We start from the raw sequence: 65413 nt of genomic DNA, 5'->3' as shown, positions 1-65413 counted from the left end.
AGTTTCTCACACATAAATACAAGGGACTGAATAGTCTAAATTGTGTACTAAACTAGCCTTATCTATTGGCATGAGAGTTTTTAACTTTATAAAGTAAACCAAGTATTATTAACTGTAAAACATTCAAGGTTACTTTTAACGTAGGTTTAAACAAATTCTAACTCTCAGACTATGGTTCACACCTTCAAAGTGAATTCATTTGCTTGACTTTGGCCTATATAAATCTCACTACTTCATTAAACAAGATATACTCTGTTTGGTACTGTATTATGTGTGCAGTGGTTGTGTCTATTTACACTTAATTGCTAAGGATTTACTAACATGTTTAATTCCACTGTGCTGTGCAGTTTACCAAACAGCTGTGGTGAGTGTGTGTGGTGTTGGTCTTCAACATTGACAGCTGTAGGCCTACTAGCCCTGGTGTAGGACATTTCACTTCTAATGGGGTTTGAGCGGACCCTCCTACTATTGCCAGGTAGTTATTTGCTTCCTCTCTGTCACAGCCTACTGTCAAGTACTTCATTCTAACTTTGTTTACCTGAGTCTGAAGGCAATAGAGTTTATTATAGAGTGAATGTAAGACATGTATATACACCAGGATGGTGTAGGCCTGCACAAAAGCAATATAAAGTATAGATTATTTGTGCTCTATTGAATAAATAAATGCAGTCAGGAGTGAAAAAAATCCATGCACTTGTCTTGATAACCACTTTATTACAGGAAGTTAAATGACGACAAATGATTATGGTTGTCACACGTGACAATCAAGATGGGACAACAAACTGCTGATACATGAAATAAACTTGCTACTTGCACTTTGGATGTGTAACAGCAGCAATAGTTGCCACTGTATGGAACCATTAAGGGTATTTCCCCCAGCTCTATAATCCTTTCATCTTGTACATTGTTCAAAATCTGTGAAGAGAATGACTTCACATTTAAATAGATTAGCACACACCTACATGACTGAGACATACTCTCTTTTAGTCTACGCATCATTTGGCCAATTTATAAAAACATTTCAGTTGGTGGATAACATGTAGCTTTCAACCCAGGCCTTCAAGATGACCATTGGACTGCCAATTTGATTTCCTTTTTATTTTTTTTATTATTATTTTTTTAAATGTGTGATACTTGAGAAGCATACATGTATAATTGCAACTATATCAGTATACATACACAATGTTAAATACTGTAGGGGATTTTTGATTTCATTCAATGCAAACCTCAGACTCCAGGTCTAGCCTACATACTGTGTGAGCATGGACAGAGATGAGTGGGAAAGGATATTCATATCATGGTGGCATGCAGGGGTGATACTAGAGATCAGCTACTTACTCAATTTGTTCAATTGGATGAGGGGAAAAGGCAACTGGAAATTGGAGCTAATGTGGAATGTGAGGAATTGCCCTGTGTGGTAGGGGGCCCCTTGAAGCCTAACAAACTGAGGGAGGTCTCGTCCGAGGTCTAGAGGCCTTGGATAAATAAACCCCAGAGATGACCATGCGCTGTCCAGATATCTGCCATCACACGGCCTCCCCACATAAACCGCTCCCTCTCGGGCCCTGGCCTGCCTGCCTAGCCCCGGTTCTGTATGTGCAATTGCAAAGTACGGAACCACTCTCGCACTCACGCATCACACGATCTGTGCTGCAGTTGACCGCGTGATTAGTTATCGTAAACCTAGGCGTGCTTGCATTTCTTTCTCATATGGACCAGTGGAGACGGGCACACATTCTACTAGGTTAGAGTTCACATGAACTGACAGGGCCAAATCATTTGCAGTTTACGTTAGCACCTAGAAAGTGGGATACAATTGAGTTTCTTGGGGGTTTAGTTGTTATTTGTGAAATAGTACATGCAGAGAAGTTCAAGTTTTAAACGCTAAAAAGGCTGGTCTTCTGGACACAGATTAAGCATATTCCTGGACTAAAAAGCAAGCTCAATGGATATTCTCCCTTGAAATAGGTTTTTAGTCCAGGACTAGTCTTAGGGACCGCACACTCCGCACCGAATGTTGATCTGCCGTTCATCTGCAATTCTTTAGCTTTTTGTTCGGCCCGGTGTGTTTAAGGGACCACCCGCCGGTAGGCATCTGACTGCTGACATTTTCGGCCAGTTTTCACTCGGTTTGCAAATTATGCCAGCAAATTACGTCTGGAGCGGCACTCTGTTCAGAGGTGCTAAGTACTCTCAGCTGGCAAACTCTACTGGTGTGTCCATGCCTTTAATATGTGTCCAGGAAACCAACCCATAAGGGTAGAACTTGGCATATTGGCAATTTTTGTACATCATGTGAAAGTCAACAAAATAAGTAACTTTAAAGTTTTGTAGATACATTCATTTCCATTTTCTTTACAACCGTACAACTACCTGTAACTTCATATGGCTGATAGGCTACATATAACTTCATTGCTATTATGTGTGAATACAGCATTCTGGTAACCAGAACAATTACGATGTTCAACATGGTATAAGGTATTCAAACTTTTTCAGCAGGGACCATATTTTTCTGCCAAAATTTCTGGGGACCCGATTTTTTCCCCAAAGAATTTCTCACTCCACCCACCCCAAATCTAATGACACCTTAAAATCAGTACATTTAGACTTTTACATTAACAAATATCCTTCAATTAATTGCATTTTCATCTCTTATCAAAATCAAAAGAAACCAATAAATACATTTACTCCAAATTGAATTTTCGAATTAACTTTCCCCAAAACATGGAATATAGTCCCATACAATAATCAGTACTCTTGATTTGTTCCAAAAATAATTGGCGACCCCACTGCAGTTCCCCCCAAACTCACTAGGGGTCGTGACCCCGACTTTGAATACCACTGGTATAAGGGAAATGTATTTTCCGTTATTGCAACAGATTCATTCCATAAAGAGTGCACTAATTCCACTTTCAACCCACATTTGTCCACTTTTAAACAATATTTGTCCAAACAGAACCCATTACAATCTATTACAATCACTATTAACTAAATGGATTTCAGATTTGAATAAATCAATAACCAAAACATATCACAATCATGTATTTGAATCAACAAGTGCCAAACCGTAATGATAACAGTGCAACAGTATTACAAGTAATAACAGTAGTATATTTACACAGTAATAAGCACGCAGCACAAATATGTGTACAATCCATGGAGGGACCTATTTACTCTTAAGTCATCCTCTATTCTTACGTACTGTTTACTTCTACCGTTTACTCTTAAGTCATCTTTTTACTGCTGGTGTTTGAAGCAACAGAAAGACACAGCGAACTAAACCAATATTCATTGAGCGCATGTTTAATGAATGTTTACGAAGGGCTTTCTTAAGTATTCGTAAGCCTAAAGGTGCATTGTAGCAGAATGACGTGTACATGTAAGCATTGAAGGGATGTGTCTTTAAAAGAAGAGACTTGCCACACAGCCAGAGATAAGATTCATTATGATAATGTATTTCTTTCCCCCTTTGTCATCGTAATGAATGGTTTGGTTCCCTTAAAGAGGTATTGTCAGACTTTGACAGGTGGCAACGATGGCAGAATCCAAGTTTGTTTATGGGGCTCATCATTTATCTACCTATTATGTACCTATATTGTGAGGTGGGTTGGGGTTGAATTGAGAGAAAGCGAGGAGAACAGACTATAAATAAAATGCATTGACATGTGTAGTCAGTGCACTGTGACATCATTGCATCACGATCCATTGAAACGTAATATGAAATGATGCACTGCTTTCGTCTTTGCAAGTTTAAAACTACAAACTGGTACACGTAAGCAAAGAGTATGTATCATATATCATCTGACAGGGACAGTTCAATCACCCTGAAGAGCTTTGCGTCCATAAAAGAAAACACATCACACAGGGGAATGCATTTAATCTGGCAACACTAAATAAAAATAGCCGGTTGCCAGACTGTCTGACAGACTCAATTAAATACATTAACTGGTGACAAAAGCTGTGCACATGGCCCAACATGGCTTTGTCTGGTCTGCTGACTATGGTGCAGATCATTTATCATACCTCTAACCTGCTGCACAGCTTGTTTAGCTAGCTGAAAGCCATGGTGGTTTACTACTGAGATATATCGGAGTTGGTGTGCCTCACTTTCCTATAGGTTATTATACTATACATGGATCTCTTCCTCCCCCCCACGCACCCTTTGTTAAAGTAGCACAAGCAAGTGTCATTTCTGTTGAGCTGCTTAAAAAGACACTGTGTGTGTGTGCTTCTGTGCATTGGAGGTGGGCGTGAGGGTTGAACGGAGGCATGGGGGACACAGCAGTGTCTCAAAAGGTAGGGCTGCAAAAAAGGGAGGAAATTAGTTTGTGCCTCAAGAACAGAGAAGACAAATTGAGGAAGTGTTCTGTTAATGTGTAGAGGTCAGCACCAGACATGAAGGTTTTTGCCACTTGGGTGGCCTAGCCAGTCTCTCACCCTCCAACACGCTCAGCCCGCCAGCCCCAAAACCACCCACCCCAAAAGTCCCAAACTCCACCACACACACACACTCCTCCCTTGGAGCAGAGCGGGTGACTGCCTATTTTGCTCCAAGCCCTGAAACTTATTTTCCCTCTCCCCCTAGATGTCATTTGGTCAGGGTGACCAGCACCTGGTTTGGCCTGGAAGTCAGGGCAGGGTACTCCTCCACAAGAACTGGTGTCAACCAGCTCTCTCACCTGGTGTGCATCCCAAAAGGCACCCTAATCCCTATACTGATTTGATTTATTTACTGCACTACTAAATAGGGAATATGGTGCCATTTGGGACACAGTCTCTTGGACCAGCTCCTGGACAGTATTTATATTACTGTCTACATGTCATCTCCATTGGCTTCACAAGGACCACTGCACTTACACTACTTCCTGTAACTGCCAAAGGCACATTAAACCACTGCCTGCCTGTTAACATTAGCATCTTTATTTGGATTAGAGCCTGCCAACGTTCACGGCTAGCCATGCAGCTGAGCTGACACAGAGGTACGGAGAGGTGTGGACAGAGGAAATCAACAATCATAAATAATAGCAGTGGTACATCTAGAAGACATTAAACATGAAGATTCAATTTCTTTTCATCGCTTTGAAAAAGTTCCCAAACTCTGTTGAGTGACCACTCTAATTAATTTAATCCTTTATAGTCTGTCCATGGTGGTGGGACTTGTTTTATCATAGTAACAAATATCCCTATGGAGACTAACCCAGAGACAAGAGCTGATATATGATCTGTTGGATGACATCTGATCCCGAGACCTGGAAAACACAAGCATCTGCCACATTCGGACCAGAGAGGTGGGGACTGACACTGAACAGGTTAACACCTAACTAACACAGTCACAAGAACTCAGGAGTTGGCTGCTGTATAAATATACAAACCTGGCTTTAAAAAACAACCCATGCCAGATCTCATAAATTGGACTTGATGCTCTCAGGTCAGAGGCAGCTGAAAGGGTTAAAGTTTAAAGCAGGAAGAAGAATGCAAAATAACATTGTTTAATTTATATTACCATTTATCTATGTATGCAAGTCTTTAAATACCCACAAAAAAGGAGTCCTTTGAAGATTGTGGTTGGCAATTTCGATTACAACAATTTGTTTTACAATAACTTTTGTATCGGGACTTGAATCTATTTTCTGTATAAAAAAAAAATGTAACGCAAAAGTGAGTTGAAAGTGAAGTTATTATTCTAGCGTCACTAACGACAAAAACAAAAGAAGAGAAAAGACAGACAACATAATTACTCTGCCAATGACGCTAAATGACTTTATTGGTCACGGACACAATATGAAGCAGGCCGCTGTAAATCACACGATTGACGGAGCATCTTCCTGGAGATCTGTCGTCGTTTGTGACTAAGGTACTTCAGACCTGTAATTTAAGAAATGCGCTGGTGAAAGAATGCAATAAATCATTGACAGCAAAGAAGAAAAAAAGTCAAGAGACCAACTCCTAAATTTCTATCAGTTTGTGAACGTGGGAGGGATGTGTTACTTGATGAGATCTCACTGGGTGGTCCAGCCCACCATTTTTGTGTACAAATAAATGTAACCCCCAATGTGCTGCTCTGGTCCTCTGCTGCACCACACGGCACAGACACAGACTACCAGGCTGTATAGTCGTGTGAAGAAATGTATGTATAGACGACAACACACGGACCAAACAAACACTTAACAAAACTTTATAGAAATCACCCAGAAATAACAGACAAGACTCACACAAAGAACACCACTGAAACAGATCCTTGGGATAAATAAAATTGCTTTTATTTGGACACAATGTAAAAAAAAAAAAGACAATGAGATGGTGAGGTGTGGGACTGCCTGGTGGTCGGTTAGTTTGCCTCACTGCTGCGGTCTGTTGGATCGGTCAATAAGGTGTTGTTCCCGTCGGTCAGTCTTCCCCCTGGACTAGATCTCCATCAGCTGGTCAGTTCCAACGATCACCTCGTTAGTCCTTTCAGCTACAGATGAGAAGAAACCTCTCACAATTAGACATTCGAGTTAGAAGATTATGACCCTTTGTTCTTCTGTAGAACCTAGTATTTGAGATGGACTGTATAATTAAGCAGGCCTAAGACCCCTAGACCTAGAGCGAGTGGTTAATTGGTTTTGTAAAACAACAGTGTTCGATAAACTGAAGTCAAGTTCTGGTCTTTGAAGTACTTTTCAAGCAGAAAGTAATTTCAAGCAGAAATTAAGTGTCACAAGGCAGTTAACATGCTCAACTCAGACAAAACGTATGCAGTGCATTGCAAAAGTACAGTGTTACAAAGTGGGATTAAAATGGTAATTGTAATTTTTGGCAATATAATTGTAATCTACACAAAATACTCTGTCAAAGTGGGAGATTTTTTATATACACTACCGTTCAAAAGTTAGGGGTCACTTAGAAATGTCCTTGTTTTTGAAAGAAAAGCACATTTTTGTCCATTAAAAAAAACATCAAATGAATCAGAAATACAGTGTAGACATTGTTAATGTTGCAAATGACTATTGTAGCTGGAAACGGCAGAGTTTTTATGGAATATCTACATAGGCGTACAGAGGCCCATTATCAGCAACCATCACTCCTGTGTTCCAATGGCACTGTTAGCTAATCCAAGTTTATCATTTTAAAAGGCTAATTGATCATTAGAAATCCATTTAGCAATTATGTTAGCACACATGAAAATGTGTTGATTAAATAAGTAATAAAACTGTCCTTCTTTAGACTAGTTGACTATCTGGAGCATCAGCATTTGTGGGTTTGATTACAGGGTCAAAATGGCCAGAAACAAAGACTTCCTTTGGAAACTTGTCAGTCTATTCTTGTTCTGAGAAATTAAAGCTATTCCATGCAAGAAATTTCCAATCTCGTAAAACGCTGTGTACTGCTTCCTTCACAGAAAAGCACAAACTGGCTCTAACCAGAATAGAAAGAGGAGTGAGAGGCCACAGTGCACAACTGAGCAAGAGGAAAAGTACATTAAAGTGTCTAGTTTGAGAAACAGACGCCTCACAAGTCCTCAACTGGCAGCTTCATTAAATAGTACCCGCAAAACATCAGTCTCAACGTCAACAGTGAAGAAGCGGCTCCGGAATGCTGGCCTTCTAGGCAGAGTTCCTCTGTCCAATGTATGTGTTCTTTTGCCCATCTTAATCTTCTCTTTTTATTGGCCAGTCTGTGATATGGCTTTTTCTTTGCAACTCTGCCTAGAAGGCCAGCATCCCAGAGTCGCCACTTCACTGTTGACGTTGAGATTGTCCATATACCACAAACCCCTGAGGAAGCTTATTGCTATTATAAACTGGTTATCAACGTAATTAGAGCAGTAAAAATACATGTTTTGTCATAGCCATAATATACGGTCTGATATACAATGGCTATCAGCCAATCAACATTCAGGGCTCAAACCACCCAGTTTATAATGGTGCTTTTAGAACAGCTACCTTTTTCAATGGCTGTGATGGGAGAAAATTGAGAATGGATCAACAACATTGTAGTGATAATGACCTAAATGATAATAATGACCTAAATGACAGAGTGAAAACAAGAATACAAATATACAAAAATATGTATCTTGTATGCAACCAGCAAAGGAAGACACTGGTTGCATAACACTTTTTGTTTGGGGAAAATCCAACACAGCACTGAGTAAATGCCTCCTTTTCAAGCATGGTGGTGGCTGCATCATGGTATGGGTATGCTTGACATCGGCACATACCCTGGAGTTTTTCAGGATAAATAGAAACGGGATGGAGCTAAGCACATGCAACATCCTAGAGGAAAACCTGCTTCAGTCTGCTTTACTCCAGAGACTAGGAGAGGAATTCACCATTCAGCAGACCAATAACCTAAAACACAAGGCCAAATCTACACAAGTTGCTTACCAAGAAGAAAGTGAATGTTCCTGAGTGGCCAAGTTACAGTTGTGACTTAAACCTGCTTGAAAATCTGTCAAGACTTGCTGTCTAGCCATGATCCCCAACATCTTGACAGAGCTTGAGGAATTTTAAAAGAATAATGGGCAAATATTGCACAATCCAGGTGTCTAAAGCATTTATAGACTTACCCAAGAAGATTCACAGCTTTAAAAATCGATGCCAAAGGTGTTTCTAACATGCATTGATTCAGGGAACTGAATACTTATGCAACGACATTTTACTCATTTCATTTATCTTGAAAATGATATGATTTTTCTCCCACTTTGACATTCGAGTATTTTGTGTAGATTGTAAAAAAAGAAAAAGCAAATTCAATCCATTTTAATCCCACTTTGTAACACAATAAAGGGAATACATCCAAGGGATCTGAATACTTTTACAAGGCACTGTATATTTTCATAATGTGCCAAATCATACACATTTCTAGGATTTCGACACTTTCCCTCTCAATATGACAGATGGACCAGGATTTCAGGAGAAAAACAAGGTGAACGCAGATTATTCTTTCCCTCACATAAGGGCGATGCCTAACAGCCTATTGAAACAAACTTGAGGAGAGCCTGCTATCCATCCAGAGCAACACAGCTAATCCAAACTAAACCGGGGAACGTGATTCACGATCCATATAAATACATTTTAGAGTGAAGGAATCCGAACAAAGGCTCTGCTTTTGCATTCGGAGTTTGGAGGAAAGAGAAACAGAGCATGAAACACCAGGAGAGCAGTGTATTTCTAAGACACAGTGAGGGAGAGGAGGAAGAGGAGAGAAGAGCATATCTGTCTCCCTGAAGCACGGAGAACAGTCTTCTTTCTTTATGAAGCAGCAGCAACACCTGCAGAGTCCCACCGCCACCTGACTGACTGCTTGTGCAGTCAGAAGACGTTTGTCTGTCTGTCTGTGGCTGCCTGACAGGGTGGTCTCTCTCTACAGACACTTCCATCTAACTGCTTTATGAGTGGAGGCATAATGCTTTTACCAGTCATGCTCCTCATTTATCCTCTGACGAGAGAGGCGACCCACCTGATACGGATGGTGTTCAGAAGCAAACTGAGCCCGTGAGGAGCAACCGCTTCAGGGGATTTATATATAAAGCAACTGCTCTTTGTTTCATATGGATATCATTTCTGTAAAAGAGAACCCACTGTTCACAGTATGCATGTAATATGTATGTATACACAGTGGGCCAATAGCTTGGGGTGATAGTAGTCAAAGCTGTATGTCTGATGGATAGCCATGAATAGGACCACCCTGTGAAGCCAGATTGAAAGGGAAAATAAATGCCTTTTACTTCAAAACGAAGTGTTAGTATATCAATCCGAGACAGTCACTATAGTAGAGAAGGCTGTATTCTAAGCACTATCCAACCTTACGGCGAAGGCAAAGTTCAGGTTTAACATCTAATTTGGCCTTAATTATCCATATCACGTAAGAAGAAAAAAAGAAGAGTACTTTTTATATCATTAAGATTAAACTATTCAAATTGAAGGGGAACTTGGCACTTTGATATGATGAGTCAAAGTGCTTTTGACTTCAGAACTTAAAAGAGAACGGTTGTTGGCATCCTCCGGGCTATTTCGAGACTTTATGGCAGTTATTATAAGTGATGCTTTTATAATGATAGGTTATATTAACCTCTGCTCTGTGGCACTCTGTTAGCCTTTTTTCAGGGGCTATCTTTGAATTGTGCTCTCTTGCTGTGCTGTGCTTTAAGCTTATAGGAGTTAGGTGATGTTGGTGGCGAGGGAGGGGGATGGGGGGGATGCTGGGCTGGGGGGGCTGAGTGTATGGGAAGTACAAGGATCTAGCTTGTAATTTGGGATTTCTGGGAGCCGTTCCATAAGCCAGGGCTTTCCAGGTTATGGCAGGCTAATCAGGTCCAGTCGCACTCCGATAACCATGCCGGGCTGGGAAGTTGGATGGGCAGGGTGGAAGGGGGTCGGTTGGGAGGGAAGTAAATGTTGCAGTATTTGGTGCAGGGGGCCGTGGTGTAGCAACACCCTGTTGTTCAGTCAATTAGGCTGAGCAGGACTTGGACATCTTAGGGGCGCCCCTGACAGTGTCATTGATGGAGAGGTTAGAGACCAGGCCAGGACCACCCGGAATTCAACAGCCACCAGACACCCTCCCCCCCACCCCACAATCCCCAAAACACACACACACACACAAACATACAAACACACAGGAACACACACACAACCCCCCAGCTTGATCAAGGACTATGGACAAGGGGATTAAGAATATTCCAAAAATAGGGTTAGGTTTAAATGCGCTTTAAGAAGGAGAATAAATCGCATGGCACACGCAGGCGCGCGCCACACACACATTCACCCAGTCACATAAACATTGACCCACACAAGTTCACACCCAATAATCCCAATTTCAACTTTTGGAACATTCCTCCTGGCTACAATACTACATGACTTGTAGCATGTGTCATTTCCTCCTGTTGAGGGATGCAAAATTCAGGTACCTTTCTCAAACTTCCATTTTTTTCCCAGAAATCCCAGTGGGAAGTTTCCTGGATTTCCTACTTATTCTCTCCTGATTCGAGGAATCTACCAAACAGGATTTCTGGAAAACCTGGGAAATTTTGGGGCACTGGAATCTTGCAACCTGCGGTATACTAGTGCTGCTAGATAGAGTAGAGGGGAGTGGGACTGTGTGTGATAGCAAGGTGAGATGAAGCGGTAGTATGCTCACCATCTGGCTCTATGCGCTGGGCACTCCCCACCAGGCAGTATTTGATGTCTGCACCTCGGCCAATCACAGCATTACTGCAGATCACACTGCCCTGGATGTTACACCTGTAAAACAAACACAGAGCAGCATCAGCTGTCAGTCCCCCTTGAGGACTAGTACACTATCACACTGTGCAGCTTGTGGGTATCTGTGAAGACATCGCAGCAGAGTTGATTTCTGGCCAGTGGACACTGACATAACACAGTCAAAATCCTGGTTTTATGTACCGTTTAAACATCTACTCCAATTTCAAAAAGGCCGTTTTCTGGATGAACAGTAACATTGTCCCGTTGTCTGTGGCTGCTTTAAACTGCACAGGCTCACACACAGACACACACTAATATTTTCCTGGGATCACTTTGGCACTATAAAAACTGTATAACTTTATTTGCCCAGTTTGATGTTTACTTGACATGCCTGGGCCAGGCCAGGTTTTTTTTCAGAGTGGAAGAAGAACAGATTTACAATGAACATTTCTCTTTCATGTCTTCAGCTAATTGCACAGCTGAGGGAGGTCCTTGTCCTTTCCTGCCTCTGACCCCCCTTAAAAGGAAACATGATCCCTCAGAGTTTTCAGCTGTCTTGTTTTATTTTCCTGAAGAGACTAGATTAGCGTCAGTGTTTCCCCTGTATTCATTCATTGTTGCCTCCACACCAATTATTTTATTTATGGAAAAATGCTTTCAGTCTAAACTTAAAATGGCTAAAACTAGACAAAGTACGCAGAAAAGATAATTGACATATATTTTTTATTATAATCTTTGAGAAGTAGAAATCACAACAACAAAAAAGCTAGACAGTGTGAAAATAGAAAATTCAAAAAATGATGAATTAAGGAATATTTGGTCATGGCTGGATTACTAATGGGGCAGACAGGGCACATGCCCAGGGGGCCTGATTGGGGTTCCCATTGGTTTAGTTAAAATGGTTAAGCATAAGAACATAGAATTAGCCATGGAAAAATGCATAGAATTGCAGGAAATTAGTTCACACTGCACAATTTCCTCTCAGCTCCATGGAAAAATGTATCGAATTGCAGGAAATTAGTTGAAAAACAGATTTTTTTTCTCTCCAACACCAATTCCAGAACAATTTAAGCCACACCAACGAGCTGACCACAGCCATTACCTCACCGCCCACCACCAAAGACCCTATCGATCCAGAAACACCTGAACAATCCGGCCCCAAATCCCCCGCAAAAGTTACCAGCGCTGCTAAAATAAAACCTAGAGGTTAAGGCTGAGCATGCATATTGAATAACAACACCAGCCTCTACCTCGTGTGGGCAAAGTATACACCATCAACATTTAAAATACAACAATGCCATTGTCAGGGCTCCCGAGTGGCGCAGCGGTCTAAGGCACTGCATCTCAGTGCAAGAGGCGTCACTACTTTATCTTGGCCAGGTCGCAGTTGTAAATACCTGGTGAAATAAAACATGACATTATATATATAATTTTTTTTTGTACATTTTTTTTTAGAGAACTTGTTCTCAACTGGCCTACCTGGTGAAATAAAACCCCCCAAAAATACATACACACTAACATTTTTTTCACCAGGTAGGCCAGTTGAGAACAAGTTCTCATTTACAACTGCGACCTGGCCAAGATAAAGCAAAGCAGTGCGACAAAAAACAACAAAGTTACACACGGGATAAACAAAAGTACAGTCAATAACAACAGAAAAATCTATATGCAGTGTGTGCAAATGGAGTAAGGAGGTAAGGCAATAAATAGGCCATAGTAGCGAAGTAATTAAAATTTAGCAAATTAACACTGGAGTGATAGATGTGCAGATGATGATGTGCCAAAGAGCAAAAAAAGTAAATAAAAACAATATGGGGATGAGGTAGGTAGTTGGATGAGCTATTTACAGATGGGCTGTGTACAGCTGTAGCGATCGGTGAGCTGCTCAGATAGCTGATGCTTAAAGTTAGCGAGGGAGATATAAGTCTCCAACTTCAGCGATTTTTGCAATTCGTTCCAGTCATTGGCAGCAGAGAACTGGAAGGAAAGGTGGCCAAAGGAAGTGTTGGCTTTGGGGATGACCAGTGAGATATACCTGCTGGAGCGCGTGCTACGAGTGGGTATTATTATGGTGACTAGTGAGCTGAGATAAGGCAGAGCTTTACCTAGCAAAGACTTATAGATGACCTGGAGCCAGTGGGTCTGGCGACGAATATGTAGCGAGGGCCAGCCGACGAGAGCATACAGGTCGCAGTGGTGGGTGGTATATGGGGCTTTGGTGACAAAACGGATGGCACTGTGATAGACTGCATCCAGTTTGCTGAGTAGAGTGTTGGCGAAGTCGAGGATCGGTAGGATGGTCAGCTTTACGAGGGTATGTTTGGCAGTGTAAGTGAAGGAGGCTTTGTTGGAAAATCGGAAGCCGATTCCAGATTTAATTTTGGATTGGAGATTCTTAATATGAGTTTGGAAGGAGAGTTTACAGTCTAGCCAGACACCTAGGTATTTGTAGTTGTCCACATATTCTAAGTCAGAACCGTCCAGAGTAGTGATGCTAGTCGGGCGGGCAGGTGAGGGCAGCGATCGGTTGAAATGCATGCATTTAGTTTTACTAGCGTTTAAGAGCAGTTGGAGGCCACAGAAGGAGTGTTGTATGGCATTGAAGCTCGTTTGGAGGTTTGTTAACACAGTGTCCAAAGAAGGGCCAGATGTATACAGAATGGTGTCGTCTAGGTAGAGGTGGATCAAGGAATCACCCGCAGCAAGAGCGACATCATTGATATATACAGAGAAAAGAGTCGGCCCGAGAATTGAACCCTGTGGTACCCCCATAGAGACTGCCAGAGGTCTGGACAACAGGCCCTCCGAATTGACACACTGAACTCTATCTGAGAAGTAGTTGGTGAACCAGGCGAGGCAGTCATTTGAGAAACCAAGGCTGTTGAGTCTGCCGATAAGAATACAGGGATTGACAGAGTCGAAAGCCTTGGCCAGGTCAATGAATATGGCTGCACAGTACTGTCTTTTATTGATGGCGGTTATGATATCGTTTAGCACCTTGAGTGTGGCTGAGGTGCACCAGCTCGGAACCCGGATTGCACAGCGGAGAAGGTACGGTGTGATTCGAAATGGTCAGTGATCTGTTTGTTAACTTGGCTTTTGAAGACTTTAGAAAGGCAGGGCAGGATGGATATAGGTCTGTAACAGTTTGGGTCTAGAGTGTCACCCCCTTTGAAGAGGGGGGATGACTGCGGCAGCTTTCCAATCTTTAGGAATCTCAGACGATACGAAAGAGGTTGAACAGACTAGTAATAGGGGTTGCAACAATGGCGGTGGATAATTTTAGAAAGAGAGGGTCCAGATTGGCTAGCCCAGCTGATATGTATGGGTCCCGGTCTTGCAGTTCTTTCAGAACATCTGCTATCTGGATTTGAGTGAAGGAGAAGCTGGGGAGGCTTGGGCAAGTAGCTGCGGGGGGTGTGGAGCTGTTGGCCAGGGTTGGGGTAGCCAGGTGGAAAGCATGGCCAGCCGTGGAGAAATGCTTATTGAAATTCTCGATTATCGTGGATTTAGGAGGTGCTCTTATTCTACATGGACTTTACAGTGTCCCAGAACGTTTTGGAGCTAGAGCTGCAGGATGCAAATCTCTGCTTGAAAAAGCTAGCCTTTGCTTCCCTAACTGACTGTGTGTGTATTGGTTCCTGACTTCCCTGAACAGTTGCATATCGCGGGGACAATTCGATGCTAGTGCAGTACGCCACAGGATGTTTTTGTGCTGGTCAAAGGGCAGTCAGGTCTGGAGTGAACCAAGGGCTATATCTGTTCTTAGTTCTACATTTTTTAAAAGGGGCATGCTTATTTAAGATGGTGAGAAAATTACTTTTAAAGAACAACCAGGCATCTTCTACTGACGGGATGAGGTCAATATCCTTCCAGGATCCCCGGGCCAGGTCGATTAGAAAGTCCATTTCGCAGAAGTGTTTTAGGGAGCGTTTGACAGTGATGAGGGGTGGTCGTTTGACCGCGGACCCATGACGGATGCAGGCAATGAGGCAGTGATCGCTGAGATCCTGATTGAAAACAGCAGAGGTGTATTTGGACATTAGGATGGCCGGGGTGTTAAGCATATCCCAGTTTAGGTCACCTAGCAGAACAAACTCTGAAGATAGATAGGTAGCAATCAATTCACATATGGTGTCCAGGGCACAGCTGGGAGCTGAGGGGGGTCTATAACAGGCGGCAACAGTGAGAGACTTAATTCTGGAGAGATTCATTTTTAAAATTAGAAGCTCAAACTGTTTGGGCATAGACCTGGAAAGTATGACAGAACTTTGCATGTTCTATCTGCAGTAGATTGCAACTCCTCCCTCTTTGGCAGTTCTATCTTGATGGAAAATGTTGTAGTTGGGGATGGAAATCTCAGAATTTTGGGTGGCATTCCTAAGCCAGGATTTAGACACGGCAAGGACATCAGGGTTGGCGGAGTGTGCTAAAGCAGTGAGTAAAACAAACTTAGGGAGGAGGCTTCTGATGTTAACATGCATGAAAGGAAGGCTTTTACAGTTACAGAAGTCAACAAATGAGAGCGCCTGGGGACACGCAGTGCCTGGGTTAACCTCTACATCACCAGAGGAACAGAGGAGGAGTAGGATGAGGGTACGGCTAAAGGCTATCAAAACTGGTCGTCTAGTGCGTTGGGAACAGAGAATAAAAGGAGCAGATTTCTGGGCATAATGTACAGACAGGGGTATGGAAGGGTGCGGGTACAGTGGAGGTAAACCTAGGCATTGAGTGACGATGAAAGAGGTTGCATCTCTGGAGGCACTAGTTATGCTAGGTGAGGTCACCGCATGTGAGGGAGGTGGGACAAAAGAAGTATCTGAGGCATGTTGAGTGCGGCTAGGGGCTCCGCAGTAAAATAAAACAATGATAACTGTCCTAAACAACAGTATACAAGGCATATTGACATTAGAGAGAGACATAAAGCGAGGCATAAAGCAATCACAGGTGTTGATTGGGAGTGCTAGCTAAGACAACAACGGGGAAGACAACAACAGCTAATGAGCTAAGACAACAACAGGTAAAATGGCGATGAATGGGCAGAGAGGGTCAGTTAACTACACACAGGGCCCGAGTTCGAGGCTGGGGCTGACAGACAGATAAAATAAACCAAATGGAGTACCATGATTAATGAACAGTCCAGCAGGCATCAGCTATGTAGCCAGGTGATCATAGGGTCCAGTGAACAGCAATAGATGAAACAGGGAAGCCGTTAGGTAGTCGTTACTACGCTAGCAAGCGGGAGACACAGCGTTCATAAAGATAGCAGGCCGGGGCTAGCAGAAGCATCTTCACCGACGTCCGGCAAAGGCCGGTTGAGGGCACAATGGAGGAATTACATCGGCAGACCAGTCGTGATGGATCAGCGGTGCTCCAGCGGTGCTCCAAAGGGTCCAGGCCAATTGGCAAAAGAGGTATTGTAGCTGGAGTAATTTCGTTTGCTAGCCGGGAGATGCACCTGGCTCGAGGCTAACTGGTGCTAGCTTCGGGACAAGGGTGTTAGCCACTATAGCCACTCAGTAGCAGCTAGCTAGCTGCGATGATCCAATGCAAAGGTCCAGAGCTTATGGCAGGAATCCGGTGATTTAGTGGCTTCTAGTCGTGTTAGTGAAGAGTCCGGGAGGCATCATCTGTGTAGCCGAGTGATCATAGGGTCCACTGAACAGGCCGGGAGATGGGCCTGGCTCAAGGCTAGCTTCGGGGCTGGGCCACTCGGTAGCAGCTAGCTAGTTGCAATGATCTGGAGTATAGGTTCTAAAAATAGCAGATCCGTATGACATTGGGTGAGGCGGGTTGCCGGAAGGTATATTTAATTTAAAAATGAAAAAAAGAGATTGAAATATATACTAAAAAGATGAAGAAAAAAAAAACATCCAGGCTGAATCACATCCGGCCGTGATTGGCAGTCCCATATAGCGGCGCACAATTGGCTCAGCGTCGTCCGGGTTTGGCCGGGGTAGGCCGTCATTGTAAATAAGAATTTGTTCTTAACTGGCTTACATAGTGAAATAAAAGGTAAAAACATTTTTAATAAAATAAAAATGTAATTCCATATCGTCAGGTTTGTTTTGTTGTGGACATGCAGTAAAGACACGTTATAGACAGTTCATCAAAGCTGAGACCAAGCACACCCCCATGTTGAAATAAACCCCCATGTTGTAATCATTATTAGCACTGAGCTCAGTCTAAACAACGGATTTCAGACAGTAGGTTGGTTTGGGGTCTAGGTAGGCAGTATACTCATTCCTTTGAGTGGAGTAGAAATTCTCTATGGTAAGAAGTCAATGATCTTTCAAATTCTTAGCCTAATCTTCATTTACATTTTAGTCATTTAGCAGACACTCTTATCCAGAGCGACTTACAGTAGTGAATGCATACATTTCATGCATTTTGTTTTTGTACTGGCCCCCCATGGGAATCGAACCCACAACCCTGGCGTTGCAAACACCATGCTCTACCAACTGAGCCACATCCAAATTGTTTCTTCATACCTTTGGTTGTGCAGTTTAAGTTTGGTTTGATCAATAAAAAAAAAGAGGAAATCAATGAACCTCATTTTCAGGATTTAATCTCATCTTCCCATATGTAACTGTCATAGTGAAACTCCAGACCCTGGGTGGCAGGCAGAGGCATGCTAAATCTCAGTACCAGCAGTTGGAAAGACTCTGAGGTAGTGGTGGTAGTGTGTTGGGTTAGGGTTAGGGTAGCAGAGCTTGGGGAACCAACAGATTGAGCTCTGTGGGGCGGGCTGAGGAGCAACATGCATGAGCCTCTGACACGCTAGCCCTGCATCCACTCACACAGGCAGGTTTGTATTGGCTGCTGTTGCACAGAGGGCATTCTATTCAGGTGGTGGTGGTAGGGTTGGAGGGAGAGTGGGGTGAGGAGGGAGGGAACCCGGCTGGGGGGGTGGATGGCAATTGGAGATTACAAGGATTGGAGTTTTAAACAGAGAGACCACCAAAGAAGCCCAACTGAAACACCACTAATTACTAACACTATGCTCCTCCTTGCTGTGAGCCCCCCCCCCCCCCACTTTAACCACCCACCTCTTCCGCCGGCCTCCCTCGACCCCCCAAATATCCTTAGCTTTGTAAACAAGCCCTCCTACATGAAAACAAAGGGCCCAAAAATGCAAGTGCCTTCTTTAACATGCCAGGGATTTACTAATCCCCTCTTACATTTTTTTTATGTTGTGAAGGAATTGCCATTTCTTTCTTTTTCTGCACTAACTGGGACATGAGGGTACACACACTGGCTCTGGCCTCCCTGTCTTTAAGAGGGACTGTGCTAAAGCCTAACTCTGCCAGTTAAAGCTCTTCCCCAGGATTTGAGGATGTCTGAATTTAAAATAACAGACTCCTTTTCTACTTCTCAGTGGTCGCTCTCCTGCGATTCATGTCATGCATGCAGTTTTAAATCACCAGCCAGGACATCCTTTCAACCAACCAGCACGAGTGAAAATACTTTAATTAAAAATATCTCCCAATGCTAGACTGAAAAAAAAACCCAATTCATAGTAGATTTACTTTCTAGAGTCAGCAATCCACCCACAATAAATGGTTGAATATGAAACTTTCAAGGAAGAGTTTTTTTTTTTATCCCAAACGTTTTGGTGCAAATATGTTCACAAGTCTATCAACTCACTGTGCAACAACTTGTGAGTTATATGGATGAAGTGAAATACGTTGTTGCTGAGAATCCAGAAGTTTAACCATGTATATTCATCACCTATGTGTTTTGTATTGCATTGTAAGCATGCTCTGGTTCACTGCACACCAATGGACATTGTCAACATAGAGTTCTCCATTTTACCCACATATCACATAAAACAAGCCTCAGTCAGTCCCCTCGCGCTGCAGCTCCCTCCCTGTTCCCCTTTGTCTTCTCTCTCCCTCTACACTGGCCTCTGAAACCTACTTGTTCCCCTTGGTCCTCTCTCTCCCTCTACACTGGCCTCTGAAACCTACTTGTTCCCCTTGGTCCTCTCTCTCCCTCTACACTGGCCTCTGAAACCTACTTGTTCCCCTTGGTCCTCTCTCTCCCTCTACACTGGCCTCTGAAACCTACTTGTTCCCCTTGGTCCTCTCTCTCCCTCTACACTGGCCTCTGAAACCTACTTGTTCCCCTTGGTCCTCTCTCTCCCTCTACACTGGCCTCTGAAACCTACTTGTTCCCCTTGGTCCTCTCTCTCCCTCTACACTGGCCTCTGAAACCTACTTGTTCCCCTTGGTCCTCTCTCTCCCTCTACACTGGCCTCTGAAACCTACTTGATCCCCAATGTGGTTCAACACTATACTAGGCTTAATTGTGGAAGGGAGTTGACTGCCCAGCCTTTTCCAAATGTAAATAAATAACATTGTTTCTTCCAATGCTTTCTCTCCACCATAAAGTATCATCTGTGACAATCAGGTAAAATGACTGTCCTAAGGGCTCAGTGGTAGAAATGGTCCAAATCTGTATACAGTAGAGTCTACTCACCCCTCCTCGATGGTGACGCCATGCATGATGATGGAGTTGGTTACTTTGACCTTCTCCCTGACGGTGGTGGACACTCCGATCGTCGATCTCTTGATGGATGTCTTGTCTGAGATCTGACAGGAAGCTCCTATTATGCTGTCTGCACCAATCTAACAGACAATAGGCAGACGTGGCAGAACGTTGTCAGTGAAAAGATAATAAGCAGAAAAGACCACAGCAGAATTTACATTTCGCTCTGATCCCTTCCTACACTTTACTATATTAGTGAGTCAAATTCCAGTGTAAAAATGTTTACTCTTTATATGTCTGTTAATGAGAGAAAAGAGAGAACAACTATAAGATGATATTTTAGAACTCAAATGTGTACGACAGTTGAGAAAGCAGTTTGAACATAAAGATAATGGAGAGGCAACCTACAAATGTAGGACCTTAATTTGAGCCAGTTTGCTACAGCAGGAGAATAATCCCGCTGGGGACAATAAACAAAGTGTTCAGGCAAGTTATTTGTTTATTGGGGAAAAATGTGCACGTTAAATTCATCTATGATTATCAAGAAGCATAACTTGTGTCCCAAACGTCATACTACTTTCCCTTTGGTCTTTCAACAACATGCGGGAGGAGGAAACAACGCAATGGCCGCTCTAACTGTGACGTGAGTAGGCTATATTCAGAAGCGTATAGCCCCGTCTCCCCTAATCTGCATCGGATGCACTCATACGTGCTCCGCTATTCAGACTGTTTCAGATATATCAAGTTATGGTTGACTACAGTTAAAAATGTACATGGCCGTACAGCAGTGTTCTAGAATATACTTTCATAGATTTCGAATTCTCAGCGCGGCTCAAGCAATTAATCCAACCATTGCCACATTCAAATGATTAAGAGCCGCGGACGCGGATACACGTTGGTTGGACATTTTGGGGAGGTGCGAAGGTCGGGCTGTGCGTCCCCAGCGGGATATGTCACAATGGGAAGCCGGACTATCGCGGATCCCAATCTGAATTGAGCTTTACTCATAAATCCTCTATGACACCTACAGCATCTTACCGCATAGACAACTAACAAGAATACCATGTGACTCACCAAAGCACACTCACTCTAATGTCACCCTCACTCATCAGAAACTCTCAATCCTGCGAATGACTCACTCTCAAACTCAGTCAGAAAATCCACATTGTACCAGACGTCTAAGAAAACCACCCATCTAGCTACTCTTAGTGCATTCCCTGTTGGTCATAGTAGCTACTCACCAGACAGCGCTCAGAGACCACTGCTGATGGATGGACTGCAGGCTCATCAAACAGCTTAGGGGCCTGGAACACAGGAGAGAAAATGGATGAGGATAAAGCAATACTGTCAGTCATGTTCAGGGATCATCCTTATCATTGAAATATATGAACATTTCTTTAATTTTTTTGTGCCATCTAGCAGACGTTCTTATCCAGAGCGACTTATAGCAGTGAGTGTGTACATTTTCATATATATCTTTTTTTTTCTCCCAAAAATGATTGTGGGAATCAAACCCACAACTCTGGCGTTATGTTGGTCACAGAGCCTGCTATTAAACTAGGTTTTCTGTAAAATAACCAAGACCGTCACATTTTAAACACAGTGTCCCTTCACTCACTCACCAGGCGATTGGCTTCGATGTAGGCTGCTAGCGTGTTGACGCGGTAACATATTCCTTCGTCCATGATGTGCACGTAGCAGCGCAGGCGTCCTCCGTGGTAGGCCTCGCTCATGTCCCCACGGTGGTCATTCCAACAGGACCTCTCCTGGGTTAGATGTAGCAGCTCCTCATCCCTGGACGAGATCTGGATCTCTACACACAGGTGAATGTGTGTGTGTGTGTGTGTGTGTGTGCGCGCGCATGAACATGAAGTGAGTTACAACCTAGCTATGGAAAGTCTAAATGTTCAAGCATACTCCATTTGGAATGTTCATTACCTAAGTTTACATTGGTATCGTTTTTCTTTAGGTTCTGATGAGTTTCATCGTTGACCTTCGGAGAGTTGGTGGATTTAGAGAACTGTTTGCGGACCAGATACGGGACTAACTCTCCCCGAATCGAAGAGATTGATCTTTGAGAGAAAAACAAAACAAAATACATAGTTACTGAATTGCTGAAATAGTACATTCACTGAAAGTAAAAAAGGTACATTTTACCTTCATGAAGTGTGTAACCTTTGACCCTCAAATCTTTTGAAGAGTAATAACAGAATTAGTAGAGCGGGCATAGAAATCTGACCATGGCAATTGACCTGAATGGGGAAGCACATTCTACTTCTATGAGTAATAAATGTCAGCGTAGGTTGAGTGAGATATTTCCTCATGGTCAATCCAAATGATAGAAGTAGGGAGAGGGGCGTGAGAAGGAGGACAACTCCTTTGAGTGTACATGGTTAATGTCCATATACTGAACACTGTCACAAGCTGAAGGCCCAACTCTGCTCATGAGGGTTTTATGCTAACCAGAAAAGAAAGAAACAACCACGATCATTTCCCGGTGTACACGTTCAAGGGTTTCCTAACAGGTAAAAAAAAAAAATAAGGCTGAATCAAGGTTTCAAACATCCAAGTAAGCCCTGTAGGCAATTTTAATTTCTCCTCCTCCTCCTCCTCACTTCTGCACTGCACTCCTTGTCCCTCTCCATCTCTCCTCCTCACTCTCTTTTTAGTTTCTTTGAAGGGAGATTAGAATTTCCATCTGAATGCTGAGAAAGAAACAACAGTTACTCTTGTCTGTTTTTCTCCATGAGCGCTCCACAGCAGAGCAGCTTCAAAAGAGAGAAGAAGAGCGAGACAGAGGGCGAGAAAGAGAGGGGGAGAGAGAAAGATGGAGAGAGACAGCAGGAGAGAGAAAGAGAGGAAAAGAGGAGAATGTGAAAGAAAAGGGAGCTGAATTTAAAGTCAACCTACTTTGATGAGGGAGAGAAATAAAAAAGGGGGTAGTGGTTTTGGGGTCTCCTGAGTCTGGACGGCAGATTAGATTAAATTATATTTATATCAGGAGGACTGATGAATAAATAGGGCTCCCGAGTGGCGCATCTCAGTGCTAGAGGTGCTAGAGGCGTCACTACAGACCCTGGTTTGATTCCAGGCTGTATCACAACCGGCTGTGATTGAGAGTCCCATAGGGCGGCGCACAATTGGCCCAGCGTCGTCCGGGTTAGGATTTGGCTGGGGTAGGCCGTCAACTGATTTACCTAGTTAAATAAAGGTTAAATTAAAATATGTCAAAGCAATGGGAAGCAGCAGGAACAAGCGGCTGCGTTGCTGCATATTTATGTAAATCCCCGGTCGAAAATGTATATTTGAAGGGAAAGGGATCGAGCTAGTGAGTAATGTACTCTCCAATTAAAGCCACCTGTGCGTATTTTCAACACCACTTAAAGGAGCTGCTGGGTCTCCTCACAATACCAGTTTAACAAGCATAAAGGGACTGGGGGTCTAGACTGGGGGTGGGTGGAGGAGTAGAAGGGTGGAGCTTCTGCTTTTGGTCTTGCTGGTGGAGGTGGGGGTGGGGGGGAGGAATCACCTGCCTAGGATGTATGGGCTGGAGAATGTGAGTAGATTAATGTAACACCATTAGAAATATAGGTTACATCAATAGGACGTACATTTATCAAAGTGAGATGCATTTCAACTAAGTGAGGCATCTAACAACGCATTTAATTGCTTGGCCTGGATTTGAATGATCAGGTGTATATCTTTAAAATTGTGGATCATTTGATCTGGTGGTGGTGGCTACAGAGCTCCTATAAATTACATCTACATGTTATAAGCTTTAAGTAAATCTGTGGTGGTGGCCCTATTATATATGGTAACCCAAACATTTCAAATGGGCAATAAACAGACTTTCTGATTGGTCCAAAGTGATTGCACTTGAAAAGAAGTAGTACAAGAAGTATGAGGAAGTGAGATGATCACCACAGTTGTGATTGAGGTGTACCTCTGACACTAACGCCCAAGGGGGGTAAAAGCCTAATAAACTGCTCAAGTGGCACATTGTAAAACAAATTAACACCTAACAAGAATACATACCCGTCTCTAAGCCTTTCCACAGTCACAGTCTGTTCATATATTAACTCCAATTCAACACGCATGCAACTTGGCAAGAAAGGTGCCATTCGCTATTTCACCTGTATCTAGCAACACACTGTATTCACATTTATGTTGATGGTTATTGGTACCTTTAAAAAAGAATTTGATATACACTGAGTGTAGAAAACATTAGGAACACCTTCCTAATACTGAGTTACACCCACTTTTGCCCTCAGAACAGCCTCACTTTGTTGGGGCATGTCCTCTACAAGGTGTTAAAAGCGTTCCACAGGGATGCTGACTCATGTTGCCTCCAATGCTTCCCACAGTTGTGTCAAATTGGCTGGATGTCCTTTGGGTGGTGGACCATTCTTGATACACACGGGAAGCAGTTCTTGACACAAAACGGTGCGCCAGGAACCTACTACCATACCCCTTTCAAAGGCACTTAAATCTCGTCTTGCTCATTCACCCTCTGAATGGCACACACACAATCCAAGTCTCAATTGTCTTAGGTTAAAGAAGGATTTTTAAGCCTTTTCTCCTCCCCTACACTAATTGAAGTGGATTTAACAAGTGACATCAATAAGGGATCATAGCTTTCACCTGGATTCACCTGGTCAGTCTATGTCTACTGTTTTGTACACTCAGTGTACATTTAACATAAAACACATTTATGATGACACGCAAAAAGGTGGACATGCAAAAGTTCATACACAAAGGCTACGTCCAATTTAGGACAGTACCAAAGTAAAACATGCGAAAAGGCCTCACTTGTTATCAACGAGGAAGTCGACCACAGACTTCTTCAGGCAGTACAGGTGGGCATCCACAAGGCCAGTTTTGATGTGCATCTTTGGATGTCTGAATGAAAGAGACACAGACGTGGGGGGTAAATCAAATCACATTCAAACTAAAAAGCTGGGGAGTTGTACATGGCATTGCTCTATACCCGTGTAAAAACACAGTAGTTGTAATACAACAATTGTAAAGGCAGGTTCTATGACCTACATTAGCAATTAGTTTGGTGTTAAAGGGATTTTTGTTTTTACCCAGGTGGATTAAGGATTAGTCCCAATTTCACTTTTGTAATTCTACTAGAGTTGTGTGTTACTTACTACACAGGTATAACTTCATGCAACGTAATGTAACTGTATGCAACATAATGTAACTGAATGTCAATGTTCATGGCACAACACACTATAAAGTACCCTGCAGCAGACACCATGCCTCCTCACGAACAAAACCACTTGTCTTCTCAAAATTCTATTTTAATTAGATGACAGAGTTAAAATAACTACGCCCTTTAGTTTGATTTTTATTCGGAAACGTATTTACTCCGCTGAAAGCAGTACGTGACTGAACAAACAGAACATCTGCTACAAGGGGAAAAAAAATAAGATAGGTGACAAGTCCCTGGGGTGTCATGGCACCTGTGTATTGTCCCCTGCCAGCCTCCATCCGCAGGCCCTGCCCCAGAAGCCTGGCTGCCATGGTAACCGTGTCCAATCTGGTGAGATGCCAACACAAGCGGACCCCCCCAATTGTTTTACAGCCTGCGATTGACATGACAACGCTCTGGGTATAGAGCCTCTGTCTGTAGTAAATGGCACCCTATTCCATTTATATTGCTGTATAAAAAGGGTAGTGCACCATAGCGCTCTGATCAAAAGTAGAGCACTATATTGAGAATACAGTGCCATTTGGGACACAGCCTGCCCTGGAGGCCAGTGTAATTCATCTGAGAGCAGAGCAACCTGTGTGAGTGATGTGGGAAGCATCTCAAATGAAAATCAATTTGTATGTCACATGCGCCGAATAAAACAAGAGTCGACTTTACCATGAAATGCTTACTTACGAGCCCCTTTCCCAACAATACAGTTAAAAAGCAGAACATTAACAAATAAATAAAAAGGAAATACACCACATGACCAAAAGTATGTGGACACCTGTTCAAACGTCTCATTTCAAAATCATGGGCATTCATATGGAGTTGGTCCTCCTTTGCTGCTATAACAGCCTCCACTCTTCAGGGAAGGCTTTCCGCTAGATGTCGGAACATTGCTGCGGGGACTTGCTTCCATTCCGCCACAAGCGCATTACTGAGGTCGGGCACTGATGTTGGGCGATTAGGCCTGGCTTGCAGTCGGTGTTCCAATTTATCCCAAAGGTGTTCGATGTGATTGAAGTCATGGCTCTGTGCAGGCCAGTCAAGTTCTTCCACACCGATCTTCACAAATTATTTCTGTATGGACCTCACTTTGTGAACAGGGGCATTGTCAAGCTGAAACAGGAAAGGACCTTCCCCAAACTGTTGCCACAAAGTTGGAAGCACAGAATCGTCTAGAATATTTTTGGATGCTGTAGCGTGAAGAATTATCTTCACAGGAACTAAGGGGCCTAGCCCGAACCATGAAAAACAGCCTCCAAACTTTACAGTTGGCACTATGCATTGCGGCAGGTATCGTTCTCCTGGCATTCACCAAACCCAGATTTGTCCGTTGTACTGCCAGATGTTGAAGCGTGATTCATCAGTCCAGAGAATGAGTTTCCACTGCTCCAGACTCCAATAGTGGCGATTTTTACGCGATACGCACTTCAGCACTCGGTGGCCCCGTTCTGTGAGCTTGTGTGGCCTACCACTTCACGGCTGAGCCGTTGTTGCTCCTAAATGTTTCCACTTCACAATAACAGCACTAGAAGTCCTGGATGGCAGGGAGCTCGGCCCCAGTGATGTATTGGGCGGTACACACTACCCTCTGTCGCGCTCTGCGGTTGGATGCCGAGCAGTTGCCATACCAAGCGGTGATGCAGGCAGTCAAGATGCTCTCGATGGTGCAGCTGTATAACTTTTTAAGGATCTGATGGCTCATGCCAAATCTTTTCAGCCTCCTGAGGGTGAATACGTGTTGTTGTGCCCTCTTCGCGACTGTGTTGGTGTGTTTGGACCATGATAAGTCCTTAGTGATGTGGACACTGAGGAACTTGAAGCTCTCAACAATCTCCACTACAGCTCCGTCGATGTGAATAGGGGCGTGCTCGAGCCTCCGTTTCTTGTTGTCCACGATCAGCCCCTTTGTCTTGCTGACTGAGGTAGATTGTTGTCCTGGAAGCACACTGTCAGGTCTGACCTCCTCCCTGTAGGCGGTCTCATCATCGTCGGTGATCTGGCCTACCACCATCGTGTCGTCAGCAAACTTAAATGGGTGTGGGTGAACAGGGAGTACAGGAGTGGGCTAAGCACGCACCCCTGAGGGGCTCCCGTGTTGAGGGTCAGCGAGGCGGATATGGTGCCTACCCTCACCACCTGGGCAGCCCGTCAGAAAGTCCAGTATCCAATTGCATATGGAGGTTTTTAGTCTCAGGGTCCTTAGCTTAGTGATGAGCTTGGAAGGAACTATGGTGTTGAACGCTGAGCTGTAGTCAATGAACAGCATTCTCACATAGGTATTCCTTTTGTCAAGGTGAGAAAGGGCAGTGTGCAGTGCAATAGAGATTGCACCATCTGTGAATCTGTTGAGTCGGTATGAGAATTGGAGTGGGAGGTGCAGCTGAAGGAAGAAAGAGGGAAAACTCAGAGGATCAGAAGGTGAAGGGGGCAATGTGTTAAAAAGCCTTGATTGAGTGGAGAATAATTGCTGTTGGGGTTTATTTTGAAGTGCTCTGGTGAAATTACCATGATAATAAAATGTTGGTTACAGAATTAAATCTAAACCTGCAGTCAAAATGGCCTACAATAGCCTACATCAGGGGTAGGCAACTAGTCAGCCTCGGGCCAAAAATAACAATAATTTCATACCTTGACTAGAGACACGATCACGTAAAATAAAAAACAATTGCAGGCCGTTTTGGTTAGAGGTCGACCGATTAATCGGAATGGCCGATTAATTAGGGCCGATTTCAAGTTTTCATAATCGGTATTTTTGGCCACCAATTTGCAGATTTAAAAAAACATTTTTTTTTGACACCTTTATTTAACTTTTATTAAGAACACATTCTTATTTTCAATGACGGCCTAGGAACAGGGGGTTAACTGCCTTGTTCAGGGGAGTTTCGGGGATTCGTTTTTGCAACCTTCCAGTTACTAGTCCAACGCTCTAACCACCTGCCTTACATTGCACTCCACGAGGAGCCTGCATGGCAGGCTAACTACCTGTTACGCGAGGGCAGCAAGAAGCCAAGGTAAGTTGTTAGCTAGCATTAAACTTATCTTATAAAAAAAACGATCAATCTTAACAATCACTAGTTAACTACACATGGTTGATGATATTACTAGTTTATCTAAACGTGTCCTGCGTTGCATATAATCGATGCGGTGCCTGTTAATTTCTCATCGAATCACAGCCTACTTCGACAAATGGGTGATGATTTAACAAGCGTATTAGTGAAAAAAGCACTGTCGTTGCACCAATGTACCTAACCATAAACATCAATACACAAGTATATATTTTTAAACCTGCATATTTAGTTAATATTGCCTGCTAACTCGTTGCGAACTAATTTGCCAGAATTTTACGTAATTATGACATACCATTGAAGGTTGTGCAATGTAACAGGAATATTTAGGACTTAGGGATGCCACCCGTTAGTGAAATACGGAACCGGTCCGTATTTCACTGAAAGAAAAAAACGTTTTGTTTTCGAGATGATAGTTTCCGGATTCTACCATATTAATGACCTAAGGCTCGTATTTCTGTGTGTTTATTATATTATAATTAAGTCTATGATTTGATAGAGCAGTCTGACTGAGCGGTGGTAGGCACCAGCAGGCTCGTAAGCATTCATTCAAACAGCACTTTCGTGCGTTTTGCCAGCAGCTCTTCGCAATGCATTGCGCTGTTTATGACTTCAAGCCTGTCAACTCCCAAGATTAGGCTGGTGTAACCGATGTGAAATGGCTAGCTAGTTAGCGGGTGCGCGCTAATAGTGTTTCAAACATCACTCGCTCTGAGACTTGGAGTAGTTGTTCCCCTTGCTCTACATGGGTAACACTGCTTCGAGGGTGGCTGTTGTCGATGTGTTCCTGGTTCGAGCCCAGGTAGGAGCGAGGAGAGGGACGGAAGCTATACTGTTACACTGGCAATACTAAAGTGCCTATAAGAACATCCAATAGCCAAAGGTATATGAAATACAAATCGTATAGAGAGAAATAGTCCTATAATTCCTATAATAACTACAACCTAAAACTTCTTACCTGGGAATATTGAAGACTCATGTTAAAAGGAACCACCAGCTTTCATATGTTTCCATGTTCTGAGCAATGCACATAAACGTTAGCTTTCTTACATGGCACATATTGCACTTTTACTTTCTTCTCCAACACTTTGTTTTTGCATTATTTAAACCAAATTGAACATGTTTCATTATTTATTTGAGGCTAAATTGATTGTATTGATGTATTATATTAAGTTAAAATAAGTGTTCATTCAGTATTGTTGTAATTGTCATTTTTACAAATAAATAAAACATAACAAAAACAATAAAAATAAAAAATCCCCACCATAATAATAATAATAATAATAATAATTATTCGGCCGATTAATCGGTATCGGATTTTTTTGGCCCTCCAATAATCGGTATCGGCGTTGAAAAATCATAATCGGCCGACCCCTTGTTTTGGTCCCTCGGGCCGCCTGTTGCCGACCCCTGGCCAACATCAGCTCTCAAAGACTGTGGTGTCAGTTAGAAAAGCTGGTGTTCTGTTCACTGCAGTTCTGGCCATGGTGAACGCAGGTCTCATCCTCTGAGAAGGCCTCTATGAGCACTGCTCACATAAAACATCTATCAAATCAAATCTTATTTGTCACATGCACCGAATAGTGTAGACCTTACAGTGAAATGCTTCAGAGTCCAAAACGTGTACGGGTACACACAGCAGTGTGATAGAATGTTGGACCACTAACTTTCATACTTTTGGAATTCCCAGCACAGCTCAAGCAATTTCTCCAACCGTCACCACGTTCAAATGGGCTGTGCATCCCCCGCGGACGGTGGTCTTAGAGCCGCATAGCTATGTCACAATGGGTCGTTGGACTATCGCCTCTCTGGATTCTGAATTACGCTTAAAGTATGACCTAGTGACCCGACTCCATAAACAGTTCCTTGGACAGAACCTACGCAATGGGTCAGATAAGACCATAGCCGTACATTCACTAGCCTATATTCTACATGACCTCTGGGCCAGAGCATCAGGTGAAATTGATGACAAACCTCCACCATGATCAGAGTGGTGAAACACTATCATAGCGACCTGGCTATCCAGCCTGCCTGGTGGTGTTGCAGTCAACGGGCCCCCCATTCTCTCCTCCTCCCCTAAATGTGACATTTATGAAGCGAGACCATAAGAAAACCATTTCATCTCCGGGACTTTATGTGAGTGCCTCCCCCGCTCCGCCTTTTCTTGGGTGAAGAATGTGATTTGAAACATTGAGAATGAGTCAGCTCTGTTTGGCCATGCAGATTTCAGAACCAGATGCCGGGCCGTATAAATCACGTTTTGAGGGGGAAGAGGGAAGCGGGTAAACAAGCAAGAGGTAAATTACTACAACTTTGAGCCATTCCATTAACCAGCTCACAGAGGGGACATGTGTTGAACCCACCAACGAGGGGCTGAAAACAGAGACAGGAATATCCTAGCACACAACCAGCATCTGACATCATTGTTTGGCACCTGTGGGGCTGGGCAGGCAGGGAGGCAGGCCAGCAGGAGAGATACCCAGGGATCAGTGTGCTGTGGCTGGAGGTGTGGAGGAGAGTGGTGGGGGTCAACGTGTGCCCTTTATGGAGAATTGCACCATGGTTAAACACAAGCAGGAGCAGCAACAGGCCTAGTCTGTCTACTGGGAAGGCCTACATGCTGGAGGAAGGACCTCCATTTTCATTATCATTTTAGTAGAACTACAATACACATTGTTTGGCCATAAAGCCACTGCATTTTCCAAGTCTAATATGTAATTCCTGGTAGTCTACGGGCACATGCACTGTTAGTGACACAAACTGTTCACACCTCTCGTTGGTGGAGAGGATTTTTCAGGTTTAAAGCTTATTTTCTGCAATTCTACATATTTTGTCATGGGGTGCAAAGAACATTTTGCCGTTTTAAAGTACATTTTCGTGCAATTCTATACATTTTGCCCTGTATAATGTGTATTTATGTGATATTTGAGTGACAAAAAAATTACAACAATATATCGATGGGCTACAAAACAAATGTTAGCCGACATGGGCTAGTTGAGCTGGACATTTTTGACAAGTTATATATAGCTCTAAGGTATGCAATGACCAAGAGGAACTGATGATGCACTATCCAATTTCAAAATTGCACCTTGTGCATTCTACTATTACAACTTGCAAGAGTAAGTTTAAAGCCAACCCCTCTCCAGGGGCCACGCCCCACAGTTTGGGAACACCAGGTCTAGAGGGCCTGGCTGGTGAGTGAAACAGAACATTGTTGGAAGACTCCTCGGGCTTGGGTGACTCACTTCCAAATAGCTTAATGACTTACTACTAAAAACCTCCATGCGTAGTAGACCTACCCCCTAACCGAGCACATTCCACATGGCAGCAGCGCTGAGGTAAATGGTCCTTGTGCTTCTCTCTGAAGGGACAGTTCTAACTGCCCTTCTGGACCTAGTCTGTGTCAACACCACCGCAAGGCCCAGGCAAATTTGCTCAAGCGGTCAGCTACACAGGGCTTTACTATAAAGACCTAGGCTCTTTGTATCCTCTCTTGTCTGAGCACAGAAAGTAAATATGAAGGGACCAAAAAAATTCCAGACTTGGGTAGTTATTTAGGAAAACGTGCAATTAAATGTATAGCTTCCCAAACTTCGCCACTTGCCATTGGACAATAGATTGACGCCATTTAAAGAGAGGAATGTTTGAGGAGTGTGCTTCATGAGACACATGCTACTTGTTTTGCAATGGTCCTAAATTCTTCAAATATATTTACCAAGTACTGTAGACCTCAAGTGATTGACCAAATCCATGATTTCATCCTAAAAGAGAATGAAACTACGGTAGTACAGCAAGGACTCTGACTTCACCTCTGCTGGATTTACAGTGGAAAGTGGAGCAACATCGTATGTGAGGAATCTGCAGGAGCCTTCACACTGTCAAATAAATTCAGGGGCCAACTCATATCATATGTGTAGCATGTTTTCAGCTTGCATTTCATTCACATGTGGAAATGGGTAGTGAAGGGTGTTACCACACAGACTACTCGCATGGGACAATGTGGTGGTAACCTAGGACAGGGGTCAAAAACATGCAGTTTGTTGGACCTGATGCTTGGTAACCAACAAACACTGGTTATCTAACAATACCTTTAAAAGTCATCAAAATAAGAGTCTCTGAAGGATATTAACCATACCCTGCTGTAACATGTAGGCCAAATATTCAGTGTATCAAAGAAAGCAAGGGATGAGGGCATTAGTTCTTTAAGGGCTGAATAGCAACTTAAGAGCACATTTTCTTAGTCACACGCACCGAATACAACCTTTACCTTACATTGAAATGCTTACTTACGAGTGCCTAACCAACAACGCGGTTTCCAAAAAAATACAGATAAGAATGAGATAAAAGTAACAAGTAATTAAAGAGCAGCAGTAAAATAACAATAGAGAGACTTGATACAGGGGGTACCGATACAGAGTCAATGTGCGGGGGTACCGGTTAGTTAATACATCTAGATGTGCCGCTAGCGGAACGCCTCGCCAATATCCAATGATAGAGCGTGGCGCGAATTACAAACACCTCAGAAATCCAAAAACTTAAATTTTTCAAACATATGACTATTTTACACCATTTTAAAGACAAGACTCTCCTTTATCTAACCACATTGTCCGATTTCAAAAAGGCTTTACAACGAAAGCAAAACATTAGATTATGTCAGGAGAGTACGCAGCCAGAAATAATCCCACACCCATTTTTCAAGCTAGCATATTTTTTTTACATTTTTTTTTTATTTTTTTTTGTCATTTAGCAGACGCTCTTATCCAGAGCGACTTACAGTAGTGAATGCATACATTTAATTTCATACATTTTTTCCCCCTGTGCTGGCCCCCCGTGGGAATCGAACCCACAACCCTGGTGTTGCAAACATCATGCTCTACCAACTGAGCTACAGGGAAGGCATATAATGTCACAAAAACCAAAACCACAGCTAAATGCAGCACTAACCTTTGATGATCTTCATCAAATGACACTCCTAGGACATTATGTTATACAATACATGCATGTTTTGTTCAATCAAGTTCATATTTATATCAAAAACCAACTTTTTACATTAGCATGTGACGTTTAGAACTAGCATACCCACCGAAAACTTCCGGTGAATTTACTAAATTACTCACGATAAACGTTCACAAAAAACATAACAATTATTTTAAGAATTATAGATACAGAACTCCTTTATGCAATCGCGGTGTCTGATTTTAAAATAGCTTTTCGGGGAAAGCACATTTTGCAATATTTTGAGTAGATAGCCCGGCCATCATGGCTAGCTATTTTGACACCCACCAAGTTTGGCACTCACCAAACTCAGATTTACTATAAGAAAAATTGGATTACCTTTGCTGTTCTTCGTCAGAATGCACTCCCAGGACTTCTACATCAACACCCAATGTTGTTTTGGTTCCAAATAATCCATAGTTATATCCAAATAGCTGTGTTTGTTCTTGCGTTCAAGACACTATCCGAAGGGTGACGCGCCAGAGCGTATCGTGACAAAAAAATTGCAAAATATTCCATTACCGTACTTCGAAGCATGTCAAACGCTGTTTAAAATCAATTTTTATGCGATTTTTCTCGTAAAATAGTGATAATATTCCGACCGGGAGACCTTGTTTTCGTTCAAACACTGAAAATAGAAAATGGAGTCTTCACATGCACGCGCGCGCCCGTGTCATTGTTCTCAGAACGACCACTTTCCAAAACCCCTACTGTTTTTCGCCCAGGGACTGCAGAGTCATCATTCCCCGTTCTGGCGCCTTCTGAGAGCCTATGGGAGCCTTAGAAAATGTCACGTTACAGCAGAGATCCTCTATTTTCCATAAAGAGGCTATAGAAGGCCAAGAAATGGTCAGAGAGGGCACTTCCTGTATGAAATCTTCAGGTTTTGGCCTGCCATATGAGTTCTGTTATACTCACAGACACCATTCAAACAGTTTTAGAAACTTTTGGGTGTTTTCTATCCAAATAAAATAATTATGCATATTCTAGTTTCTGGGCAGGAGTAATAACCAGATTAAATCGGGTACGTGTTTTATCCGGCCGTGAAAATACTGCCCCCTATCCTAAACAGGTTAAGGTAGTATGTACATGTAGGTAGAGTTATTAAAGTGACTATGCATAGATGACAACAGAGAGTAGAAGTGGTGTAAAGAGGGGGGGGCAATACAAATAGTCTGGGCTAGATGTTCAGGAGTCGTACGGCTTGGGGGTAGAACCTGTTTAGAAGCCTCTTGGACCTAGACTTGGCTCTCCGGTACCGCTTGCCGTGCGGTAGCAGAGAGAACAGTCTTTGACTAGGGTGGCTGGAGTCTGACAATTTTTAGGGCCTTCCTCTGACACCGCCTGGTATAGAGGTCCTGGATGGCAGGAAGCTTGGCCCCAGTGATGTACTGGGCCATTCGCACTACCCTCTGTAGTGCCTTGCGGTTGGAGGCCGAGCAGTTGCCAATCCAGGCATTGATGCAACCTGTCAGGATGCTCTCGATGGTGCAGCTGTAGAACCTTTTGAGGATCTGAGGACCCATGCCAAATCTTTTCAGTCAACTGAGGGGGAATAGGTTTTGTCGTGCCCTCTTCATGACTGTCTTGGTGTGCTTGGACCATGTTAGTTTGTTGGTGATGTGGACACCAGGAACTTTAAGCTCTCAACCTGCTCGACTGCAGTCCTGGTAATCCATCTGGCCCTGCGGCGTTGTGAATGTTGACCTGTTTAAATGTCTTACATCAGCTGCGGAGAGCGTGATCACAGTCTTCCGGAACAGCTGGTGCTCTCATGCATGTTTCAGTGTTATTTGCCTCGAAGCGAGGATAGAAGTAGTTTAGCTCGTCTGGTAGGCTCACGTCACTGGGAAGCTCGCAGCTGTGGATCCCTTTGTAATCTGTAATGGTTTGCAAGCCATGCCACATCCGACGAGCGTCAGAGCCGGCGTAGTACGATTCGATCCTAGTCCTGTTTGATGGTTCGTTGGAGGGCATAGCGGGATTTCTTATAAGTTCCGGGTTAGAGTCCTGCTCCTTGAAAGCGGCAGTTCTCGACTTTAGCTCAGTGCGGATGTTGCCTGTAACTCATGACTTCTGGTTGGGGTATGTACGTATGGTCACTGTGGGGACGACATCATTGATGCACATATTGATGAAGCCAATTACTGAGGTGGTATACTCCTCAATGCCATTGGATGAATTCAGGAAGCAAAACAGTCCTGTAGCTTAGCATCTGCTTCATCTGACCACTTTTTTTATTGATCTAGTCAATGGTGCTTCCTGCTTGAATTTTTGCTTGTAAGCAGGAATCAGGAGGATAGAATTATGGTCAGATTTGCCAAATGGAGGGTGAGGGAGAGCATTTAACGTGCTGATAGAAATTTGGTAAAATGGATTTAAGTTTCCCTGCATTAAAGTCCCCGGCTACTAGGAGCGCCGCCTCTGGGTGAGCGTTTTCTTATAGCGGAATACAGCTCATTCAATGCGGTCTTAGCGTCAGCCTCTGACTATGGTGGTTTGTAAACAGCTACAAAGAATACAGATTAAAACTATTTCGGCAGGTAGTGTGGACTACAGCTTATCATGACCTTATCCTAGCCCAAGATCTGCGTTTGTAACTTCGTATAACTCATGCAATGATATCAATGGGAAATTTGTACAAAGGAATTGAGTGGCCCAAAGTGAGTGGTGGTTAAGCCATTGGTCCCAGGTTAGCCGTACCACAGTATAGGACAGCAGCATGTGACAGCAGCCCAACGTTCCCATTCCATACGTCACCCAGCCTATGTCTGTTTAAATACAACGGCAGACAAGTAAAGAAAGACTCTGGAGACAGCTTAGACAAACAGCCAGGGAACGACTTGAGCTGGTAGGGGAGGCTTTCAGACATCTCAAACTCCTACGCTCAGGAAAAAGGGGCTTAATGGGGAGAAACAGTCGAAACAGAGACCTTTGACATCTGGGGCTGAAATAAACGACAAAGCATCGATACTTATGCTCGCTGAAGAGTTAGCCGACAGCTTTAAGATATCACAAGACTGACAAACTCAATACACCTCAGTCTCTCAACAAGTGGCCTAGGGCTCATTGACGACTTCTATTTTAAAGCTTAACATGCTTAATAAACTTCAGGCCTGTGAGGTTGTGCATGTTGTGGCTGTTTGTGGAGATACAATTTGCCAGTCTTTCAATGTGCATGTGCAGGCCAAAATGTTCAGATGTTTCCTATATACAAGTATTTCAGTGTAAGTAAGCTCAGTATGAATGCAGTGCCACAAGCCCACAACTGCGTGTGATATCCTGGTGTGTGTGTGTTTGCTACATGCATGTGTGTGCGTATCTCACATTAGCGCGCGTGGTCAATTTCCTTTTGCAGGGAAGCATGCTTGCAGCTGCTGCTGAGGCCCCTCTCTTATTGGGCAGGATTTACAGTAGCTCGGGCTCCCTGAAGTATTTATGAGCTCCCAACAGACCAGCTCCCACAGCCCAGAGTCCACAACCTAGAACATAGGTCATAGAACCGCAGCCCACAGCCCAGACCAGTGAACAGGACCGAAGCCCAGGACCAAGGCATAAGACCTGGGCACATCTTCACAAAAGGTCTCGTAGGAGTGCTGATTTGGGATCAGTTTTGCCTTTAAGATCATAATGGATAAGATTATGTGGGGACAGGGAGGACCTGATCCTAGATAACTACTTTATGAATATGGGCCCAGGGCTGCAGTCCAGGTCCTGCCAGGATGTCGACAGCTTCATCTCTTTCAGCCCAGACATCATAGACACCACACAGGGTACTCAAGATAATGCTACTAATGGGTTCATATGTTTTGTGCACACTAGACATACAGATATTTGATGAGCAAGTTTGCCATTTCTTTCAAAAATGAATATGACTATCTAGTTCATTATTCTAGTTCCTTATTATCCAAATTCGTTAATACCAAGATGTATTTAGTAGTGGGCAGTACATTTGCAAGTATTTTATATCAATAGATCATTTTATTGATCTGGTCAAGTAGGATTTACACCTTTGGCAATTGAACAAACATGAATTCTGCTTTAAAGCTTTTTTTAAAAAAAATCGGCAATCAGCAGTTACTACATCCATTGTGGACCATAATAATAAATACCATTTAGCAGACACTTTTATCCAAAGCAACTTATAGTCAAGCGTGCAAACATTATGTATGAGTGGCCCCAGCGGGAATCGAACCCATAACCCTTGGCGATTAACATAACTTAGAAATACCTCATGAGCGTAGTTCAACTGTTGTACCCCATCAGAACCCAAAATATAAGTTTGTTTTGCTCCAACGTTTATAAAACACAATTTAGCCTCAAAACATGTTTTGATATTATGGACGGTCAGTCCTTGTAGCCATAGCTATGAATTTGAGAGTGGTTACATTTCTCCAACCGCATCCCTCAGCTTTTTACCCGAAAATGGGGCAGGGAGAATGCATGATTGTTTCTACTGCTGATTGCAGCTTTAAGGCGTAGGGTGGCGATGAGATAAGAGCATAAATAGACGGCTTAAGAGCAGCCAAATGCAAGCACACACACAACCACCCAGCACAACGCTAAAGCCTACATGGATGTCTGAAAAAGAGAGCGAGAACAAGTGACAGAAAAAGGACCACAGCATGCGCTAAGCTGGAACAGAAGGTCTGCCGTGGAAAAACTGCCGAACACAGCCAAAGCAGGAGCAAATCCCTGTGTAGCTGAAGTAATTGGTTAGTCTCATGACAGCCAAGGCTGGGGAGTGCTGTGTTTTTATTAGCAATCCCACACAAATGCAGGGTCAGATCTGAACAAGTTTGCATTGTTCCCTTCAACACTCCACTCCCCGCCTTGCGCTAACACACACACACACACACACACACACACACACACACACACACACACACACACACACACACACACACACACACACACACACACACACACACACACACACACACACCTACCTGGTGGCTTGATAAGACAGACCTGGGTTCAAATACTATTTGAGATCTTCCAAATGCATTAAGCATTTGCTTTTTGCTGCCTGGAGAGCCAGTTGAGTAATGGTTGCTCAAGCTCAAACAAGCACAGATAAAGTATTTGAAATAGGAATTGAACCCAGTTGAGTTGATAAGACAGCCCAGTGGAAAGACTCAAGAGTCAGACTCAAAAGAGAAGCTATAAAATATGTATCCCTGTATTGATAGACCGGGGGAGACGTTGTTGTACCTGACTCCCAGTTCCTACCCAGACCAGTCACATTATTTGTAAGGCTATGAAAACTAGAGGTCGACCGATTAATCGGAATGGCCGATTAATTAGGGCCGATTTCAAGTTTTCATACCAATCGGTAATCGGTATTTTTGGCCACCAATTTGCCGATTTTAAATTTTTTTTTTTTTTTACACCTTTATTTAACTAGGCAAGTCAGATTAAAAACACATTCTTATTTTCAATGACGGCCTAGAAACGGGGGTTAACTGCCTTGTTCAGGGGGGGATTCGTTTTTGCAACCTTCCAGTTACTAGTCCAACGCTCTAACCACCTGCCTTACATTGCACTCCACGAGGAGCCTGCATGGCAGGCTAACTACCTGTTACGCGAGGGCAGCAAGAAGCCAAGGTAAGTTGCTAGCTAGCATTAAACTTATCTTATAAAAAAACGATCAATCTTAACATAATCACTAGTTAACTACACATGGTTGATGATATTACTAGTTTATCTAACGTGTCCTGCGTTGCATATAATCGATGCGGTGCCTATTAATTTCTCATCGAATCACAGCCTACTTCGACAAACGGGTGATGATTTAACAAGCGCATTTGCGAAAAAAGCACTGTCGTTGCACCAATGTACCTAACCATAAACATCAATGCCTTTCTTTAAAATCAAAACACAAGTATATATTTTTAAACCTGCATATTTAGTTAATATTGCTTGCTAACATGAAATTGTGTCACTTCTCTTGCGTTCATTGCACGCAGAGCCAGGGTATATGCAACAGTTTGGGCCGCTTGACTCGTTGCGAACTAATTTGCCAGAATTTTATGGAATTATGACATAACATTGAAGGTTGTGCAATGTAACAGGAATATTTAGACTTAGGGAAGCCACCCATTAGATAAAATACGGAACGGTTCGGTATTTCACTGAAAGAAAGAACGTTTTGTTTTCGAGATGATAGTTTCCGGATTCGACCATATTAATGACCTATGTGTTTATTATATTATAATTAAGTCTATGATTTGATAGAGCAGTCTGACTGAGCGGTGGTAGGCACCAGCAGGCTCGTAAGCATTCATTCAAACAGCTCTTTTGTGCGTTTTGCCAGCAGCTCTTCGCAATGCATTGAGCTGTTTATGATGTGAAATGGCTAGCTAGTTAGCAGGTGCGCGCTAATAGCGTTTCAAACGTCACTCGCTCTGAGACTTGGAGTAGTTGTTCCCCTTGCTCTACATGGGTAAGGCTGCTTCGAGGGTGGCTGTTGTCGATGTGTTCCTGGTTCGAGCCCAGGTAGGAGCGAGGAGAGGGACGGAAGCTATACTGTTACACTGGCAATACTAAAGTGCCTATAAGAACATCCAATAGTCAAAGCTAGATGAAATACAAATCGTATAGAGAGAAATAGTCCTATAATTCCTATAATAACTACAACCTAAAACTTCTTACCTGGGAATATTGAAGATTCATGTTAAAAGGAACCACCAGCTTTCATATGTTCCCATGTTCTGAGCAAGGCACTTAAACGTTAGCTTTCTTACATGGCACATATTGCACTTTTACTTTCTTACACTTTGTTTTTGCATTATTGAAACCAAATTGAACATGTTTATTTATTTGAGGATAAATTGATTTTATTGATGTATTATATTAAGTTAAAATAAGTGTCATTCAGTATTGTTGTAATTGTCATTATATAAAAAAAATATATATACAAATAAAAAATAAAAAAATCGGGCGATTAATCGGTATTGCCTTTTTTTTGGTCCTCCAATAATCGGTATCGGCGGTGAAAATATTTGAAATGAAAACTAATACAGCCAACATTTCATAAGTTTCAATTTGTCATCACTAGCCAGACAATAGGCATTATTGGGTTTGAGGGGAGACCATTTTTAAAGGTAGACTCAGTGATATGACGTAGGTGCACAAAGTAAACAGCACAGTGGGTCAATTTCCGCAACAACTAAGAGCATTGAAGCGCGAGGCTTAACTGCCCCACTGTTTTGGTCCCGCACCTACCATGCTCGAACAGTATAAAGTGAACCTATGCACATGCACAGATACTGTATGTGACTGTGTGGGAAATACGTCTTGCATCTTGTTTATCGCAATATCTGCAGTGCTGTTCGTGGCAACGTGCTTTAGTAGAGCCTACACTTAACCACTAAATGTGATGATAAAGTAATACTCACTTTCTCATGATGGACTTCCTGATGACCAGACCTTCGTCCAGGTCGGCCTCGTTGGCCATAAAGAGGAGCCTCTTTCCTGTGCCATCCACCCCAACAAAGTCCCTTTGCTCCCCTGAAAGAAGAAAGACACCAGAGGAACAAATCACACATCAAATCACACATCAATGGCTAAGATCTCACCACACGACTAACAAGCTAGCCATCTGCCTGGCTTGTAAACTAACATCTAGGCCTACAGACCTTCACTCGGTTTAATAAGGTAGATTTAGAAATAAAAATGTCAACGAGTTTGATCGTAGATTGTTACAAGCGCAATAAACATTTGCTAACTGGGGAATATCCTTTTTAGGGAATGAATCTTTGAAACGTACCATTTTATCATCCATAAAAATACTGACAGGTGACATGAAGTAGTGTTCTGCATTCACAGTTTTTTTGGTTGACTCAAACTCAAACTCAGGATCTGGTGTAATAATGCTTGTTGTGCTATAATCATCTGAATCACACCGGTTTTTTTCTTGCCCTTCTGTCCAGGAACAGTCTCGGTGAACTCGTGGGCTTTGCTCATCAGCATGGAGAGGGTAGCGTTGTGGGCCCGGAACAGGTCGACCACCTCGTGGAGGGCAGCGTCCGTTATCAGGTCACAGCTCACCACCAAGATGTCCGTCTGGAGGGAGACATGGAGGAGAAACACACATTCATCAGAATTTGAGAGAGGGAGGAGGACCACAGAGATTTATAAGCATCGTCTCTTTACCTCAAGACCCGGAGCATAGTTCTGTTGGTATGAAATAATACTAATGTTAAGGTAGTTAGTGGGCTTTGAGAAGAAGAGGATGGGTTTTCACTCAAGGATCAGGCCCCACTAACCAGTTGTATTGTAGCACTGATACAGAGAATTCAGAACAATTAGCAGTTCATTGACTTGAATAGGAGAATATGATAGCTGGTACTAGTCAAAAGGGCTTACTCATTACTATTTGTTTATCGCCAAACTTTAAAATGAAACAAAAAGTCAGCGATGATCTATGACAATATCCCCTTCAACTTTTTCTAAAGCATGCCCAGGACCCTTTCACATCAGAGTCCATTACATTATTCTGCCTAATAGGAGGAACACCCTTCTAATGAAAGTGAATAGACATTAAGCTGTTTCCCTGGCAACGCTCAGTAAGTTATCACACTCCAGCCTATTCCATCCAGCTTCACATTATGATCAAAACACCCGAGCTTCTTCGCAGCTGTGATTCATCTCGAATGATGTGCATGAACATATGAGGCAACAGTGCTCTATAACAAGTCCATAGCGCATGAAAAGTTTGGCTACGTTTTTCTTAACTACAGTCACAACAAAAATGGGTTCATAAGGGAGAAGTGGAGATAGAGAGAGAGGTGAAGAGAGATAGAAGGAGTGGATAGGGAGGGTGAACCTCCTTGATAAACATGGTGCTGTCCTAACTCCTAGCGAGGCATCCTAGCGTAGTGTAGCAAGGGGCACAGGGGAATCCAGCGATAAATCCTGCGCTGCATTTGCCATTGTTTCTGTTTGAGATGTCTGGTTCCCATCTGCTCTGGCCATCTTGGGCCTGTGGATAAATAAACAGGGAAGGCGAGTGAGGAGCGGGGCCTGTTAAAGCGTGCCTGGCTCTATAAAGGCTGCATGCCTCATCGGGGAGGCCTGGGGAGAGGCCCTGCCGTGACGTTCTGCACCCGGGGCATGCAGCTCAGCAGTCTGGCTCTGCTCTACTCCACGGTAGCACACATGGCCAACAGATAACAACCAGGCCAGAGCCAGGGCCCCTCAACTCCACTGTCTCGGTCTCTCTCACTGCTACTGGAGAGAGACTACAGGAGCATCTTCTCCTGCTAATCCAACACTTTGGTTAGGCTATTTATTTCAGACCCCAAAAGACAGGTTTTAATTGTTGGAACAGACGTGTGGGAGTGGGGGTTTGGTTTCAACACTGAAAACATAGAAGCCGTCAACACAGAAGAAAGATTTTGTGAAGCTCTGAAAAAAAATAATTCATAGTAAATCACAAAAGTAACTTTAAAAAAAGAAAATATCTCCCTTTGAGTGTCCCTTAGAGGCATCAGTTACATTACCAAAAAACTAAAAAAGGCTACATTTAATCATATTCAGTTCATACAACTACATACATACAGTGCCTTCAGAAAGTATTCACACCCCTCGACTTTTTCTCCATTTTGATGTTCAAGAGCCTGAATTTAAAATTTATTAAATTGAGATTTTGTGTCACTGATCTACACACAATAGCCCATTTTGTCAAAGAGGAATGATGTTTTTAGAAATGTTTACAAATTAATAAAAAAATGAGTCAGTAAGTATTCAACCCTTTTGTTAAGTTCAGGAGTAAAAATCTGCTTAACAAGTCACATAAATAGCATCAACCACAAAGACCAGGGAGGTTTTCCAATGCCTCGCAAAGAAGGGCACCTACTGATGGGTAAAAATAAATTAAAAAAGCAGACATTGAATATCCCTTTGAGCATGGTGCAGTTATTACACTTTGAATGTTGTATCGACACACCCAGTCACTACAAAGATACATGTGCCCTTCCTAACTCTGTTGCCGGAGAGGAAGGAAACCACTCAGGGATTTCACCATGAGGTCAATGGTGACTTTAAAACAGTTCAAGTTTAATGGCTGTGATAGGAGAAAACTGACGGATCAAAAAAACATTGTAGTTACTCTACAATACTAACCTAATTGACAGAGTGAAAAGGAGGAAGACTGTACAGAATAAAATGTTTCCATAACATGCATCCTGTTTGCAATAAGGCACTAAAATAATACTACAAAAAAATGTGGAAAAGAAATTAAGTTTTTATCCTGAATAAACTTTTATGTTTGGGGCAAATCCAACACAACATGTCACTGAGTACCACTTTTATATTTTCAAGCATGGTGGTGGCTGCATCATGTTATGGGTATGCTTGTCATCTGCAAGGATTAGGGAGTTTTTTAGGATAAAAAGAAAGGGAATACAGCTAAGCACAGGCAACATCCTAGAGGAAAACTTGGTTCAGTCTGCTTTCCAACAGACACTTGGAGACATTCACCTCTCAGCAGGACAAAAGCCTAAAACAAGGCCAAATATGCACTGGAGTTGCTTACCAAGATGATATTGAATGTTCCGGTGTGGCCTAGTTTGAGTTGACTTAAATCTGCTTGAAAATCTATGGCAAGACTTGAAAATGGCTGCCTAGCAAATATGAACAAACAACTTGACAGAGCCTGAAGAATTTTAGAAAGAATAATGGGCAAATATTGTACAATCCAGCTGTGAAAAGCTCAGATTTACCAATAACGACCCACAGCTGTAATCACTGCAAAATGTGATTCTTACGTGTATTGACTAAGGGTTTTTGAATACTTATCTAACCAAGATAGTGTTTTATTTTCAAAACATATTTTAGAGTATTGTGTGTAGATTGTTGACAAAAAAATACAATTAAATCCACTTTAATCCCACTTTGTAAACGAACAAAATGTGAAAAAAGTCAAGGGGTGTGAATACTTTCTGAAGGCACTGTATCTAATACACGGGTAAGTACATCTGGCCGTACAATGATGTATGCTGTCAACAGCTGGGATAATCCCCCATTAGCTGAAGTCACGATGTCAAGGTAAACCGATCCGGAAGGCAGCTCCTAATGGCTAAACATATAGCACTAATTTCTATTTTTGAGTACCAAGTTAACCAACCACCAAAAGTAACAAACATCCCTTTGTTGCAGCCGGTCGTGAGGGAGCTATCGGTCTGTCGCTCCACACGCTGTCCGATCGGTGGGTCGGAGGCGGAGTGACGGTTGAAGGTAGTCTGAGCCCTGTTCAAAAGTAGTGAGCTAGATAGCGAGTAGGGTGCCATTTGGGATGCAGCTGTGTGACACTGGAATGGTGTCAGCTGGAGGATCATCTGACGGGGTTTGTGGCCATTTAGCAGGCTTGATCTCTGGTGGTTAGGTCAGGGCCACCCACACACTGCCTTCCTCCCCTGCCTGGTTCTGCCTGGCTGCCCCAAGGCCCTGCTCCCCTCCCAGCCAGGTGAGACCACCCTGAATGTTGCACACTGGAGAGAGGAGAGGGTGTGTCTGACAAGAGGGCCTGCCTGCTATTCCTGCTGTCTCCACACAGTCCATAGACAGAGACACACACACACACACAAAATCAGTCAGACACCTCTGGTTTCAGCAGTTAGGCTAAGTCTCTGCTGAGCGCTGTCAACTTGACATTTACATTGTAGCGAGACATTCCAGTGACAACTGATTTCGATTTAACAGTTTGGGTTATGTGTGTTTGACATGAAGAAAATGTTTATACTATTAAAATTAATAATGTGGAGGGACGCCCTCTTCAATATGCATTTTTTTTTACATACTATACAAATTATGTAGATGAGGCTACCGAGTCGTTCCATGTCATTACAGCAAGCCAATTTGTTCTGAAATTGTTTCTGTAGTAAGAAACAGGTAAGATGGGCCCAATTAGATTTTTTTTATCCTTTTCTTTTCCTCAGAGAAATTAAGCTAATTGATTGCACCAAAATTGGCCCTTTTAATTTATAGGATTCAGATAATATCCAATAAATATAGTACGCAACTTCTTCCTACTGAGTAAGAGCTGGGGAAACCCCACCCAAAAATCAAAAGCCACCCATTGATGACCCGCACCCACTGCCTATCCCACCCCAACATCCAATATGGGGCGGCAGATAGCCTAGTGGTTAGAGCTTTGGACTTGTAACCAAAAGGTTGCAAGATCGAATCCCTGAGCTGACAAGGTAAAAATCTGTCATTCTGCCCCTGAACAAGGCAGTTAACCCACTGTTAATTGTCATTGAAAATAAGAATGTATAAAACTGAGTTACAGTTCATATAAGGAAATCAGTCAATTGAAATAAATTCATTAGGCCCTAATCTATGGATGTTACATGACTGGGAATACAGATATGCATTGGTTGGTCACACAGATACCTTAAAAAAAAATGTTGGGGCATGGATCAGAAAACCAGTCAGTACTGGTGTGACCACCAGTCGCTTCATGCAGTGTGACATCTCCTCTGCATAGAGTTGATCAGGCTGTTGATTATGGCCTGTGGAATGTTGTCCTACTCATCTTCAATGGCTGTGTGAAGTTGCTGGATATTGGCGGGAACTGGAACACACATGTCGATACAGAGCATCCCAAACATGCTGGCCATGGAAGAACTGGGGTATTTTCAGCTTCCAGGCATTATGTACAGATCCTTGCGACCTGGGGCTGTGCATTATCAGGCTGAAACATAAGGTTATAGCGGTGGATGAATGGCACGACAATGGGCCTCAGGATCTAGCCATGGTTTCTCTGGGCACTCAAATTTCCATAGATAAAATGTAATTGTGTTTGTTGTCTGTAGCTTATGCCTGCCCATAGCATAACCCCACCGCCACCATAGGGCACTCTCTCAGCAAGTTGACATCAGCAAACCACTCGCCGACACAATGCCATACACATGGTCTGAGGTGTGGGGCCAGTTGGCTGTGCTGTCAAATTCTCTAAAACGACGTTGTAGGCGGCTTATGGTAGAGAAATTAACATTCAAGTCTTTGGCAACAGCTCTGGTGAACATTCCCGCAGTCAGAATGCCAATTGAACATTCCCTCATAACATGAGACATCTGTAGATTGTGCTGTGTGACAAAACTGCACATTTTAGAGTGGTCTTTCTTTGTGCCCAGCACAAGGTGCACCTGCGTAATAATAATGCTGTTTAATCAGCTTCTTGATATGCCACACCCCTGTCAGGTGGATGGATTATCTTGGCAAAGGAGAAATGCTCACTAACAGGGATGTAAAGAAATTTGTGCACAACATTTGAGAGAAATAAGATTTTTGTGCATATGGAACATTTCTGGGATCTTTTATTTCAGCTCATGAAACATGGGACCAACACTTTACATGTCGCGTTTATATTTTGTTCAGCGTAGTATGAAGCTACGGCTTAAAATATTGCTTCTCTTTACTATGTAATGTATTCCATGTGAATCTGGTGACGTTTTTTCCCCCAGTTCAGAGAAATTAGTAATTGAGTTTGCGTCCATTATTTACCATAGTGTGGAAGTACCAGGTTTTGACCACTAAATGACACTGTTCCTGCTATATTGCCACATCCATTTTGCTAGTCTCTCGTGTTTATTAAATAGATCACAGCATTTTCTTTGCAATTTAGGGTAAAAAACCAAAACCCAATATATATAAAAGCATAAAAGGGCAGATCTGCCCTTTTATGCTTTATCGGTGTCCAGGAAATGGCCCCTTTGTGTGTGGTTTATTCCCTTCAAAAAAGGTCTGGATTACTGTTAGACCGTTCCTGCTGAACAAGCAAACCATTAGGCCACTGCAGTTCTAATGGTTTCAATGTTATGGTCTCTAATGGTATTTAATGGTAAAGGGTTTAATGTCACTATTCACAATACATATAGAGCCGTTTCCTGATCATTTTATTGAAAAACATAAGACTGCAATACATTAATATTTTTTTAGGGTTGTCACAACATTTTACTCCCTAGCCTATTTCTCCATCAAAGTTCTGGGCTTGTAGGAAAAATCTTCATATGAGAATTGCATATGGAGAGCCCTCTCAGAGGGCTGTCACTTGGACAATTCAAGAAGAGTTGGGTTGAAGCATTAGGTTGCTATTAGGACAAACTGAATTGTTTTCATGGAGGATGACCACTCAATTTATTTATTTTCATAATGAGACAACTATTGGTTTTCTACCCAAAGTTAATAAACACAAGAGACCAGCAAAATGGAAAAAAGAGCGTGGCGGTATAGCAGGAACTGTGGCATCAAGTTCTCAAAACTTGGTACTTTCACACAACTTTATGGTAAATACTTCAGTGACTAATTTCTCTGACCAGGGATTTAAAAAAAAAAAAAAAAAAAAAAACATCCCCAGATTCACAGAGGATACATTACATAGTACGGAGAAGCAATTCATATTATTTGTCAAACATAGTGTTTCCACGACATGCATTTAGCAGCGTCACATCTACATTATTTTATAAGATCATATTTGAGAACAAACAAATCACCAAAATAAAAACCAGACAGTCAGGGAGAATTAAAAATCCTAAAAATGGCATGGTGCCCCCATTTATTTTGTTACAATGTTTGAGTCATAAGAACAAGGCATAAGCCATAGCAAAATGTGTAGAATTGCAGGAAATTAGCTTTCAAACTGCAAATGTTCTCTAGCTTTAATTAGCTTTATAACAGCAACATTTTGGGGATGGTAAAATGTATGACAACTGATGCGTTGCCAGTCATTGATCTACAAGTCATTTTACATGCCTAACAACCCCAGGGAATAAAAGTAGTCCCAGTCAAAGTGCTCACTATGTCCAGTTTTGCACTCTGACCAACGGGAGGTAGGCGGTCTGTTCCTGATCTTGCACATCCGCACGGCACCTTCAGCATTCAAGTGCTAAAATGGCTTGTGCGATATTAGGCTTCATTAGTTGAGTGACAACCTGTCATTTGCTAGGTTATTGTTATCTATCTGGCTATAGTCTACCTGCTGAACGGGGCTTACAATCAGTGCTTGGGCTGAAATAGGTGCTGGTACTCCTTTTTGGGTGCCGGTACTGTTTACATTTAGGTGCTCCACAACACTTTTTAGCTAATATTCTAGGGTTAGGGTTAGAGAAACAGGAGCTCAAGCAGTAGAATACTTGAGGTGCCGGAACTCAGCTCCGGTGAGCTCCTGTCCGAGTCAAGCACTGCTTACAATATATATTTTTTCCAATTGATCAGGTTCACCATCAGCAAAAGTTTTGGTAGTTTTGCTTTAAACAATCAGTGTTTTTTAGATATACTGGGCAAAGTTGATAATTTCATAACAAGGAAATAAAATCCCTTTGCAAGGCACACTTATGGTCAAAGCAGGAGGAGAAAAGAAGCTCACAAAAATGTCCAACTGGTGAAAACCATTAGATTTTGAGATGGGGGTGAAATTCAAAGTTGTGATATATATTTCTTTGGTAGCTAATGGGACCAAATCGGATATTGGGTACTATACTTACTTAATATAATCTGTATCCTAGAAATTAAAATAACATATTTGTCAAATGCGCCAAATACAACAGTTGTAGACCTTACAGTGAAATGCTTACTTACAAGCCCTTAACCAACAATGCAGTTCAAGAAATAGTTCAGAAAATATTTACTAAATAAACTAAAGTGAAAAAAATACCTAAAAGTAACAAGAAAATTACATAACAATAACGAGGCTTTATACAGGGGGTACCGGTACAGAGTCAAAGTGCGGGGCTACAGGTTAGTCAAGGTAATTTGTAAAGTGACTATGCATAGATAATAAACAGCGAGTAGCAGCAGTATAAGCGGGGGGGAGAAGCTGTTAAGGAGCGTTTTGGTCCTAGACTTGGCGCTCCGGTACTGCTTGCCGTGCAGTAGCAGAGAGAACAGTCTATGACTTGAGTGACTGGAATCTTTGACAATTTTTTTGGGCCTCCACACTACCCTCTGTAGCGCCTTATGGTCAGATGCCGAGCAGTTGCCATACCAGGCTGTGATGCAACGGGTCAGGATGCTTTCGATGGTGCCGCTGTAGAACTTTGAGGATCTGGGGACCCATGCCAAATCTTTTCAATCTCCTGAGGGGGAAAGGTTTTGTAGTGCCCTCTTCACAATTGTCTTGGTGTGTTTGGACCATGATAGTTCATTGGTGATGTGGACACCAAAGAACTTGAAACTCTCAACCTGCTCCACTTCAGCCCAGTTGGTGTTAATGTGGGCCTGTTCGGGGCTCCTTTTCCTATAGTCCACAATGAGCTCCTTTGTCTTGCTCACAATCAATTAGCGTAATTTCTGAGATCAAATGATATTTCAACAAAATAAAGTTTCAGGAATGCTAATCTTATCGGTTTCTAACTGCAGAAACAATTTCAGGACAACCTGATATAGTGAGTGTCGAAATCCTCTTGTGCTTTTTGAGGTGGAACGACCCTACTAATAGCCTACAATAGTAAAAATTGCATTGAAATTACAATTCGTATATAATCATTCTAATTTATACCTCATCTCCAACACATGCCAAAAATGTAATAACAGAAAACAAAGATTGAGAGGTTTAAACTTATTTAAGCCTAATTCAAATTGTGATTATACAGAGTGTAGTCTCTTCTATTACATGCACTTATGACAGAGGGGGAGCTCTACCAAAAGCTCTGTGTCTGTGTGTCTGTCTGTGTCTGTGTGTCTGTGCGCGCGCGTCTCTGTGCGTGCGCGCGCGCGTCTCTGTGCGTGCGCGCGCGCGTCTCTGTGCGCGCGCGCGCGTCTCTGTGCGTGCGTCTGTGCGCGTCTCTGTGCGTGCGTCTGTGCGTGTCTGTGCGTGCGCCTGTGCGTGTCTGTGCGTGCGCCTGTGCGTGTCTGTGCGTGCGCCTGTGTGTGCGCCTGTGTGTGCGTGTCTGTGCGTGTCTGTGTGTGTGTCTGTGCGCGTGTCTGTGTGTGTGTCTGTGCGCGTGTCTGTGTGTGTGCGCGCGTCTGTGTCTGTCTGTCTGCGGGCGCGCGCGTCTGTGTGCGCGCGCGCGTGCGTGCGTGCACGGGAGGGAATAGCAAGAACTCCTGACCTCCCGCTCTCACTCAACTCAGTCTCCTGTGTCCCCACTCACATGAAAAGCCTGCTGCTCTGTGTCATACATACTAGACTCACTGCTGCTTCTTCCCCAGAATCTCCAACCAAGTAAAGAGGGGCAAACGTCAAAGTGGCTTAATGCTTAATCACTGCACTGAACAGAAAGTGCTTGTACACTAATCTTTTTTCAATAGGTGACTTTAGGCAAATGGAACAGTATTTAGTAAGATACACCCATCATTCTCCGGGCGCAGTGTGTTCGTGTGAGGAGATGGTCTGGGAGTGGAGAGACGACAGAGTGATTCCTATGCAGGGATTTGGAGCCCCATTGCCAGGTGTCCTCTCTCATCACCCCAGTGTCTGTTTGTGTGCTGTGCAACTCAATGCCTTTAATCTATGTAACTGTGGTGGATTAGGAATAAAGGCATGTGGAGGCACTGGGAGGGAAGAAAAGGAGCATGCTGGAGCCAGTTCTCTATTCACCCTGGAGGCCAGCTGAGCCCGGTTGGTTATGTTTGCCCCCAGACAGGCAATGAATATGTATTTGCTTTTGTAACGTGGCTTTACTGTAAGTTAACGCAAATAGGGAGTCTGAATAGGGACTCATGATGAGCCACACAATCACTCTTAAGTCTGAACTTAATACTTTGTACAGTTACAGTACCAACTAGTATAAAACCATAACAAAAATAATTGAATATGATCTAATTTTGACAACAAAAAAATACAAAATATAAACCCCTCTGGGTTACAGCGACCCAGATTCCCCACACGTCTCCCTGTATGGGTTCCAGAATGCAACAGACCAGGGTGGGTTTCAGTGAACCGCCCTGCACGTTGGACAGCAACGGACTGCTTCTGACATCATCTGTTTGGAGAGCAGCGAGGGCAGGGGGAGGGAGGGAGGGCAATGGCTGGAGGGAGGGGACGGGGAGGCAGGTTTTCAGCAGGTGAAAGGAGGCCCTTCGCTTAGCCGGAGCCAGGAACGCACGGATCAGTGGTCGCCCAGCGGCACACAGGATCTCCTGCTTCAATAACCTTGCTGACCTCAGTCTTTCCATACTGTGTCCAGGTGAAACATGGGGCGCCTGTCTTCTATAGGCTCATTCAGGGGCTAGTAGTACCCTCGCTCCCTCACTGGATGAACCCCCCCACCCACATGGTCCGGTAAAAACACTGACACACTGTGAGAACATTTGTGCAGGCATTTTTTCCCCCTTTTCTTTTTTGAAATGATCAGTCATCCGTAGAGCCTAAAGCTGACTCTGTGGCCCCCCCAAATTCCAAAGCAATTAATCATTGATTCCACTTTATCTACGAGGTGCTCTACTATGAGACAGTGTTGATTTGGACTGTTAGACATACACTAATAAGGTCTGTATTGATACGCCTGTACAGTATATTGATACAAATCGTGAGTAACACACCCATAACTCAATTAGGATTTATCCCCCAGGAGCACCCACAGTAGATCCAGCCAATGCGGTGGCAGAGAGAGCAGCCAATCTGGCTCTGAGATCAACGGTCTGTGCATGCGTCCCAAATGGCAGGGTGCCATTCCACCCACCTTGACTTTCTGCTGGATGTGTCTGAGGGCGTCGGCGGTGCCCATGTCAGCATCCTCCTGGATACACACCAAGTCTAACTTCATCTTCACATCCAGCTTCACCTTGGGGTCTGTGCTGATCATCTTCTGCACCTCTTTGGTTGTGATAACAATTACCTCTACAGAGGACAAATAAAAGACATTTAGAAAGACTAAACCCAGTCAAGCAAATGGGATAGATGACAATGACCGAACATATTAGACAATGTACTTACTGGCAGAATATACATCAGGAAAATAATTCAAAACACTTCCAATGGAAACAGAGCTTGTGATAGATTTATTTACACATCGAGAACATTGCAAGGAAGTCTTGTAATGGAGTCTTGACTGTATAAATGTTTCATCCAAACTAGTTTGTTTACTGTTGCCTTATTTAGCCTTGTAAAATCTAATTGCAGGGCCTTACTAGTTGGCTTCTCACAGTAAGTACTGCCACACATGAAGTTACTATAGGGACTGGGAGGGCTCTGACTAGAACATGTATTCCAGGTGGGATAGTATGTCAACTTTCGCTACATTATTGCTATTTGCAAACTCCCTATAGCATGTTTGTATGCACCAATTAGTGAAACTGGACTCCTATTAACAATAAAAGCAGTTAGCGTGAGTTTCTTTTGGTGGGATAAAACCTTGCTTTAGGTTACTTCAACACTAACGATAATGAGGAACTCAACAAGAAATCATAAAAAAATCCCCCCAAAATCCACTCACCCCTTCCAAACACCACAGCTTCTAGAAGACTGACACTCCAGTGAAGGGCCCTGACGTGCACTTTAGTGAAGCACACAGGTGGACAAGAACAGCTTTCCCAGACCACAGTGGATGGCTATGAAAGTTACAACTAGGCCAAAAGGAGTCCTATATCAAGCCCTGAGGCATATGATTAGAGGGGAAAATAGTAGTCTTACAATCTTTGTCATTTATCCCCCAATAATTACCTTCAACTTATCATTACCCAAATGCAGCCTGACTGGTGAGGCCTGGCAGCAAACTGACCACAGCTGGGACCTATAAACACTGTAAATAGGTCTACCCATGCATTCACTTGGTCTTAACTGCAATGTTTAAGTATGCTAACTAAACTCACATACTCCAAAAAACATGTTAGCTAGGCTATTGGCCAACTCCTCATGTCTGAAACAAATACTACGTAAGGTGTCTTGGAGTAGGAGGCTGTCACATTGTAAAGGTGGTATATGTCCTTTAAAAAATAATTACTCTGCAACTGATAGCACTAGAGCAGTACTTTTGACTGACAGTCCCTACGTGGGCCATTGGTTACAAACTACTGATACTGCCCACACACATGCAACTCTTATTCTGAAAACGGGAAGTATCTACCAGTGAGTGCATCTAACTGGTTGTTGTAGTATACAAAACCAGGATTTGGGGATTTTATTTGATCATGAAAAAAATGTGTAACAGTAATACACCAAAGTGGGTTTGATTGGATCGAGCCCTAAATGTAGAGAATATTACCTTCAAACCCCACTCTCTCCAGCAGGTTGAGGGGGTACCAGATGAGGGGCTTGTTTCCTACAGGTAGCAGAGGTTTGGGGGTGTTGTAGGTTAGGTCCATCATACGAGACCCGCCACCAGCAGCCATCAATACCGCCTGCAGCTCCATTCTGCTGTTATACACCTGGGAACACACACACACACGTCAAATTTGTGACCACATCAACATGATTGTACTGATAACCAGACTTGCTCTCTTGTTGACACCAAATAGTTAGCAAGTTATTGCATTATCCCAAAATCGTAAAGCAAGCACACTCTAGCTAGCGACACACAAACATATGCAGTCAGCTACTGTAGCTAACACATTGATTCAATACGTGCAAAAAGTAATACCAAATTGTAAGTTTATGACCCCTAGTAGTAGATGAAGCAAATCACATGCGTGACCTACCTATTGGATAACGTCCGCTGGTTTATTCAGCAGCAACACGCTTGTCACCCAAATGACAGTGCTGTACAGTCACTGTTTACAAGCTAGCTAACCAAGAGTTCTTAATCCTGAAAAGTTCCACAGCCTCAACCGAGATACAAAATATCGTGATGTTATTATAATATGTAAAGACCTTCACCGATACGTGGTAATAACTTTTAGTGAAATAATAAAACAATATTAGAGAGAGTTCGCTAAACTGACTAGAGGCATGCTAGCTTGTATGACGACACTTTGCTACCATTGATGAAATCACTCCGGGAGAAAACTAGAGCCGGTGTATATACGGTTCCTACCTACAGTCATTGGTCAGAATACACCAATTCAGGACTTACACAGTAAAAAAAACAACGCTATCATCATTACCATCATCATCAATATGTTTGTGGTTTGTTTTTGTGAGAACGAGATCACTTTTGTCTTTTTCACATTTCTGCTGTTTAAAATTAGATCCTATCACAGCTTTTTATCTAGGCTATCACCATGTTAATTTGCTATTTTGTTGACGTGCTCATTTGAAAACATTCATGGTTTTAAATATTTCTATGAAGTTTATTACCATGATTTTATCATTTAAAAATACATTTTTAGGAAAGGAAAGCTGAAAATGTACTGTGTGTCTTCACATGAAGAGCGTTCCTACAGATGTAGGATATTAATTGGAGTCAGTTTGCTCGAGCAGAAAAAGATTCCTGCAGCAATTGGAAATGTGAATTATTATGTGGATTATAATGAATGGACGTTTTTCTAGGGGCTGATACATTTTTTCATTAGGGCAAATCCAGTCTGAATTTTCTAAGTAGAATTTACAAACTTTAGAATACTTTTTAAAACTCAAATACACTACACATTGGCATTTCCTGTAGTGCAGAACAGTTCTCAGCAACAACAAAAAAAGACTGTTCATATTAAGATCTTATATCTGTAAATATTCACACCAGTAATTTCCAGGGACCAGGCTGAGGCCCCCACCAGTGCAGATTACCAGCCACCCAGCTCTTCCAGACAGAGCCCAAACCCCAATTCACAGACCTCTGATGTAACAGCAAATTGAACGCTGGGAATGTGGCTTGGCTTTGTTTTCTCTGGACAGGAGATGAGCTTCATTGGTAGCTGCCTGTTGAGGAAACATTGGAATAACAGGACAGGCTGTTGCAGTTCACTCTGAAGAGAGGGAGAAAAAGGGAGAGAAGGAGAAAAAGAGGAAACACTAACAGACATTGCTGTTAAATGGACATTTCTTAGCTCTCGTCTAGCACCTTTGCTGTTGTTCTTCATTTATATCTTTATACAGTGTAACTTTGTAAATGTTCAGTGACTTAACTATGAGAAAACATTTTAAACTCCTTCTAGTCACCTTGACATAGCACTGCTGAGACACAAGAATGTTTACTGTGGTGAAAAACAGCTATTAGACCACCCGGATAATCATGTGTTGATGATGGGAGCAAAGTTTGCCAACTGGCAGGTAATGTAGTAGTCTACCTCCTCAATAGAAAGGTACACAACTGAACCACTGATATTTTGCCAATGAAATCCCATTTAACGATCACAAACAAATATTAGTGGTACAGTATTAACATTTTTATAACCAGCTAAACACACACATTTAATTTTAATGATATGGAAGGCAGAAATAATTATTTTATCCCTGAAAAATAGTTTCGAAATCACCTTATGGTAGCCTATCAAAAAGGAACATTTAGCCTTGTTTAATCTTAAACTTTCAGGTTTTTAACATGCAAAACATTTTACAAATATATACAACCATGCATAACATCCAAGTATAACTTTTTACTTTGTCTGAAATGTTATAACAATCTGGCCCTGATGATCCCATAAGAGGCTAACTTTGGTCTGGCTGTGTAACTCAAAACGGGTGTAGAATATAGGAGCATGTATTCATCTGAGAGGGAATACAAGCCAGGGTCAAAATATCTTCATTATTCAAATCTGGTTAACATGACATGCTTCTACTAAAAATGGTCCTTCCCATCAACTACCCTTTACTAGGTGTTTTCTACATGCAGGTGGCATTAGTCTTGTCATAAAAAAAGGGATCTGGCTGAAACTAAGGCTATCATAAAAGTCAACCCATAACACTGCCTTTTTACAACATGATCATGACATTCCAGATTTCTGCCCCAAAACATAAGGAGGTCCAATTGATATACTATATATACGAAAGTATGTTGACATCCCTTCAAATTAGTGTATTTCGCCATTTCAGCCACACCCATTGCTGACAGGTATATCAAATTGAGCACACAGCCATGCGATCTCCATACACGGACATTGGCAGTAGAATGGCCTTACTGAAGAGCTCAGTGACTTTCAATGTGGCACTGTCATAGGATGCCACCTTTCCAACGAGTCAGTTCGGAAAATTTCTCCCCTGCTAGAGCTGCCCGGTCTACTATAAGTGCTGTTATTGTGAAGTGGAAATGTCTCGGAGCAACAACGGCTCAGCCGCGAAGTTGTAGGCCACACAAGCTCACAGAACAGGACCACTGAGTGCCGAAGCGTGTAGCGCGTAAAAATCGCCTGTTCTCGGTTGCAACACTCACTACCGAGTTCCAAACTGCCTCTGGAAGCAACGTCAGCACAAGAACTGTTGGTTGGGAGCTTCATGAAATGGGTTTCCATGGCCGAGCAGCAGCACACAAGTGTTGGCTGAAGTGGTGTAAAGCTTGCCAAAATTGGATTCTGGAGCAGTGGAAACGTGTTCTCCGGAGTGATGAATCACCCTTCACCATCTGGCAGTCCTATGGACGAATCTGGGTTTGGCAGATGCCAGGAGAACGCTACCTGCCCGAATGCATAGTGCCACCTGTAAAGTTTGATGGAGGAGGAATAATGGTCTGGGGCTGTTTTTCATGGTCCAGGCTAGGCCTGTTAGCTCAGTGAAGATAAATCTTAATGTTACAGCATACTCTTCTGGGAAGGCTTTCCACTACATTCTAGATGATTCTGTGCTTCCAACTTTGTGGCAACAGTTTGGGGAAAGCTCTTTCCTGTTTCAGCATGACAATGCCCCCCGTGCACAAAACGAGGTCCATACAGAAATGGTTTGTCGAGATCAGTGTGGAAGAACTTGACTGGCCTGCACAGAGCACTGACCTCAACCCCATCAAACACCTTTGGGATGAATTGGAACACCGACTGTGAGCCAAGCCTAATCGCCCAACATCAGTGCCCAACCTCAATAATACTCTTGTGGCTGAATGGAAGCAAGTCCCTCAGCAATGTTCCAACATCTAGTGGAAAGCCTTTCCAGAAGAGTGGAGGCTGTTATAGCAGCAAAGGGGGACCAACTCCATATAAATGCCCAGGATTTTGGAATGAGATGTTCGACAAGCAGGTGCCCACATACATTTGTTCATGTAGTGTAATTCATAATAATGTGACTAGTAGAAAATGTGTTTTCAGTATTTTGGCACAAAGTACAGACCAAGAAAGTGTCTTAAAAGGGTAAATTAATGTTTATAAGAGGTATTATAAGGCCATGCTATTGTCTAGCTATGCTATACTTCCTAAACAAATGTGATTGCTTTGAAAATATCAATATTTTTTTTATATATTTTATATATTTTTTTATATGGTTATCCAATAGAAACCCTGGATGCAGGGCAATGATTCCAAGACTGATTGGAATGACCCCATGACTGACTGATTTAATAACTTAGATCTACTATGTTGGCATATTGTGCAACTTGAGAGTATTAGTATTTTCTTCCAGATCAATTTCAACCTCTACACACAGACTCTCCACATGGCATTCTATTTTCAGAAAGAACAAGAAAAAAACTTTTGTCTTTCATCTTTCTGTGGGAAATTAGTTAGATGCAAAATGATGGAAATGCAGGTGCAAGGCTTTACAACTTCATAACCCATTGAAAATCCGCTGAGCCCTGAATCATGACAATCAAAGCCTGACCATTTTGGCAATCAAAGGAATTGATGGAAATAACTATTTTGTGGCCATAATGATAATAAAGAGATCTAGAGAAAGCCCTGCCTGGACCATAAGGCTGCCACAGACTTGAAGCTCTGCCGTGATTTCCTCTGATTTCCTTTTCCTGGCTGTAGCAGATCTTGTAAATTATTCCAATTCCCTTAAACAAGCCAGTTGGATTGGGTTGGGTTATATCATAAACATTCACCGGCCAGACCACCCAGGGAGTGTGTCCTGGGCCCAACCGCCGCCTCCCTCTGAGTTGCAGTGCGGCCGAAGCACAACATGCTCAGTGTGGTTTGTGTTTGCGCCACTTCCAGGGCCAGCACTGGGGCCCCAGCTGCCATGGAAACAAAAACAGGCCCATTCACGGTCATCCACCGATGACATAGATAAACATACTATCTGAGCCTGTCTGTTTGTCCCACACATTTCAGATTTTATTCTCCTACAGGAAGCAGCAAAAGGACATGTCATTCACAGGATTTCCTGACATGATAGCATATTCCAAACATTATATTCTTGTTGGGACAAGCTGAATAGTATGAAAACACTTTTATCATCTGCCAGAAAGATTAAGGGTTAAGGTAAAAGTGATGACAAGTTATATGTAGGTTAACTAAATAACTATTTAATTCTTCAGAAGAAGGTGGTGTATTTAAAATAAACATTTAATGGTATTGATCAATTGTTTATGAATGTAGAAAGAATTGCCAAGAGATAAACTATTTTTCATTCACTTGCATACTCTAATTCTATAGCCTGAAACAAGACAATTTCCATTCCAAGACATGTTAAACATGGAGTTTATACTGTTATTAATATGTTGAAGGCATTTTTGTTCCAGCCCTATACCATACCAAGTGTTTTGACAGTTTGGAAAAATCTTTGACTGCCTTCTCAGAATGCCTCCCTTGACATCCAATAAACTTAAAGGATTGATTTCAGTAAACGTCAAACATGCTGTAAACTTCAAAAGTCAAACTTTAAGTAAACATTCAAACTTTGTAATTTCTCTGAATAGGTTCATTGTCATGCAATGTGGCAACATTGCTGTCTGTTCTACTCTGATTTGGGATTATGAGAAATGAGAGGAAGCTGTTTGAATCAGTGAAACTAGTCTCTGACACAATCCTTTAGCTGATGTGCATCATATTTTCTAGTGGTTGGGAATTATAATTACTGTAATGTCAATGATCTGCTTCATAAAACATTGTTCTCGTATGCATTCTTTTCGCATTTATGTAGGCAAAGCAACTTTGACCTCAACATGAAAAGGTCCAAGACACAGGTGGTAGACACAGGAAATATCTCAACTGCATGGTTTTGATGAGCCAAAGCAATAAACGGTGGGCAACTCCCTGCCGGAAGGTCCTGGCATGTCTGTGCGCTCTGCTGTGTGAGTGCTGAGTGCATGTGTCAAGTCTGTGACTGTTTTACACATTTCTGGCATTGTTCATATTTCTACTGCTTAATGATTCCCATAACTCTGGGCAGCTTGTAGTTTGGCTAGCTTGGTATAAAAAGGACCAGTGAGATGAAGAGATAAGAGTTTCCTCTACTGCAGGCCTGGATTTACAGTAAAATCCCCACCCAAACAGGGATGAAGGAGGGGGGGGGGGGGGGGGGGGGGGGGGTGTATGTTGTGGGTTTTATAACTGTATGAAAACATCAAGGATGTTCTTTGGTCGTGCCAACAGAAATTCCCCTCCTCTGGCAGCAATTGTGGTTTATACAGGAACATCTACAGTATATACCTAAAACATAAGCACATCATCACCCTTTATAGTTGATGCTATAGGGGGATGATTGATTGTGTGATTCTGTGCTTCTATGTGTGTGTGTGTGTTTATGCGTGCTTGCATGTGGACATCTGTGTGTGGTGCAGGCCATGTGGGTGACTGCCCGAACTCTGCTGGGGCCTGTTTTTGGGGGTGCCCAGCAAGGCAAAGCCACAAGAGTGCAAACAGCACCCTACCCAGCACCTCTGATCTGTGTGTGTGTCCTCTCCTCTGGCTGTGTCCGCCCAGCAGGCCTCTGTCTGTCTGTCTGTCTGCCTGTCTGTCTGTCTGTGAGGTCCATTAACCACCATGATCCCCTCAGCCTCTGCACACTGCAGACAGCCACAGCTCCACTGGGTGTCCTCACGCACACACATGCAGTGGCCAGCCAGAGGCATTCTGGGGCAGAATCCACACTGACTCACTCATTACATGTCACTGACTGTCCTCCTGTTACACAACATATGTTCCATCTCTCTTTTGGGCTAGGTCCCAAGTAGCTCGCTATTCCCTAATCAGTACACTACTTGGGCTCTGGTCAAAAGTAGTGCAATATATAGGGAATAGGGAGCCATTTGGGATGGGCCCCATGTCCATTCTTCTGCATGCCTGGGTCCCTCTGCTCTGTGGTCTGGCATGTGGAGCTGGCCAGAAACAGTCACATCATCATTACAGATGAAGGGAAGCAGTACATCTCAGCCTCGGGCTAAAGGGAGGATATAAAAGTCTGGAATCAAGTCCAGTAAGATGTTATTTATCCCGGATTACATGAAGGAGAGGGATTTGTGATTTCCCTTGAATGATGTTGAAATGTCTTGGACAAACGGAGAGTGTATAGTTGTAGAATAACTATTTTGTGTTAATCTAAAGTTGTGGTCATGCCTTGGTATGTTTATCGAAAAGGATCAGCGGAGAGAATTACTGAGATAAATATGGAATGTTCGCAATCATGCTGATTATGAGATCCATCAAAACATTTAGAAAGCGCTACTAGATTGAGTGGTAGTATGTTACTGTGAGCCCTCTAACTTGAGTGAATTAAAGATGGCACACAAACACATAAATTATACTAAGTTAGGCCTTACTTAAATACTGAATAATTCCCAGACTAAGAGGGAGGTATGCTGGCACACATCCCGTGAAGAGAAAGACTTGTCATCGAGACAGATATCCAGCTGTCTTAATCACAGCTTTAGTGAGAACATTACTCACCAGGCTTTGGGCTAATTTGGCCAGGCACTGTAATTCTGCAAAAAATCCTCTGTTTCCCTCAAGTGTCTGCCAGGCTTGCAGTGAAGTCGGAAGCAGAACTGTGGCTTTGGCTTAGCTCTGTGTGAGGTCCTCCTCCACCTTCACAGGGTGAGCAGTCTGCTGGCAGAACAAACATGGGTGGGACTACACCATATACAACCATGCTCAAATCACACACTCTGATTTCATTAAACAGAGGAAGGAGGCCAACAAAGCAGGGCCTGGGCTGAGTCATGGATCATACATCTTTCTCCCTCTTACTCTTTCGCGCTCTCTCGCTCCCTCTCAAAAATATAAACACAACATGTAAAGTGTTGGTCCCATGTTTCATGAGCTGAAATAAACAAAAAGCTTATTTCTCTCAAATGTTGTGCACAAATTTGTTTACATCCCTGTTGGTGAGCATTTCTTCTCTGGGAAAATAATCCATCCACCCAACAGGTGGGGCATATAAAGAAGCTGATTAAACAGCATGATCATTACACAGGTGCACCTTGTGCTGGGGACAATAAAAGGCCACTCTAAAATGTGTAGTTTTGTTAAAAAACACAATGCCACAGATGTCTCAAGTTGAGGGAGCAAGCAATTTGCATGCTGATTGCAGGAATAACCACCAGTGCTGTTGCCAGAGAAAATAATTTTCATTTCTCTACCATAAGCCGCCTTCAACGTCATTTTATAGAATTTGACAGTACGTCCAACCGGCCTCACAACCGCAGACCAAGTGTACCACACCAGCCCAGGACCTCCACATCTGGCTTCTTCACTTGCGGGACCGTCTGAGACCAGCCACCAGGCCAGATGATGAAACTGTGGGTTTGCACAACCGTCTCAGGGAAGCTCATCTGTGTACTAATCTTCCGCACCAGGGTCTTGACCTGACTGTATTTCGATGTTGTAACCGACTTCAGTGTGCAAATGCTCACCTTCGATGGCCACTGGCACGCTGGAGAAGTGTGATCTTCATGGATGAATCCCGTTTTCAACTGTACCGGGCAGATGGCATGTATGGGTGAGCGGTTTGCTGATGTCAACGTTGTGAACAGAGTGCCCCATGGTGGTGGTGAGCTTATGGCATTTTCAGGCATAAGCTATGGACAACAATCACAATTGCATTTTATTGATGGCAATTTGAATGCACAGAGATACTGTGATGAGATCCTGAGGCCCATTGTTGTGCCATTCATCCGCTGCTATCACCTCGTGTTTCAGAATGATAACGCACAGCCACATATAGCAAGGATCTGTCCACAATTCCTGGAATCTCAAAATGGCCCAGTTCTTCCATGGCCTGCATACTCACCAGATATGACACCCATTGAGCATGTTTGGGACACTCTCAATCGACGTTTACGACAGCATGTTCAAGTTTTCGCCAATATCCAGCAACTTCGCACAGCCATTGAAGAGGAGTAGGACAACATTCCACAGGCCATAATCAACAGCCTCCTATGCGAAAGAGATGTCACGCTGCATAAAGCAAATGGTGTTCACGCCAGAAACCGGCAGGTTTTCTGATCCATGCCCCTACTTTTTTATAGGTAAACTACATGACCAAAAGTATGTGGACACCTGCTCGTCGAACATCTAATTCGAAAATCCTGGGCATTAATATGGAGTTGGTCCACCCTTTGCTGATATAACAGCATCCACTCTTCTGGGAAGGCTTTCCACTAGACGTTGGAACATTGCTGCTGGTACTTGCTTCCATTGAGCCACAAGAGCATTTGTGAGGTCGGGCACTGATGTTGGGGGACTAGGCCTGGCTCGCAGTCAGAGTTCGAATTCATCCCAAAGGTGTTTGATGGGGTTGAGGTCAGAGTTCTGTGCAGGCCAGTCAAGTTCTTCCCCGCTGATCTCGACTAACCATTTCTGTATGGACCTCGCTTTGTGCATGGGGCATTGTCATGCTGAAACAGCAAAGGGCCTTCCACAAACTGTTGCCACAAAGTTGGAAGCACAGAATAATCAAGAATGTCATTGTATGCTTCACTGAAGATAAGGGGCCAGTCTGTCAGACTGCCAGATGGTGAAGGGTGATTCATCACTCCGGAGAACGCGTTTCCACTGCTCCAGAGTCCAATGGCGGCGAGCTTTACACCACTCCAGCTGGCGCTTGGCATTGCGCATGGTGATCTTAGGTTTGTGTGCGGCTGCTCGGCCATGGAAACCCATTTCATGAAGCTCCCGGTGAACAGTTCTTGTGCTGAGTTGCTTACAGAAGCAGTTTGGAACTCGGTAGTGAGTGTTGCAACCGAGATCAGACAATTTTTACGCGCTACATGCTTCAGCACTCGACGGTCCTGTTCTGTGAGCTTGTGTGGCCTACCATTTCGCGGCTTACCCACTGTTGCTCCTAGACATTTCCACTTCACAATAACAGGACTTACAGTTGACAGGGACAGCTCCAGCAGGGCAGAAATTTGACGAACTGACTCGTTGGACAGGTGCCACGTTGAAAGTCACTGAGCTCTTCAGTAAGGCCATTCTACTGCCAATGTTTGTCTATGGAGATTGCATGGCGGTGTGCTCGATTTTATTCACCTATCAGCAATGGGTGTGGCTCAAGTAGCCGAATCGACTAATTTGAAGGCCTGTCCACATACACTACATACACAAAAGTATATGTGACCAACAGCTGCATATCTGTATTACCAGTCATGTGAAATCCATAGATTAGGGCCTAATGAATTTATTTCAATTGACCGATTTCTTTGTATTAACTGTAACTCAATAAAATCTTTGAAATTGTTGCAGGTTGCGTTTATATTTTTGTTCAGTGTAAGATAAGTAAATCATTATTATGCTAAGCAGTGCAATAACTCAAACCATCAATATATCTCGGTTACATGTTACAGTGAAACGCAAGACAAGACACAAACATGGCTGCAAATGGTGGGGAGATTACGTGTTCCTCAGAAATCCCTTTACAATTAACAGCAAATAGGTCGCTTTGCCTGGTTTTTACATTTAAACATATCCAGACTTTGGACGACACATCCAAAATATTTACATTTATTGGTCATGTTTTATCCCTTACTATGGTGTACGTGTAGTTACTCTTTCCTTTAAGACATGTTCTTTTCTGTTTAAATAAATGTTTATAGCATTCCAAACATTTTGTGTGAGAGTATGTGTGGTCCTGTCAGCACCTAGTGTAGTGTAATGTGGGCAAGGTGTGTGTGTGTGTGTGTGTGTGTGTGGGGGTGTGTTTGTGGACGCATATGTGCATGCATTTGTGTGTGTGCATGCATTTTGTCTGTGTGTGCACGCATTTCTCTGTGTGCGATGTGGCTTCCTGCAGGAACACCCATGGCTAGATAAGGCCACATGTGATATTGTTGAAATGGAGTAACAACTGAAGCAGATACAAACAAGCAGAGCTCCACCCTGGATGTTCCTTCAACACCAGAGCTGTTTGAATGTAAACAGGTATAGTTGCAGATCTGACTGTGTCCCAAAATGGCATCCTATTCTCTATGTAGTGCACTACTTTTAACCAGGGTAGTGCACTACATAGGGAACCATTTGGGATGTAGCACTACACCATGACCTGCTGGAGCCATAGTGGCCCTTGAGAATATACTAGGGTCACAGCCCTGACTCCTTTTGGCTCACCAAGATACTCTCAAACACATCATGTTACAGATGTAGGATCTTCATTTGAGCCAGTTTGCTACAGCAGAAAAATAATAATAATATTTATGTAGATTATAATTAATGGACATTTTATTTAGGGGTTGTCTGACATTTTAAAGAGGAAATTACAAACTTTAGAAGCATTTTTAAACCTTGAATGCAAACTACAAGTTTGCATTTACTGCCATGCAGGAAAAATTCTCACCAAGCAGAGTGATCAAATTAAGATCCTACATCTATATTATCACAAGATAATTTTATATCACAGCACGCATTTAACATTTACCTTACCCGAAACAATTCTATGGACAAACAACAAAGAATTGAACACGTGGAAAATGTAATTTAAATAACCATGCAATCTAATAAGTCAAACATTGTTTCTTCAACAAGGTAATAGGGTTTCACTCCAAATAAAATGGTCTCAAACCATAAAAATAATTATGCTATCACTATTGTAAATGCATTCTCTACTAAGTGATACTTCAGCATTTGCTAATTTCCCCATAGGACTGTAACTCTAAGCACCATAAAATGTGTGGAAACAATTGTGTGTATTAAGAGGCCTATATAAAAGTAAACAAAACCCAACCACACCGGGTTTACACCCATTATTCACCTATTATTATTTATACATGTATATCTCCTTAGATCTGATTTGGGAATTAGATTTGACTCTTTGTAACAGCTCTCCCTTGTGGTAAGCCTGGGGAATTGCTAGCTTCATATTTCGTCTCGGCCAGTGAGACAGGGCTGTTACGTTACCATTTAAACCCCATAAGATCAGAAGCAGACAGGTAGCTCCATGTACCCTGCCCTGATTCTGTCTGCCTCCCTCCTACCCCCCTCCAGCCTGTGGGTCTGCCTGCCTGTCTGACACATGGATGATGAGGAGGGGATGAGAATTCCTGCCTGCTGTGGCTGGTAGCAGCTTCCGCTGGCTCTGGGAAATCAGTTGAACTGGAGGCATCCTGTGAATCCCAGAACGGGAGTAAATCATCCTTAACTAGCCCCCTCACACACCACACTGCACCCAGGCCAGAAAACCAGCCATGTGTTTCGCTTCTCCAGCTTTGTGTGTGTGTGTGTGTGTCTGTGTGTGTGCGTGTCTCCACTCTGTGTGTGTTCGTGTGTTTGTGTGCGTGCATTTGTGCATGTGCTAGCATACGTGTGTTTGTGTGGGTGCGCACACGTGTGTGTGCAGCTGGATCCAGCTTTCTCTC

The 65413-nt window shown here is 42.9% G+C and overlaps 1 protein-coding gene across 1 annotated transcript; it reads right to left on the bottom strand.

Moving 5' to 3' along the window:
* Nucleotides 1-6238: 6238 nt before the first annotated feature.
* ei2bg (Translation initiation factor eIF-2B subunit gamma) lies at nucleotides 6239-53801 on the bottom strand. The gene is given in 12 exon segments (NM_001173820.1): nucleotides 6239-6457; nucleotides 11122-11225; nucleotides 19668-19816; nucleotides 20918-20980; nucleotides 21299-21489; nucleotides 21615-21748; nucleotides 24486-24575; nucleotides 40343-40454; nucleotides 40850-41009; nucleotides 51572-51729; nucleotides 53093-53255; nucleotides 53526-53801. Coding segments are annotated over 11 exon segments (1362 nt in total). The 5' UTR covers nucleotides 53241-53255; nucleotides 53526-53801; the 3' UTR covers nucleotides 6239-6404.
* Nucleotides 53802-65413: the final 11612 nt, after the last annotated feature.

This window comes from Salmo salar, chromosome 03 (genome assembly GCF_965601325.2).
Source record: "Salmo salar chromosome 03, fSalSal1, whole genome shotgun sequence".
In the NCBI taxonomy this organism is placed as follows: Eukaryota; Metazoa; Chordata; class Actinopteri; order Salmoniformes; family Salmonidae; genus Salmo; species Salmo salar.
Note: the sequence above shows the minus strand (reverse complement) of the source record. Positions and strands in the feature narration are given on the sequence as shown.